At 42.5% G+C, this 72089-nt stretch overlaps 1 protein-coding gene and 2 non-coding genes across 3 annotated transcripts; all 3 read right to left on the reverse strand.

Annotated features, from left to right (window-relative positions):
- Window positions 1-19798: 19798 nt before the first annotated feature.
- trnar-ucu (transfer RNA arginine (anticodon UCU)) lies at window positions 19799-19890 on the reverse strand. The gene is given in 2 exon segments: window positions 19799-19834; window positions 19854-19890. It is a non-coding gene; the product is annotated as a tRNA-Arg (tRNA).
- Window positions 19891-22928: 3038 nt separating this feature from the next.
- On the reverse strand, window positions 22929-45139 carry LOC132812005 (zinc finger protein 7-like). Its single transcript, XM_060822876.1, has 3 exons — window positions 45011-45139; window positions 44447-44590; window positions 22929-23258 (listed from the first exon to the last, which is right to left on the reverse strand). Exons 1-3 carry the CDS (start codon window positions 45137-45139, stop codon window positions 22929-22931), a joined length of 603 nt encoding a protein of 200 aa, XP_060678859.1.
- trnag-acc (transfer RNA glycine (anticodon ACC)) lies at window positions 38586-38658 on the reverse strand. Its single transcript has one exon. It is a non-coding gene; the product is annotated as a tRNA-Gly (tRNA).
- Window positions 45140-72089: the final 26950 nt, after the last annotated feature.

A 72089-nucleotide genomic window follows, 5' to 3' on the forward strand; every position in this document is an offset into this window, starting at 1 on the left:
GGAGAAAATAAAATCCCGACGTGTGAGGTAGATCTGCCTCCAGACATCCATCAGCTCGAGTTCTGCCAGAGAACTAATTGCTTGCATTATAATGAGGGTATTGGGGGACCTTTGGACATTCTGTCCACCGTGGGGCTATAAGAGAGTTGAAATCTCCTTCTATAGTAATCTGCCACGATGCAAGATAACTGAATTTGGAAAATGCATCTACTAGGATTTTAAGAGGGCGTGCCGGGGGGCAATAAACATTCAAAATACTCTATTGTTTCCCATAGTTCAAGATTCTGGGGATGCTGATCCTTCCGTGAATGTCTAATACAATCCAATAATTTAAATGGAAGATTCTTCTTCACTAGTATGGATTCTCCCCTACTCCTAGTATTAAAAGGTGATAAATAAATCTGATCAAACCCGCCCTGCTGTAACGTCAAATGTTCCTTGCTATCAAGGTGCATCTCCTACAATAGGACAACATCCACCCTCTCTTTTTGAAGATTAGAAAGTGCATTTTTCCTCTTGACTGGCAGATGGCTCCCCTTAATGTTCCCAGGTACAACATTTAAGCACATCATTTTCCATAACACACTGTAACATTTCAACTCTAGAGTTTCACATCAAATTACACATCGCTGATCATTAATGGAAAAAAAAAGACTCATAGAGCCTAAAAACTGTAGAAACTAAAACGAATTCAACTAACAAGCTCTCAAAACGTTCCAAAGCTAAACACATAAAAAACCAAAGAATGAAAGAAAATCCAAAATGCCAATCACACTCGATTGGGGAATTTACCACCTACTGGGGACGCTTACATGTCTCAAAACTTTATCTTGTGCCCGCTACCAATATGGAATCCTGGGCAATTAACAACAAACATCGGGCTTGAACTGCCCTTCGGTCGGCACTTAGTTATCACAACTACCTTTGTAACACCCTCCAGCTTGAGCTGCACCCCAGACACATGCAAAGAAAAAAAAAAGTAGTAATACTAATGAAGAAGTTAAACCGAGTACTCTACCCATCCCCGACTATAATTTAACACTGGTTAATAGCAGGAAAATCCAACAAAATTTCTTTAAGAGAGAAACATGATTATCTAAATATCCAACTTACTTTAAAATGTCCACAAAGTTTTCGCTTTCTCTGGAGAGTCAGACGGGTTCACGGATCCATTCAAAGCAATATGGGGCACAACTGGGAACAGTTAGGAATACCGAATCCCGAGTTCCCTTACTCTTCTCTTGATATCATCAAGAGATTTTCTTTCCTAGTCACCGCCGCTGAAAAGTCCTAACAGAACATAATCCTGGAGCCCTCGTAAATTAAACACATTGGACCTTTCCCCCTGGGTTCTAAAGCTTCCATCAGTCTTTGTTTGTCCCCATAACTAAGTAATCGTTCAAGGACAGGATGAAGGCGTTTGTCTGAGTCTGACCTCCGCGCCTTAATCCGATTAACTGTCTCACTCTTCACCCGCCCCTCCTCAGTTTCGAAGTGAAGGGATCGCTGCAGCCAGTTCTTGAAAAAACTCACCAGCTGATCACCTTCTGTCCACTCCAGCAAACCGACGATGTGAATATTCTTCATCCTACCCCGTTCCCGAGGTCTTCATCTTATTCAGTTAAGGTGCAGACCTGTTTTTCAGGAGTGAGGATCCTCCCCCGAGACGAATCGATCACGGTCTCTGTCGTTGCAGTTCAGCCCTTGACATAATCGGTTCTATTTCCAAGGCTGTGAAGTTGCTGCTCATGTTTCTGTAGCAAGGCTGAGAGCGGCTCTTGCCACGGCTGAACTGTTCTTCAATTACGCCTTCAATCATTTCACGTAACTTGGTGAACTCAGTGACCAAGGCCTGGTGAGTAATTGGGTCCATCGAACGAGCAAAGTGGGTTGCAGCTACAGCCTCAGGTGTGCTCGATGCTGACGGGTGCACCATGTGTTGGGACTTATTCGATCCTTTCCCCATGTTTTGTCATTTCCCTTTGACAAACCGGGATCAGTAAAGATTCACTCACTCTTTTAGTGTTGAATTTTACGTAAATGGCTGGGATGAGGTGGGTTAGAGAAACACTTTGCCCGTGTGTTGATGCAGAGCCCAGCAAAGCAGACCTTCTGGATCCCCGCCATCTTGTATTCCCCCTTAACATTTTATCGATGTTATCATTTCATTTTGCATTATATTCCTGGAGGTTCTGAAGCCGTGTTATTTGATACCACTGTCTACATTTCCCCTCCATTGCACATTGCTGCCCAATCCTCGAAAATCATTGAATCTGTTGTTATTTTTGATCCTTCCATCTGTGCCTCAAAAATATTCAGTACCTCTGCCCCCAATGCTCTATGGGGAAGTGTGTTCCAAATACTCACAGCACTTTGAGAAAACAGTTATAAACATTATGATCTGAGTGTGAGATGAGTTTTCTGTATCTCCCTATCTGAGAAAGGATATAATTACATTGGAAGCAGTTCAGAGATATTTCATTGCACGTATTCCTGGGGTGAAGGGTTTATATTAGGAAGGCTTTTAAAGGTTACTCTTAGAATAAGAGAGAGAGAAAAAAGCATACGAGACCTTGAGGAGAGAGGATTAGGTATATACCCACTGGGTGTTTGTATAGCCCAAACTTGTTGTCATTGTCATGGAAGCTCTACAGTGTGGAGGCAGGACGTTCCGTCCATTAAGTCCACACTTACCCCCCTAACAGCATCCCCACTTCGACATGCCCCCAATCGTATCCATGTAACCCTGCATTTCCCTTAACTAACCCACACATCCCTGGGCACTATGGGCAATCCACTTTAAACTGTTGTTATTTGGACTGTGGCAGGAAACGGGATCACTAGGTGGAAACCCACAGAGGCGTGGGGAGAATGTTCAACCTCCATATATAGGGTCGCCCGAGGTTGGAATTAAACCCAGCTCCTCGGTGATGTGAGGCAGCAGTGCTATCCACAAATCCACCATACTCCTCCGCTAGTGCTGTTCATAACTTGTGGCTGTCTAATGAAATCTGCCTGATTTGTTCTTATCACTGAATCTGACCAAGTCTAAGATCTTTATCATTGGCCATAGCACCAACCTGGTTACATTTAAAGTTTGTTATGAGCAGTGGAGGAGTGGGATGAGAAAAGGAAACAGTGACACCCTCCATCCTCAGTCACAACTGGAGTGAGAAAAAAGTCACAAAGTGGGAATTCATTCATGTGGGAATTCTCCTTCCCAGAAGTTTGGGAGGGCTGAATCTTTATATTATATCGAGGTTGGATTCATCTGATTTTCCATAGACAGGCGAATCAGGGATAATGATGCATGGAGAGCAAGGTGCAGCTGGGAACGGCATGAGAAGAGCCACAACCTGATTTATTGGTGGATTAGTGTCAAAGGGCCGAATGCCCCCCTCGTGTCCCGGGGCCCTACATTCTGATGTTCCATTCAGTCCTTCAGACCTGCTACACAGGGGCAGATCGAACCACTCCGATGGTTAGGTATAGTTTTGGAAATGTACTTTGAAATTCCAGGCTGGGTCAGGAAGTGACACTCACCCCCAATCCCTGTTTCCAAGCTTCCCCTCCACAATTTCTGCTCGAGATGTAAGTCATGTCCCAGATTCGATATGAATACAGCCCCCATACCCCACCCAGGGTTAGTTCAAACAGATCCTCTGCTCATCCGGATGAAGCATTACATAACACAACTTCCAGGAAAATAACCAGTTACTTTCCAAAAGCATAACATGTGAAATTAAGCTTGCCTGTCATTTAATATGTACATGGCTGATCTACTTCAGGTCTAACTCCACTTTCTTGCCGACTCCTTGTAACTCTCCACACCTCTCTGTGTTTGGGAATTCCAGACATTCACTACCTTCTGAGAGAAGACATCACTTTGCATCTCAGATAGAAATCGATGTTCCATATTCGGTATCTATGTCTTCGAGTTCGAGACTCCACCCAGGAATGGTAACAACTTTTTAATTTTTACCTTATCTAGCCCTCTCTGTGCCTGGTATTTTTCGGCAGTATCACTCCTCATTCATTTAAACCCCAATGAATAATCACCTCAACAGCTTTGAGATTCTCAGTAACACAACCCTTTCATCCCAGGAACACGTCTAATGAACCAACCTAGTTAATTGCTGCATCAGCATGCTGACCTTATGCTTCATACACAGTCGAATCTCTTTGTATGGTCCCTTTCTGGAAGTCCTCTCCATTAAATAACAGCCCGCCTTTTGGTTCTCAGTGTCATCCACTCAGCTCCATCCTTCAGACTATTAGTATAGAGTGTAAATAACTGATGCCATCGGATTGATAGCTGTGGTACTCTAGTAGATACACCTTTATCATGAAGATCCATTAACCCTGACTCTCCGATTGCTGTGTGTTAACCAATCATCATCCCATGTTAATACATTCTCCATCATCCTACGAGCGTCACTCTTGTGTAAGAACTTTTGTTTTGTAATACCTTGTGGAAAATCTCTGGAAAGCCTGGTATCTTCCAGATCCCCTTGATCAAGTCCGCTTGTTACATTCTCAGGCAACTCCAGAAATACTTTGCATGATTTTCCGGGGTAAAGTATAATTTCCCGTTCACAAACCCACACTGACTCTGCGTGAAGATTTTATAAATGTCCATGTTAGCCAGGTTTTCCAAATTAAGCTCGTCCCATCTGCTTTCATTGGCCCATATGCCTCAAAATGTTTCCCATCCATATGTTTGTACAAATGAGTTTTAAATGTTGAAGCTGTACTGGCATCTACTACTCTTCCTCTGACAGCTCATCCCACACCACCCACGGTGTAAAAACATTGCCCCGTCGTCCATTTTGAATCTTCCCCTTTCACCTTCAACTTCTGCCTACTATGGCTGAACTCACCCACCCCATGGAAAATATGTTGGCTATTCACCCTATCCATACCTCTCATGATTTTAGAAACATCTATAATGTCAGCCCCAAAACCTTCTACACTCCACCTGATACAGAACAAGCATTTAAAGATAAATACTGCAAATTTGAAACTATATTAAACACGACGGGTAAACAACACTCAGCTCAAACGTCATATTGTGATTTGTTTTTTCTCCCTATTACAATACTAAGGCAGCAAGAAATGCTTACTAGTGTCAATAAGATGTCAGGCACGTGAAATCCTTTGTCTAAAGGGGGTGATGATCTTGACAATGAATATGTATTTGTGGACAGACCTATATAATGCCAAATAGCCAACATTCTCCCTCCTGGCCTCCTTATGACATTGTGTGGTGGTGCCTTCTTTATCTTGCACTCAGTAGATAGAACCCCATTCACACCTTAATTTAAATCCATTTTATATAATCTTCTCGTTCACCACTGCTAAAAGCCTGCTTGTCTTTGCCACGCCCTCTTTCCCCTGTCACCCATCCCCCATCTCTGCCAAGGGATTAAAAAGCCGAGTTTCCAATCCTTTTCAGTTCAGAAGAAGTATCACACTGGGCTTGAAATGCTAACGCTGTTTCTCTGTCTCTGCAGATGCTGACAGACCTACTGAGTTTCTCCAGGAATAAATAAGCACAGAACAAATCTTCTCTAAACAAATAACTATGGATACTGGAAATAAAAATGCAAAAATTTCTGGAAACACTGGGAGCTTTGTAGAGGGTCCCTGGATCTGAAATTTTAACTCTGCATTCATTCCAGAAATGTTGCAACATCTTCAGCAATTTCTGCTTTTGTACAATTTCCAAAGAAGTACGTCAAAGATGCTCAACCATCCTGTCCAACATGGAGAGCCGTACACTGGGAACTGGACAATAATGCATGGTGCACAGGTTCCTTGACTCTACGTCTGGCATCACTGACACTACAGAGCTCTTAATCATGGTCAGGGAGAAAAACAGAGGGGAACTCATTCACTTCAAATTCAGAAGTTGACATTGTGGAAGAGAAAGAATTTAGATCATTACTTTAAATGGATTGAGTTAAAGTAACAAATTAGAGGAGTGACACCAGGGAGAGGCCCTCAGCAAAATGAGAATATGAAAATGCAAGCGTTACCACATCAGAAACCAGGTTAGGTATAGAATACAGGGCTGATGGGTGAATGGGTCTCGGTGTGAACTGGGGGTCAGTCAGTAGAATTGAATTGTAGATATTATAACTCAAACTGGGTTATCATTTGATGCTGTAGACCACAACAGCAGCAGAAACAGAATTGTCTTAAATAGCAACCTGTGACTTCTTCCCAAGGATAACTCATCTGTCTACCATCACTATCAAGCCGATCCATGGAACAGTGACGAATGTGGGTGAACATGTCAGGGTCGTAATCACGTGCACCTAAACCTGATGACAACCCATTAAAGATATCACACTTGACTGCTTGCATTCTAAACAGCAGGACTAACGTCTGATTGAGAGGGGGAAATGATCCCAAGATTAACAGATCAGATCTAAGCTCTGTTGTCCTGCTAAATCCAAGCATAAATGCCGATGACTACTAAACAATTTACTGGAGGAAACGACTCCACAAACATCCTCATTCTAAATATTGGAACAGTTCTGTACATCAGTGAAAAAGTCAAGTATGTGGTGTCTGCATTATCCTCAACCAGACACGTTGAGTGGATGATCTACCTCACACCCATCATGATTCCCACAAAATCACAGATGCCAGTCTTCACCCAATTCGATTCGCTGCACGTGACATGAAGAAACAGCTGAACACAGTAGATACGACAAAGGCAATGGGCCATGACCCCATTCCTGCAATAGGACTGAAGACTTGTGCTGCACAACAAGCCGTGTCCCTGGGGAAGGTGTTTCATTCCAGCTCCAACTCTGACATCTCTCTGGCAATGTGGAAGATTACTCAACGATGTCCCATTCCCTAAGAGGAGAATAATTACAATCTGACCAATTACCACCCCCTCAGTACCATCTCATAATCAAATTGGTGGTAGCTCTTTTTGACAGAGCTGTCAAGCTGCACAGAAATAATCTGCTCAGTGTGGTTTGCCTTAGATCCCCATGTGGAGATGGTGCTGTTGTGGAAATGTCACTGGATTACAAATCCAGACTAGGTTAATTCCTTGGCAGCTGGTGGAAGTTAGAAATAATTAATAAAATATTGAGACTTAAGATCTGGTGTCAGTAATAGTGATCTTGTTTCCAATGTTGATTGTACACATCAATCTCATTCCCCAATGTATTTTCAGGAAGTGAATCTCCTGTGCTTCCCTGGTCTGGCCTAAAAGTGACTCCAGACACACAGACATGTGATAAACTTTTTCAGTAGTCTCTGAATCGGCCAAGCAAGATACTCAATTGTATCAAACTGCTCCGAGACCTTAAAGTATAAAACTGGACAGGACTCCCGGCACCAGCCTCAGTATTGGAAAAGGGAATGGGAAACATTGTCCTGTTGATCCTGCAGTGATTTCACAGAAGCATTGTGAAATGAATAGGCTTTTCAACACATCGAAATTTCCCCATGCTCTTTCATGGCCAAACATTTCCTGAATGCAGTTTTCCCCATTCAATGTTCATATCATAATTAACATTGTGATATATAAAGTGAGAACTGCTGTAGTGCCTTCCTCGCATCAATTTTGCTCCTCTATTCAATATACAGGCCGTTCTCCAATAACACGTGTTTATTCAATATGATTTGACTGCAATGCAACTCGTGAACCGCATGAGCCCTTCTTCAGCAATGAAGGGCTTATGCCCGAAACGTCGAATTTCCTGTTCATTGGATGCTGCCTGACCTGTTGTGCTTTTCCAGCAACACATTTTCAGCTGTAATCTCCAGCATCTGCAGACCTCACTTTCTCCTGTCCCAGATCCTTGCATTATTTGCCTTGAATGCGGATGAGACAGCCAGGGAAGCATTCTGCTAATTTCCAACTTGTCATATGTTTTATGAATTTTCTAAATTTCACTGTGACCCACCTCTCATTCTTTGACACTCTAGAGAACACAGGCCGAGTTTCCTCATCAGGCAATCTCACCATCTGAGGGATTAATCTGGAGAATGTCCATTGCACATCCTAGGTGGTCAGCATATTCTTTCTGAGATTCAGTCACCAAAACTGTACACAATGCTCCAGGTACAGTCCCACCATCACGCTGTGAAACTGCTTCAACATATCTTTACATCAATGTTCTGACTCCCTTAAATGAAGGCGGACCAAACTTTAACTTTCTACTGACATATATTCCTCCAAATACCCTTCACATTCATTGCATTTACGAACTCACTGTTTGAGTTCTTATAGAAACCTTTCTGAAAATTCAATATATGCCACTTCTACTGGTTCTCCATTATCTATGCTGCAAGAAACGACTTCAAATAATTCCAAAGTTTATTAAGTTTTTATAACCGAAATGCATGTTGATTCTCTCCATTGTTGCTGTTAATTTCTACATATCAAAAATCTCATCCTTTGTAATAGATTCCAACAGTTTCCCTAGAGATGTCAAGTTAGTTGGTCTGCAGTTCTCCAAACTATGTCTTTTTCCCTTTTGTAGCTGCTTGGATCCCTTCCATCAATCTACAATGTTTGTCTCACGTTTACTAACTTCCATTTATCTACAATAATTTTCGGTTTCTGCAGAATGTACAGGAAAATAAAACACAGTCATCAACAGTGCAATTAATACTTCTATTGGTGATTTATTTCTGACATTTTGATAGGAAGTACATCTGTTTCGTCAGACTTAGCAATGCCCAATCCAGTTCCATGCTCAAGTACTACCTTGTTACTGATATGAATTGACTTTATGTCTTTAGCTGCAGAAGGCCGATATGATCACTTGGTATTTCTGGATCTTCCTGCATGAAGACTGATGCTAAGTAACTGGTTGTTTTCTTGGCTATTTCGGGGTCCCTCACAATAAGCAATCCTCTCCCGATTGCAAATTTCCACAATTGACCTTGCTTTTATTTTGTTTCCTTTGAAATATAGATCGCAGATTGATGCACTCTTTGTCTTCCTGTTTGTTAGCATGCATGTTCTCTTTTTGATTTCCTAATCAGTTTTATCTAAATTCCCCTGGGCCAGATCGTATTTATCCTAGGACTTTCTGGGAAGCTAAGAATCAGATTTATGATTCTTCCACTTTGATATTAATGTTGTTATTGTCCAAAGTTAGTGTACCAGAACACTACAGGATAGTAAAAATTGCTCTCTCATTCAAAAAAGGGAGTAAAGAAAACCCTGGAAATTATAGACCATTGACCCTTCCCTCGGTTGTGGGTAAAGTGTTGGAAAAGTTCCATGAGATAAGATTTGTAATCATCTCCATTGGCATAAATTTATGAGGGCAAGTCAAGCCGGTTTTGTGAATGGGTGGACGACACCTACAAACATTATCGAGCTCTGTGAATTGGTAATTGAACTGCAGGTCAGTTTTCTCACTGAATTGGAAAGTTCATTTCCAGACGTTTCATCACCCTACTCGGTAATAATTTCAGTGGGTCTTCAGGCGAAGCACTGTTCACTATTCCTGCTTTCTCTTGATATGTTTGGGTTTCTTTGGGTTGGTGATGTCATTTCCGATGGTGATGTCATATCCAGTTCTTTTTTCCTCAAGGGGTAGTTGATGGCGTCGAACTCGAAGTGTTTGTTGATGGAGTTCTGGTTGGAATGCCATGCTTCGATTAAATCTCCTGCATGTAGGTGTTTGGCTTGTCCTCGGATGGATGTGTTGCCTCAGGCGAATGCAATGTTTATAGAATGCAATATTTGTCAAGTTCTTGCATGGCATTTTGGAAATGACATCAGTTTTGCATATGGACAAATAGGCAGAAAACGAGCCACCAGGATACTAGCCACAATACGACGTGACCCTCTCTCACTGGTATCTTTACACACAGATCAGGAAAGACACTACTTTGACTTGGACAATGCATCCATCCGAACACAAGTGAAACAGAGACACACACAATTATTCCGAGAAGCATGGAATTCCAACTATAAATCCATCAAAATCACATCGATTTAGACTTCATCTACAACTCGCTGAAAAACAGAACAGGAAAATATATCACTACAGGAAATGACATCACCAACCCAAAGAACCGCAAGCATATAAATAGAAAGCAGAATTCATGAACAGTCCGTCACCCGTAGGCACACTGAATATATTAAGCAGGAGGGTAACGAAACGTCTGGAAATGAGCCTTCCAGCTCAGTGAGCAAATCTTCATCTGGGAAGCTAAAACTGAGCTACAACTCTTGTCAAAACTTGCCAGGTCACGAAACAGATGTATGAGGATACAGCTGTTTATGTAATGCACGTTTGGGTTTCAGTTAGCCGTTTGATAAATTTCGCAACGGCAGGTGACTCACAAAATACTGAGGCATGGGAATGAGGGGGATGTCGTGCTTTGTATCAGAAATTAGCCAGCTGAAAGAAGACTTGATGGGAAAACTTCATCCTGGAATTCTGTTGCTTGTGGTGTACTGCAACGATCAGTTTTGGGTTCACTGCTTTTTGTCATTTTTTTGTAAACGAGCTGAATGGGGGCGGAGAAGGATGGGTTAGTAAATTTGCGGACGACACTACGTTCGGGAAAGTTGTACACAGTGCTGAAAGATATTGTAGATAACACAGTGACACAGGTATGCAGCAGAGTTGGGCTGAGAGTTGGCAAATGGAATTTAATGCAGAAAAGTGTGAGAAAGAACATGGCATTAAAAATTCACAGAATATAAAGATTGATAGCAGAAGTTTCTCGTAAAATATAAAATGAAAAAGAGAGGCAAAAGTAAACATTGACCCTCTCGTGGATGAGAAGGGACATTTACTTATGGGATATGCGGAAATAGCAGTGACATTGATCAGGCATTTGCGTCGGTCTTCACAGTGGAGGATATTAATAACATGCCAGTAATTGACAAAGAGATGATATTTGGTGATGACATGGGAACAGTCATTATAACAAAAGAGCTAGTGTTGGATTGTTGAAGCTAATATTGCAAAAGACGGTTACGTCTCCAGGACTTGATGGAATGCATCGCAGGGTACTAAAAGCAATGGTATGTGCTTGCGGTAATTTTGCAAAATTCGTTGGTCTCTGGGCAGTCCCAGCAGATTGGAAAACACAAATATGGCGTCACTGTTTAAAAAGTGAGGCAGACAAAATATGAGGAATTAGATCAGATTACTTAGAGTATTGAAGCAGGCCCTTTGTCCAAACAAGTCCACACTGACCGCCAAAGTGCAACCCACCCAGACCCATTCTCCAACATAATAGACTAGTTTGTTTAACATCTGTAGTGCATAAATTTCTTCAGTCTTTAATCGAGGAAAAAATACAGGGGCTTCTCCGTAGAAATTTGACAGATGCAGTCTGGATTAATGAAGAGCAGATCATTCCTGCAAAACCTTTTCGAATTCTATGATGGCATTACGATCATGGTGTACAACGGGACCCAGTGAATTGAAGTACTTAGATTTTCAAAATGGCCTCGACAAGGTGCTGTTCAGGGGCAATATTCTGGCAAATGGAATTCCAGATTTGAAGGTGTTCGCTGATGACAGGAGAGTATGTGGAATAGGCTTATTTCGAAAATTCAGAAGATTGAGGCCGGATATTATGGAAACGTATAAGATTATGAAGGTCATGTGTGAGATAGAACTCGAGAGCATGCTTCCATTTGCAGATGAAACTAGGGCAAGAGGGCACAGCCTCTAGATTAGAACGAGATATAGGACTGAATTGAGAAGGCATTTCTTCAACCAGAGGGTTGTTCCTCGATGGCGTGCTTGCCCAACGATGTAGTTGATGAGACATCAATCAATGTTATTTTTTTTAGCTCGGGCTGCTTTTGTTTTGAACAATAAAGGAAGTAAAGATTACCTTCAGAGTTTGCTTAAGTGGATGCGTGTCCATGGAAAGATCAGGCATGAGCTGAATGAATGGCGAAGTATTCTTTAAGGCCTGTGTGGCAAAGCCTTGCTCCTCGTTCACATGTTCTATGAATGAATGTGTCACATATTCCGCGATTTTAGGGAAAGTTTCCATGGTGCTTTGGGGGAGGTGTTGAGAGAGAAGGCGCAGTGCAACACGATGCCCAGGAGGGAATGTTCCGCGGGGGAGGCGGACAAAGGGCGGGGAGGGGGATGTATGTTTGGTAATAGCATTTCCCTGGAGGTGGTGGAATTAGAAAAATATTTTGCTGATCACTTGGAGTACTAGAGTGCTTAAAGCTCCAGACCAATTTCTGAAAAATAATGGGATGAGAATGGATCATTGCTTCATGATGTACAATTGCAAGATGGGTCCAAAGTCCTTTTTTGGTGCAGTGAAAGTCACATGTCTTTGAGAAGCTAACTTTAGAAGCCATATATCATTGCGGCCACAAGAGCAGGTCATAGTCAGAGATTTTCTTGACTCCTAAAGCCTGGATAACACAGAGCCTGCGATTACACGCCACCGATGATTTGTCACTGGCAGTCTCCATTAACAGCTATTCACTCTCAGAGCCAGAGCGTTATTCACCTCATTGACCAAATGTTCTTCTCTTTCATTTCTTCTTTCCCTACCAACTGTTTACTACTTTACAATACAGTATGAGACATGATGGGATAGTTCCTTTTCGCCTGGATAATTGCAGTGTGAAAGAAACAATGTACAGGAGAAGCACAACAGATTAGTCAGCATCTGAGTAGCAAGAAATATTTAAATCCCAACCTTCTTGAGGATTCCTTTCTGCAGTTGTAACAATATTGAAAAGCTCAAAACCGTCCAGAACAGAGCAGCTGAATTGAGCAGCAATACATAACTAATAAAACATCGACAAACATCAATTCCCACCATAACCAATCGCTCAGACATGCAGTCTGCACCATCCAGTAGATGTACTGCAGATATTCACCAAGGCTCCATCAAAAGTACATTACAAACTCACAACTGCATCCATCTAAAAGGAAAAGGGCACTCAACAGATAGGAAAGGCCACTTAGCATCCTGATCTGGAAATATATATTGCCATTACTCCAGAATCACTGGGTCAACATTGTGGATTCCACTTACCTATAATTTGGATCTGCCGACAGCACACAGTAACGATGGTTCAAGATGGAAGCTCATCATCACCTCACCCAGTCAAATCAGGAATGAACAATAAATGCTGACCTGTTCTGGAATAACCACATCCGATGGAGAATGAAAATCATATGCTTTGGTGTTCTGAGGATTCTCTCTTACTGAGATATTTCTGGATTTATTTGAGTGGTATCAAAGATGAGGATTTGCTGTTGGGAAACTGAAACGAAGCATTACATCGGATTTTGAAGGCGTTGCTTTGTTCCATGTAGCCTGAACCTTTCCCACTTTTGAAAATGAAAGCAGAAAGCTAAATTCACAGTGGAGTGGAAGTATTCACGACCTGAAATATCGAGGCATAATTGGAGGGACGCTGGAGAGAAACTGCGGAAATGTGATGACGATTCAATTGCTTGTCTGCCCTGAAGATTCATCAGGGCAACCACACCGAGGGAAAGACATTCAACTGTTCTGAGTGTGGAAAGGGAGTTGCTCAGTTCTCTAACTTGCTGACTCGTTAGTGGGGTCACACTGACAAGAAACCATTTAATGGCCTAAGTATGAAAAGTGCATTAAAAGGTGTCACGAACTGCTGTACGATCAACATATTCACTCTGACAAGAAACCATTCAAGTACTCTCTCATAGGGAATGTGTTCAGGACGTCATTTGATCTCAGTTCACATCTGTGAACTCAGTGGAGAGAGGCCGTTCGCCTGTTCTGAGAATGGGAAAGGATTCTTTCAGTCATTCAGTCTGCTGAGGCACCAGTGAGTTCACACAGAGGAGAGACTATTGGTCCGCTGTGAATTGAAATAATTAATTGATTCCAGAAATCTGCTGAAATTCAAGCGAGTTCATACTGGAAAGAGACCATTCACCTGAATGTATACGATTTGCCTTTGAATGGAAAGGTGAACCAGAATTGACTTTCTGGTTGTAACGCTACACTAAAGACGGCATTTGCTAAATCCACAGCAGAGAACCGTTTACTGTCCGGTTGAATTTAGGCTAATATAGCACAAGGATTAGGAATATTTGGGGCGGGCGGAACAACAGCATAATTGACTACCTGCGGGCTGCACGGTGGCACAGTGGTTAGCACTGCTGCCTCACAGCGCCTAAGAGCGGGGTTCAATTCCCGACTCAGACAACTGACTGTGTGGAGTTTGCATGTTCTCCCCATGTCTGAGTGGGTCCCCTCTGGGGCCTCCGGTTTCCTCCTGCCAAAGATGTGCGGGTCAGGTGAATTGGCCATGCTAAATTGCTCGTAGTGTAGTGGTATGGGTGGGGTGCACTTCGGAGAGTCTGTGTGGCCTTGTTGGGCCGAAGGGCATGTTTGTAGACTGTAAATCTAATCTAAAAATAAACCTCCATTTAACTGGAATGTTTGCCTTTTTGACTGGAGGAATGGGGACACTCACCGGTGATTATCCACAGGGAATTATCACTTCATCCTTCCGGAGGGATTCAACGACTGGAGTAATTTGTTTTACAGCCTCGGGTTTTAACGAGTCTTTTGTTTTGCAAGGACGATACTGAGACTTCGGGAGTATTCTTTTGGATTCACGGCTTCGTATGAAACCCACATCACGTTTGCCTTTTGCCCTGCTCTCAGTAGGGACCCTACTGAATCTTGGATCCGAAACATCTACCATAGCTCAACGCTAGGCTACCATCTTGGCGGGGGTTTGTTTCACCTCCCGGCAGAGTAAAATCTTTGACGCTTCTATTATGAAAAATGCATGACGTAGTGTTGACACCAATTAATTGCCCTTAGTTTCAGCATGTATTACAGTTTTTCTTCATCACTGGGTTGGCTGTCAGTAATTCCAGATGACGTTTAGCCCACTCAATAGCAAACAGAGCTGGTCAATAGTATGCCAACCCAGCCAGCGGACACTGCACCCGAGATTATGTTTCAAAGTGCTCTCTCAGATATCTGCATTCCCTCGAATTCCAGCCTCCAGAGCATATTCGATTTGAGCTGTTTCACGTTTGGTGCCTAAACGTCATCTGCCAAGGCCAGAAATTATGAACTCCCGTCGCTACATAAATCGCACAAGTCTAAAGTAAAGGAATTACTCAATAAGTGATGCATTCTTCATATTAGAAACGTCAAAGATTTTACTCTGCCGGGAGGTTAAACAAATGTTAATCCTTGTTACATTGTGAGAAATTGGGAAGCTGACAAAGTGTGACATCAAACAAGCGATCGAAGAAGTGGGTTTCAAGGCGTATTTTGTCACATAAAACGAAGTTTGTATCACAAAACTGATTTGACCGAATTTGTTCTGCTCGAGGTCATCATTTTTGTCAGACTCAAAACGACTCAGAATTTAGTTCTTCCATAACTCAGTGGTTCGAGGCTGGTTTTGTAAACAAGCGGTTGTAACCTCCATTCTCACGGCAAACTTGCTGAATTTCCAAACAAGTTTTGCAACAAGCATCCGAAGGTGCGTTGTATGTATTGTTAGGACTTATTTTTGAAGGAAAAGCTGAAAGTCATTTTTTACACACACCAGGCCTCATCTGTTTCAGTTTGGAAGTCCACATCCATGTTTTTCCTCTGAGGACCATGTGGATGACAAGCTTCTGAGGCGAAGAATGCCTTCGTTTGGCAGGAAGAAAAACGTGACTCATTAGAAGCAGTAAACTAACGGTGAAACAGTGGGGGACGAAAACTTGCAGGGATGCGGCCGTCTGCTTCTGTTCCTTATGTAGAGACGGGAATGCGCTGGAATCCAAATTAAACCGGTCAGAGGCTGGAAGAGCACAGCTAGCCAGTCTGCCTCACAGGTGGAGACATCGACTATTTGCAGATACCAAATATTCACGATTGGGGCAGTCTTCGAAGGACAGCCTCTTGCCAGTTTTCCCCTCTGCTGATGTCAACAGAAAGAAGAGGCCGAACGGTTCAATTCCTCATTTTATGTAAGTTGGAATGTCCTTTGTCACTCTCAAAAGATGTGTCTGGATTGTTCTCTCTATGGGTCAAAATGAGGTTCAGTTCACTCCCAGGTCACGAACAAACGTGACGGTATCTGACTTCAGTCTCTGTCGCTGGTTCATTTGAAATTAAAACTTTGCATATTATGTCTCATTGAGATGAACACTTCAGACGTCAGGCTAGATTAGATTACTTACAGTAGGGAAACAGGCCCTTCGGCCCAACAAGTCCACACCGACCTGCCAAAGTGCAACCCACCCATACCCCTACATTTAACCCTTAACTAACACTACGGGCAATTCAGCATGGCCAATTCACCTGACGCGCACATCTTTCGACTGCGGGAGGAAACCAGAGCACCTGGAGGAAACCCACGCAGAGAACGTGCAAACTCCACACAGTCTGTCGCCTGAGTCGGGAATTGAACCCAGGTCGCAGGCGCCGTGAGGCAACAGCGTAAATCACAGTGCCAACGTGCCGCCCATTGCGGTGGCTGTGGGCCAAGTAGTGGTAACTGGAAAGGAGAATGGATGGATGTTTGATGACTGGTACTGACATGATGTATTATTCTGTGCTGCAAAAGCAGGGTGCCAGGAACATTCTTTTTCGATAGAAATGTCTCATCACAGGAAAAGAAAGCTATGCTGTTAAGAGAAGACACAATTGCACATGCCATCCTTCCTGGTCGACCAGTGGTTCCGATGCAGCGCTTTCACCGCTGTGGTTTGGGATCATTTCTTGGTCAGGGAATCAGAATTTATTGTTCCTGTTAAGGGCAACAACAAAGTCGAGCATCTTTGACTGGAATCACATGACAAACGCGTCCGCATGTGCCTTGCAATATTTTACAGGGCCAAAAGGTGGCTCACTGGTTATCACTGCTGCCTCACAGCGCCAGAGATATGATTTGCCTACAACTGGGTTGACTGTCAGTAAGGTGCCTACTTCAGGCGCAAATGAAGAGAAAAAGGGGTAAGGAATTGTTCTGTGAGCGTTAATCCCTGGAGGACTGGTGTGCATTGGTTGCATTGAACAGCCAGTTTCTGAACTGTAGGCATTCTATGTTCCCTTAGTGTGTTGCTTTAGCAAATGTTCAGACCAAAGAGAAAAGTGAGGAAAAACAGTCACTTCCCAGTCAGGGATTGATCCATTACGCGACAACCCACGCATTCCCTTTTGCCTGAACTAGCTCCTATTTTCCCTACGTTGATAATGGCAGTAGACAGCATCAGACCGGGTTTTAATGTGTTGCATTGGACCCAGCATCCTTTCCCAACATGGACTATACAGGGATATAAAGAGATAATAAAAGGCATGGATGGCGATAACTGGAATGAAAAGACGTCAGGAAGAATGGACAGCATTTACTTGGAAACAAAAAATGGAAAGGAAGCCATCGATGTATTGAGGGGTAATGCCATTTGAAAAGACAAGGCGAGTTTTCATGGGTTGGTGGAAAAAAACGAATAGATCATGTGGCGTGACACCAGGTAAAACTGAGATGTGTCCGTATGGAAGATTTCCAGGCGATGAGAATTTGGTGAGAGTAAACAGGAGGGAAATTCCTTCATTCGGATGGATCTATATCAAGACTTTAGAACTTCAAAACCAGCGATGAATGATAAAGAGAAGTTTGGAAAGTTGTCCTTTTCCTTCTCCAGCAGTTGAATTCGAAAATGATTACTTTTTCGCTGGAAAGATTATTGAGAAGCTGATCCTAATATATTTGTGAAGATGCGTGCAGACACGCAAGGAATGAATTTCACCGTGACAGGGAGTCTGGGCGGCCATGATGGGGACGCGTTACGTGCACACTCTGTAATTGGTTAAAGTTAATTGGAAAGAAACTTCATAACACCTGCAACTGAGTACGACTAAGTACTGAATGTGCTGATTGTGAGGAAAGGTTCAGCAGCTTGTTCCACGTGAACTTCTATAAATTGTAAAAAAAACTGAGCATGAAAGGGAAGCCGGTTAGCTCAGTCCGCTGCATAACTGTTTTATGATATAAAGTGAAGCCAACAGTATGGGATTCATTCTCGCAATGTCTCAGAATACCCTCAGGATCATGATCTCCCAACTCAGCTAATACTTTGGTCGATGGCGATAATCAAAGTGAAACTATACTATCGTGAGTGGGAACTGACCTGCCAATGTAATGCACCTTTATCCGTTCATGTGTTGCATTGGAACATTTGGCTGCAATCACAGAGAAGGGAGTGAGTCCATATGCTGCTCACTCATCTCCCCCAAAATATCCATTAAGAAGACGCGAAAAATATTCCGACTGCAATTCTGTAATCTTCACAGCAATACTTAAAAACATCGTTATTGTTTCGATTCCAATTTTTCTGATAACAGTCAAAATGTCCAATGTGATAAATCTAATATTTTGTGGATTGTTTTAATGGCCTGTGCGAGTTTGCAGCAAAATCAGTAATATGAAAACAGCTAAACATCCTTTCCAGAATTTAACACAGCGCAGGATCAGCGGTATGAAACACGTCATTTTTTGCAAAAATCACCTCTGTATCTCTATTGAGTGTTGGATATTCACTCAGGGAGTATTTATGGCTGGTCTTAAGTAACTGAGGCATTTCCCAAGGACAGCGCACTCCAAAAAATTATATTTTTTTTAGAATAAATGCTGTTTTACTCAACGTTCTTTTGCAACTTTTAAATATATATGCACAGACACAAACATGCATGCACACATACATTTATATCTGTGTGGATATATAAATATGCGCATATATGCGCGCGCGTGTGTGAATTCAGGACATTAGTAATGGATAGTCGGCCATTTGAATGTTCTTCCTGTAGAATGTGAGAGCTTAGAGATTACAATAATGTCTCGGAAATGTGGCATCGAAAAATGTGGTGAAAATCGGCTGTATTGAATTCTGCGTACGTTTATCGTGGTGTCCTGCGTTGATCACTGGAAATGTTATGTCGCCATTGGACTGGGGTTTTCCTTCGATCGGCTTCACTTCGTCAGGGAATTCGATTTACTGAAATCTTACCAACTTCCATCGGCATGTTCATATGACACATCGACCCATACTGCACACAACGACAACAATATTCAGCATACTGCACCCACGAGCACGTGGCATGATTTTTATAAACAGTGAAGATTGAATAATGTTATGCAAGGGCAACGTGGATTTCAATTTAATTGCTGAAGTTGCAAGAATCCAGAGTAAGATTCAAAATGTCAGAACTTCACGTTCATTACCTTGGCCAGAATTCCAGCCCAGCAAAGGGGAAATCTGCCCCTGAATCACCTGAATCCATGCAATTGCTTGCTCCAGGTGTCCACTTTGAAACCCATGCGAAGCAACATTCAGCCTGAAGGAGAACTTGTGAGAACACTCCGCTGTCTGATCTAAAGCTGAAACAAGAGCTGTCTATTCCAGCTGGAAGGGAAGGGATGTGGAGGTGAGCCCAAAATATTTCGCGGCGTTTAATTCATATTGTTATTATTATGAATGCTTAAATATCTGAATCAGAAATGGCACAGACACAAAGGAGCCCATTGTTAATACTGATCTCGTCCCGCTCCATGATTCAATATCATCATGGCTGACACAACAATTTTATGTCTTTTTCCAGCTTATACACATCATCGTGTTGCCTACTGACTAACAGATGTTTATTGATCTCTATCATAAATAGACATCGAAAATTTAAGCTTGTGAGAGGAAAATGTTCCGTTTCAAGACAGTTGAGTTTCTGCACGACTACTGTTGGTTTTGCGGATGAGCAGCCGAGTCTGCTCTGACCACCTTCCAAACCATAAACCAAAATTCGACTCTGATGGGACTCGAACCCACAACCTTTGAATTGCAACTTGAGCAACGACATAGAAGTCCAACGCGCTATCCATTGCGCCACAGAGCCGCGCCCGCCGCTGCCTTTTAGCACACAAATTTTTCTTTGACCCATTGCGTTCAGGACACCCATCTCGCGTCTGTCTGTCCTGGTCACTCTTTCCAGTATCTGTTCCTTATCCACGTGTGCTCTGGCTCTTCAAGTGTTCGGCTACAGACTGCTGGAACGTTCTCATGACACGTAGCTTTACCACATGCTCAGAAAATGATTTCCAGATAAGCAACACTCGACTGGTGAAAGCATTCTTGCAAATTCTCCTCAAAACATCTCGTCTCCTGTATTTCATTTATGTCACTCTACTCCTTTCAAATACAGGCTGATCCCTCTCATACATATCTATCCTCTTCATAAAATGTGCACGTTAATCGGTTACTCAAAGAGCTTTCTCTGCTCTTCGATAAACATCCCCCAACCTAGCTTGTCTACCTTCACAATGGAAATGGTCTAGCCCTTGCCATTCCTGTCATCTCCTCTGAATATCTCATCCTGCAATCAGAAGCTTCCAGCAGTCTGGCGATTACAACAGACAAGCACAGTTCCCTGAGGTAAAGCCAAAAGGTCAGAACAAAGTCAGCATCTCGTGCCATATCTCATGAGAAAGGAAAGTTAACATTTCGAGTCCAATGATCTGTCTTCAGAACTGATGAGATGGAAGGGTGGGTGAAGAATGTGGAAGAGGGCGGACGGGTTCTAAAATGATTGAACTCGATGTTGGGTCCTAACGTTTGCATGTCTGTAGAAAATGAGTTGCAGGTCTTCCAGCTTGTGTTACTCCTTGACGGAGCACTGCAGCAAACCAGAGACCGGAATCGTGGCCTGGGAACACAGTGTCTCGATTAGAGTGGGGCTGAAATTATACAGTAGTTCAGTCAGCATCCGAGGAGCAGTAAAATCGACGTTTCGGGCAACAGCCCTTCATCAGGAATACAGGCAAAGAACCTGAAGGGTGGGAAAACAGTGTAATGTGAAGTTACAGGAGACTGGAAGATCAGGATAGATTTTGTTGATTCTGGACAGAACATAAGTGATCTCAGTTTTGTCACCGACTCTGTTTTCCTCTCTCCATTGCAGAGAGATCACATTCTGAGCAGGAAATACATTTGTCTCTATTGAACGAAGTGAAGACAAGTCTCTGCAAGATGTGACTGGAAGCTTCCACAGTGAGGAGAGACATCAGAAACCAGCAGGAAATGTAGCTTACAACATAGAAAGTTACAATGCAGTGCAGGCACCTCGCCCTCGCTGTTGTAGCGACCTTCAAAAATAATGTGATGTCCATTGTAATGGAAAATTAGCATTTATTTCGAAACCAATAAAACCACAGGGAAACAAAGAAGTAAGAACCTGACTTTGCAGAGGCAAGTATTGCAGACAGAAAGAAAAAAGATGGAAAGTTAAACCGAACTGATAGCAGACTTACAAGGCCAGTAAACTACCATATCACCAGTCAAGGAATGGGAAAAAAAACAACTCCGTATCTGGAAAGGAACTCGAATGTTTCAGGTCCCTGACATTGAGGTGTTGATAAGAAGAAGCGAATTCTATTATCAAGGGAAAATGTATTATATGTGGAAGGTGCACCAGTTACCTTTTTGGTAGATACAGGGGCAACATATTCAGTCCTTAAATCTAGGCAGTTGAGAGAGTCAACGCAATGGATGCATCAGGATTCGTGACACGGGATAGATTAACCGCACCCCTATTGTGTGAAACTAGTAATGGTAAAACATTGCAATTCTCATTTCATTTCTCGGAATTCTGTCCTTGAAATCTGATGGCTGGTGATCTCATAGTGAGACTGGGGTCGGATTTGTGCAGTACCCCGACAGGCTTGCAGGTAATACAAAAAGAAGATTGACCAGCGCAGGCTGTAAAATCCGACTCACGACCCCTGATGCATGGCTATGAGTGATGATTACCCAGAGAGCCATAAGTTCAGTGAGCGATTCGCTCGCCCAGGTAGCAAGTAACCATGTTAATCACAAAAACACCGATTTACATGCTGGAGATATGAGGCACTGTTCAGCACGCATCCACCATCATGGCCCTTACAAATCATATGAAAAGGATTGTTTTAGAAGAATGTTTGAACCAGGTCAGTTATTATTGTGCGAATTTTATTAGAACGATCACAGATGTGCAATCAGTGTAAATTTATCCAAAATATCTGTAACGGCAAGTAGACCCTATCTTTTTGATGTGGAACGCTCCTTTTCTCAAATACCGTTGGCGAACAGATCCACTGACAGGTGGCAGGATGTGGGACCATGGGTACTACTGGCACAAAGAAAACGAAAGCTTGTGTCTTCAGGGACGATGTGCATATCTGCTTCAATGCAGATGTAAGGACATATATGGAGAAACTAAATTGGCTAACTCAGGCAGATAGGGCAGTCCAGGTAACCCCTGCCAAGAGGGTAGCCTGGCGTTGAGCTATGGTAGATGTCTCGGAGCCAAGATTAAGAAGGGTCCCTGCTGAGTGCATGGCAAAAGGCAAACGTGATGTGGGGTTCATACGAAGCTGTAAAACCAAAAGAATAATCCCGAAGTCTCAGTATCATCCTTGCAGAACACAAGACTCGTTAAAACCCGAGGCTGTAAAAGGAATTACTCTAGTCTTTGAATCCCTGCTGATGGGTGAAGTGATAATTCCCTGTGGATAATCACCACTGAGAGCCCCCATTCTTCCGGTCAAAAAAGCAAACATTTCAGGTGAATTGGGGAAATGGAGGTTTGTACAAGAACTGCAGGTAGTCAATTATGCTGTTGTTCCGCCCTCCCCAAATGTTCCTAATCCTTGTTCTATATTAGCTCAAATTCCACGGACAGTAAATGGTTCTCTGCTTTGAATTTAGCAAATGCCTTCTTTAGTGTACCAGTACACCGAGAAAGTCAATTCTGATTCACTTTTCCATTCAAAGGCAAATCGTATACATTCAGGTGAATGGTCTCTTTCCAGTATGAACTCGCTTGTATATCAGCAGATTGCCGGAATCAATTAATAATTTAAAATCATAGCAGACGAATGGTCTCTCCTCTCTGTGAACTCACTGGTGCCTCAGCAGACTGAATGACTGAAAGAAACCTTTCCCATTCTTAGAACAGGCGAACGGCCTCTCTCTTCGCAGATGCAAAGTGAAATCGAATGACGGCCTGAACCCATTCCCTCTGTGAGAGCACTTGAATGGTTTCTCGTCAGCGTGAACACGTTGATGGTACAGCAGTTCCTGAGACCTTTTAATGGCTTTTCCACACTCTGGATCATTAAATGGTTTCTTGTCCGTGTGAACCCACTGGTGAGTCAGCAAGTTAGAGAACTGAGCAATTCCCTTTCCACAATCAGAACAGTTGAATGGCTTTCCCCCGGTGTGGTTGCCCTGATGAATTTTCAGGGAAGACAAGTAATTGTATCGTCATCACATTTCAGCAGTTTCTCTCCAGCGTCCCTCCAATTGTGTCTCGATATTTCAGATAGTGAATACTTTCACTCCACTGGGAATATAGCTTTCTGCTTTCATTTTCAAAGGCCGGTAAGGTTCATGGAACAAAGCAACTCCTTTAAATTCTGATGTAATGCTTCGTTTCAGTTTCCCAACAGCAAATCCTCATCTTTGATACCACTCAAATAAATCTAGAAATAACTCAGTAAGAGAGAATCCTCAGAATGCCAAAGCAAAAGATTTTCATTCTTCGTCTGATGTGGGTATTCCAGAACAGGTTAGCATTTATTGTTCATTCCTAATTTGACTGGATAAGGTGATGATGAGCTTCCATCTTGAACCATCGTTTCTGTGTGCTGTCGGTCGATCCAAATTATAGGTAAGTGAAACCCACAATTTTGACCCAGTGATTCTGGCGTAATGGCAATATATTTCCCGAGCAGGATGGTAAGTGGGTTGTAGGTCTTTCCTATCTGTCTAGTGCCCTTTTCCTTTTAGATGGAAGCAGTTGTGAATGTGTAATGTACTGGTGTTGGAACCTTGGTGGATATCTGCAGTGCATCTAGTGGATGGTGCAGACTGCATGCCTGAGCGTTTGGTTATGGTGGGAATGGATGTTTGTCGGTGTTTTATTAGTTATGCTTTGCTGCTCAATTCAGCTGCTCTGTTCTGGGCGGTGTTGAGCTTTTCAACATTGTTACAACTGCAGTAAGGAATCCTTAAGAAGGTTGGGATTTAAATATCTCTTGCTGCTCAGATGCTGACTAATGTGCTTCTCCTGTACATTGTTTCTTTCAAACTGCAATCATCCAGGCGAAAAGGAACTATACCATCATGTTTCATTCTGTATTGTAAAGTAGTAAACAGTTGGTAGGGAAACAAGAAAAGAAAGAGTAGAACTTATGGTCAATGAGGTGAACAACGATCTCGCTCTGAGAGTGAATAGCGGTTAATGGAGACTGCCAGTGACAAATCATCGGTGGCGTGTAATCGCAGGCTCTGTGTTATCCACGCTTTAGGAGTCAAGAAAATCTCTGACTGTGACCTGCTCTTGTGGCCACAATGATATATGGCTGCTAAAGTTAGCTTCTCAAAGACATTGTGACTTTCACTGCACCAAAGAAGGACTTTGGAACCATCTTGCAAATGTCCATCATGAAGCAACGATCCATTCTCATCCCATTATTTTTCAGATATTGGTCTGGCGCTTTAAGCATTCTGGTACTCCAAGTGATCAACGAAATAATTTCCTAATCTTATATGTTTCCATGAGATCCGGCCTCATTCTTCTGAATTTTCGAAATAAGCTTATTCCATATAGTCTCCTATCGTCAGCTAACACCTTCAAATCCGGAATTCCCTCTGCCAGAATATTGCCTGTTAACTAACATTTCAATGTTCCTTTGCAGATTTTCACAGTCCTCCGCACACTTTGCTCTGCTACTCACCTTTGCGTCAACTGCACACCTTGACACGATATGCATGGCTCCAAACTTCCAATCATCCATATAAACTGCAAGTAATTGCGGTCCCAGTACCAATCCTTGAGGAACATCGTTGATGGTTAATAATATAGAACTCAATTATCCATGCTCTGCACTTCCTGTTGGGAAACAATCCTCAACCCATGCTCATACTTTACCCTAAACAGCATCCGTTCGCTGTCAGCTCCTGAGCAGCACCTTGTCGAGGCCATTTTGAAAATCCAAGTACATCAATTCACTGGGTCCCGTTATACACCATGATCGTAATGCCATCATAGAATTCGAAAAGATTTTGAAGGAATGACCTGCTCTTCATTAACCCAGGCTGCATCTGTCAAATTTCTACCGAGAAGCCCCGCTATTTCTTCCTCGATAATAGACTCAAGAAATTTATGCACTACACAGGTTAAACAAACTGGTCTATAATGTTGGAGAATGGGTCTGGGTGGGTTGCACTTTGGTGGTCGGTGTGGACTTGCTGGTCCGAAGGGCCTGCTTCGATACTGTAAGTAATCTGATCTAATTCCTCATACTTTGTCTGCCTCACTTTTTAAACAGTGACGCCATCTTTGCGTTTTCCAATCTGCTGGGGCTGCCCCAGAGACCAACGAATTTTGGAAAATTAACGCAAGCACATGCCATTGTGTTTAGTACCCTGCGATGCATTCCATCAAGTCCTGGAGACGTAACCATCCTTCGCAATATTAGCTTCAACAATCCAACACTAGTTCTTTTGTTATAATGACTGTTCCCAGGTCATCACCAAATGTCATCTCTTTGTCAATTACTGGCATGTTATTAATATCCTCCACTGTGAAGACCGACGCAAATGCCTGTTCAATGTCACGGCTATTTCCACATATACCATAAGTAAATGCCACTTCTTATCCACGAGAGGGTCAACGTTTACTTTTGTCTCTCTTTTTCATTTTATATTTTAATAGAAACTTCTGCTATCGATCTTTATATTCTGTGATATTTTTAATGCCATGTTCTTTCTCACACTTTTCTGCATTAAATTCCATTTGCCAACACTCAGCCCAGCTCTGCTGCATACCTGTGTCCCTATGTTACCTACAATATCTTTCAGCACTATGTACAACTTTACCAAACTTCGTGTCATCCGCAAATTTACTAACCCATCCTTCTCCGCCCCCATCCAGCTCGTTTACAAAAAAAAATGACAAAAGGCAGTGAACCCAAAACAGATTGTTGCAGTACACCACTATCAACAGAAGTCCAGGATGAAGTTTTCCTATCAATAACACCCTCTGTCTTCTTTCAGCTGGCTAATTTCTGATACAAAGCACGACATCCACCTCAAGCCCATGCTTCAGTATTTTGTGGTTCACCTGCCGTTGCGAAATTTATCAAACGGCTAACTGAAATCCAAACGGGCATAACATGAACGGCTTTATCCTCATACATCTGTTCAGTCACCTGGCAAGTTTTGACAAGAGTTGTAGCTCAGTTTTAGCTTCCCAGATGAAGATTTTCTCACTGAGCTGGAAGGCTCATTTCCAGACTTTCATTACCCTCCTAGGTAATATATTCAGTGTGCCTACGGGTGACGGAGTTTTCATGATTCCTGATTTCTATTTATATGCTTGCGGTTCTTTGGGTTGGTGATGTCATTTCCTGTAGTGATATCATTTCCTGTTCTGTTGTTCAGCTCGTTGCAGATGAAGTTTATCTCGATGTGATTTTGATGGATTTCCAGTTGGAATGCCATGCTTTTCGGAATTATCGTGTGTGTCTCTGTTTCACTTGTGTTCAGAAGGATGCGTTGTCCAAGTCAAAGTGGAGCCTTTCCTGATCTGTATGTAAGGATACCAGTGAGAGAGGGTCACGTCGTATTGTGGCTAGTTGATGTTTATGTATCCTGGTGGCTCGTTTTCTGCCTATTTGTCCATATGCAAAAACTGATGTCATTTCCAAAATGCCATGCAAGAACTTGACAAATATTGCATTCAATAAACACTACATTCACCTGAGGCAACACATCCATCCGAGGACAAGCCAAACACCTACATGCAGGAGATTTAATCGAAGCATGGCATTCCAACCAGAACTCCATCAACAAACCCTTCGAGTTCGACGCCATCGACGACCCCTTGAGAAAAAAACGAACTGGAAATGACATCATCATCGGAAATGACATCACCAACCCAAACAAACACACACATATCAAGAGAAAGCAGGAATCATGAACAGTGTTTCGCCTGGAGAACCACTGAAATTGTTACCAAGTAGGGCGATGAAACGTCTGGAAATGAACCTTCCAATTCAGTGAGCAAACTGACATCCAGTTTAATGACGAATTCAAAAGCTCGATCATGTTTGTGAGTGTCGTCCACCCATTCACAAAACCGGCTTGACTTTCCTTCATAAATTTATTCCAATCGAGATGATTACAAATCTTATTTCATGGAACTTTTCCAACACTTTACCCACAACCGACGGAAGGGTCATTGGTCTATAATTTCCAGGGTTTTCTTTACACCCTTTTTTGAATGAGAGAGGAACTTTTACTATCATGTAGTGTTCTGGTACTCTAACTTTGGACAATAACAACATTAATATCAAAGTGGAAGGCTGAGAAATCTGATTCTTAGCTTCCCCGAAAATCCTAGGATAAATACCATCCGGCCCAGGGGAATTTAGATATGTTCACATTTTCAGAGCTTATGACGCCTTGTCTTTGGGAACTTCAATCCTATCTCGTCTAGTAGCCAGTTTCTCAGTATTGTCCTAGACAACATTTTGTTTTCCCGGTGCGAATCCTGACTAAAGACATTGCTTTTGCGCTTCCCCCATCACTTCCGACTCCACGCACTACTTATCACGACTGTCCTTCATTGGCCATATTTTGTTCTATTCATTCTTTTAGCCCTCACATACCGATGGAAAGCTTTCGGATTTTGCCTTATCCTATCTGTCAACAAATTCTCAGTTCCCTCCTGGCTCTTCTTCACTTTCTCTTCAGGTCTTTCCTGTTTAACTTGTAACTCTCAATCTCCTTAACTGAGCATTCACGTCTCATGGGAACACAAACCTTCTTCATCTCAACAAGCGATTCACCTTCCTCAGTAATCATGACTCCTGCACTTGACAATTTCCTCCCTCTCTGACAGGTACATACTTATCAAAGTCACACAGAACCTGCTCCATGAATAATCTCCACATTTCTATTCTGCCCATTCCGTGCCGTTTCTTTGCCAACCTCTGAATGCGTCATCTTATCTAATCGTATTGCAATTTTCTTTCGCTCAGCAATAGCGCTTGCACTCCGGTGTATACCTATCCCTATGAAAATCTAAGGTAAACATAACTGAATTTTGGTAACTATCACCAAAGTGCTCACCTATCGCTAAATCTAACATCTTGCCGCATTCATTACCCAGCACTAAATCTAATTTAACCTCCCCCCTTGTTGGCCTGTTCCATTACACATTATTTAAGGAATCTATCGCAGATACACTCAACACTATCCCCGTCAAGGCTCCCCTGATTGGGCTGCTTCGACCGATCGACATGTTGATTAAATTCCCGCATGATAATTGCCATACCATTTTTTCATTTGTTGTTTATGTCTTTGTTTACTGCCCTCCTCAATGTCATCTTAAAATTTGGAGACGGATAGACTCCGACAATCAGTGACATTTTCTTCTTAGAGCTTCTAATTTTCTCCCAAATAGATTCAAACTCATTCTCCATAGAAACTATCTCATCTCTTTGCATCAGTCTGAGGTTGTCCTTCAATGTTTGAGTTACACCACCTTCCTTAACATCCTTTCTGTCCTTCCAAACTGCCTCATACCAGTGAATATATACCTCCCAGTCTTGACTATGCTGTCTCCATGTCTCTGCAACGTATATTAAATCGTATTCATGATTTATGCCGTTATACATCCAACATTCTTCTGGAAAGTACGAGAATTCAGGTATAGTACCTTTATGGTCGCATTCTTTCACATTGATTAAAAACCATTTATAATAATATCTTCTATGGTATCCTTGCTTCTTGCTTCTCCTCACTTGTCCATTTCTGACCTCCATGCTTAGTATACAAGTGCTCAAATACACCTTCCAGGTGAAGCAATACTTTCCACACACTTCGCACAATCTACTCTACAGCTCATATTGTTGTCGCCACTACCTTGGGAAACGAAGTGTGGACTGAATTACAGTTGACAGAATGCCAAGTTCTATCGCCAAAACTGTCCCTGATCTTTCAGTTCACTGATCATTTAGCACAGAACCATGTTTCCTAGCGAACGTCTCTATCTCAGTCTCACTGCAGTGTTGCACCATTGCTTAGCGCATGCTTAATAAGCACCAGACCATTTTCTGCTTGAGGACCCCACGACCCACCAGATCAATTTCAATCATTTTAGAGGCCTGAAATTTCCCATATGTTGGCCCCCGACACACTCACCAGGCCGAGTCACGCACTACTTTTGTTTAGTCATAAACAGTCTCTGTGAGCAGTTGTTAATGCTCCAAACAAATCATTATCAATTACTATGCCCAACTGCTCATCTGTCTCTTTCGGCTCTATCCCGACATCTCGTTTCCTTCTAATTACTGCGCCCCCACATATCTTCTGCATATAGACCGAAGTTTTCCTGGAAACCATCAGTGCCAAGGACGGGGTCTATGGACCAAAATGTTAACTCCGATTTCTCTTTTCAGCATCTTTTCATATTGCCCCGAGGAAGCGTGATACTGTGCTTCTGTAATGACCCCCTGCACATAAGACAGAACTGTTTTCATCCTGAAAGTTTCTCTTGTTGATGCATCCCATTGCAATGTTTGCCACTGGCATCGACTTCTTAGGTCAATGAAAATTGAAAACATGTGTTTGGGATTTGTGCCGCAGCTCTGTTCTGGATATGATAAACAACAAGAGAGCAACATCTCCGTCATGTCAGATGTGAACAGATAGGAATCGCCACAGGAGTTGGAATTAAGTCAATGTTTTTCAGTTGGAGAAAATTCAAACTATTTCTCACTGTAATAGCCTGTGGCTATCAAAGCAAAATATTTCATAACCACAAATGCTTAATACAGCATTTTCAAGTTAAAACATCTGAACGATCTCCCTCCAGAGTGACAGTACAGTTGTGTCAGCAAATGGACTAACTGACTGGATCACTTTACTTGTTCAGCGATAAACAGTCCTCTTGTGGTAAGATATAGAGGCAGAATGCAGGAGGAGGGATGGAAAAGTTCTTAAGCAGTTTGACATAGGAACTGAGGAAGTGTTCGTGGTTTTGCGGATTGAAGTGGGCATATTCCCAATTCAGAACGAACTTGTATCTTATGTTCCTCTCTGTGCAAAGGGAGGAAATTGCAGGTGTTCTGAGCAATGGTTTACTTTTATCCTAGGGTTTGTAGTGGACTGGACTAATGCAAGATTGGGAGAATCACACAGCAGGGAGTCTCATACGAGTGGAAGGGAACATTTTGGAGCAAACCTTGAAGGAGGGAGTTAACTGCCACTTGTCCAGGCAAGGTTTCATCAGGGAGAGTCATCACGGTTTTGTTACAGAATGTCATACCTAACAGATTGGATTAAATGCATTTTATTGACAAGTGATCAGGTTTTTTTAACGAGGGTAGTGAAGTTGATGTTATTTGTGTGGATTCCAACATAGCCTTCAACACGATACCACTCTGAAGATTGGTAAGAGGATACAAGTGAAAAGGGATTTTAGGTTCCCTGGCAGTTGGATACAAATTTAAATTGGTGGTGGTAAGAGACACAGGATGGTGATAGAAGGCTGTTTCTTGTGACGGAAACTGGTATTCAATGGTGTAACAGAAGGATGAATGCTAGGTCCATGTCGTTTGTGAATGCGTGTAAAGAATGTAGAACAAGTTAGGAGGAAATGATAAGCAGAGTTGTCGATGATACGAATATTAGCAAAGTGGTTAATAGTGAGGAAGATCCTTTTAGGATGGAGAAGCTCAGAAATGGATTTATCAAATGCCAAATTCAGAGAGGCGACGTTGAAACTAACCATGAAAAACATGAGGTGATGCACATTGGAATTAACACGTCAACGGATTACTCAATGATTGACAGGACACGAGGAAACCCACAGGAACAGAGAGACTTTGCATGTTGGTCCACATATCCGTGAAGGCAGCAGAACACAGTGACAATCACAACTTTATCAGTCAAGCAAAATTTATAAAAGCAGATAAATTTTTGCCACAAGGCGACAATGTGGGGAAGAAAATACTTAGCACGCTTTTCGTTATTAGAAAGTCGATTATCCAAGTTGGAAGGTCATGTTGTGGCAATATGGAGCATTGGTGAGATCACATTTAGAATATTGGTTACAATTATGGTCAACTTCTAAAGGAAGGATTTTGTGAAAATTGAAACTGTGCACAGATGATTTACAAAGATGTTGCGGGGAGCCGAGGGCTTGAGATAAGCATGGAGATGGGGTCAGTAGGGGCTTTTTCGCTGGAGTGTTCCAGGCAGAGGGTCACGTTCTCATCGTTTATGAAATCATAAGGGGCATGGATCGACAACTGGCCTAAATCATTTGCGCAATATGTTGAAGTTCAAAACTAGAGGGCACAGGTTTTAGGTGACAGGCACTGAGACACACTAAACAACGGATAGAGATTGACAGAATGATGTTTGATTTCCAACAGGCATTGGTTAACCTCAGTCTTTGGTTTTAAAAATAAGCATTTTCTTCATGAAAGCAGTTTGGTAGATAAGTCGTGAATGGAACATTAGGGGTACTAAAATTGAGTGATGTACCAATGAATAATGAATGGGTAAAATACTGTCCCATGAACTCTAAAATGGAGAATGCCATAATTATAAGGAACAATCAATAAAGATCTTTTAAATTAAATGTGATATTGCAGGTCTATGAAATACACACCGAAATGGCTGTGCTGGGATATGAGTCACATTGACTGTTCTGCAGGAGCATCAACTGTTTCAGAAGTCAAATTAATATTTTTCATCTGTTCAGCAGTGGAGAAGCCAATATATATTCCACCATTCCTATCAGAACCTGACAATGTGAGCATGCATTGCCTGATCGAAACATTCCGGTTCATGAAACTCGTTTTGCCTTTGAGAAACAGAATGTAGCAGTTATTAAACTGCAGATTTTTCTTTTCCTTTACCAACTTTATATTCAAACATTCAGTTGCACTGAGAGAATGCTGAATTCTACAACATTTTTTTCCCTCAGATAATCAGCCTCTGCAGTTTTTCTCGCATGTGGCAGAAGAACCAACTGAGTGGTGACAGGTGCATCTTAATTTTCTAAAGCAGTTGAGTGGTGGTGGTGTCGAGTTAAAAGCGTGGATCTGGAAATGTATACCTGGTAAGGCAGCATCCACGGAGTAGGAAAATCGATTTTCGAGCATAAGTTCTTCGCCAGGTATGTTCAAAACATTGACATTCCTAGTCCTTAGATGTTGCCTAACCACTGTGCTTTCTAGCGCTATCCTTCCTGACTACAATCTCTCGCATCTGCAATCTTCGCATTCTACTTAGATGGGGGTAGTGTCAGATACTGTTCCTGACATGTGACAACATGTTCGTAATGATAGTTTGGATATGCAGTTGGAAGCTCATCACTAATGTAAATCACTCTAAACCTCCCAATCTGCCAAGCACATGCAGGTCCTGTGCCTCCTTCGTTGACATTCTCTAAACCCCTGACGCCTGAAAGAAGAAGGCCTCATCTTCCGCTTGGGACATTGATACCACATGGGATCATCAGTTTCCTCATTCACCCTTCGCTCACATTATTCTAGTTTCATGACTCCAACTCAGCATTGCCCTTATGTCCTGCACATCAGCTTTCCAACCTACCCGCTCCACCTCCTGGCAGAACTTGTATCGTATTTTCCACCTTTATCTGCTCATCACATTCTCAGCTATCACGCCCCCAAATTCCCAAACCACCCATTTATCTCTCAGTCCCCACGGCCACAAACCTCATTCCTGATGAGGTGTTTATGTCCAAAAAATTAATTCTCCCACTCCTCACATGCTGCCTGAGCAACTGTGTTTTCCATCGCCACACTATCGACGCTGAGTTCTGGCATCTGCAGTTCTCACTTTCTCCATGGCGCAGTATTGTGTAAAAGTCACATCATTGGAAAAGTGCAGTTTCTGTGGCTTTCTAAGTTGTTAATTTCATTTGCTCAATCGGCTCTCGATGGAGTATTGAGTGTCTTTCTGCAATTATCATTATAGCAGGGATGTGACAGCACTGGAAACTGTGCATACCAGACTTACCAGGATATTGTCTGTTCGAAGAATTTCACTTATGAAGATTGTTTGGACGGATTGCGTTGTCGCAAACATGTTCTCTTTTAAAAAAATAAACGAGTTGTACTTTTGCTCAAGGATAATGCGTCTTGATATTTTTTTAAATCAAAGGCATTGTCAATCAGTTCAGGCTCCGAATCAGATGAAGTGTAACAGTGACGTAATTCTTCGCTGTGAGGCCTTTCCTTTCCCCATCAACAGCTGAGGATTTAGGCCAAAGACTCTATGTTTTAGAAATGAACTGTATAATGGTAAAAGAGTGGTCATTCCGGAATGCTGAATTCCGGTTTTTAGATCCTGCAGCAGTGGTGCACTAATTAATAACTTCTCTCCTTCTTCCATTCTATTTTTTACCCGTAAGCTTCTGTTTCATTTTTACTGTGTTTAAGGTGCTTGCTTTTTTTAGGAATGTTGTCTACTTACAGAACAGCATAATTCCGTCTACTTTGGATAGACTAAGTTCTGTGGGTATTCGATATTCTGTTTTTTTTATTTTTCAATCCGTCATTTTGTGAATATTTTTTGTAATTCGCTAATTGGGTAATTTTCACTGTCCACTTAACGATAAAGAATACAATGTTACGATCTGGATTGTCTGCTTAATAACGTTTTGGATGGTTTAGCCTAGACAATAACAAATTGAAAGATAGTTGATGGATTAAAAGAGCAACCAATATGTGTTTGCGTCTTTATTTCGGGTGTTGATTTGGATTGTCGTAGACAGTTCTTGGGAAAACAATGTCTCATTTAGATACAAAGAGTTGTTTGGCTATGGACGGTGTAACGTTGACAGTTTTACAAAAAACTGATCCAGACTAGGATTCTGGAATAAGCAGAAGTGCTGGGGTTGTATTTGCCTCTTTCTGTGAGGAAAGGAGAGGTCATTCCCAGCAGTAGCTCAGCAGTTAACCCAGCTAGAATATTCATGAGAATCTGCAGAGTTGTTTAAACGTTACTTGAATATGAAGCAGATTGAGTTAGACGCGAGAGATAAGGAAAAGAGACCAGATTTCAAGCAGTTTCAGGTACGATTCGAAGAAGAGAGAGCAGCAGAGCAGAGAGAAAGGGAGACAGATTTTGAACTTCAGAAATTGGCAATTATTAAAGGAATTCACATTAAAACGCTGGAGATAAATGCTGAAGATAAGATTACACTGGAAGAGCATATTGTTAAAACGACAAGGTTAGCAGCTGAAATGGTTGATTGCAATGAACTGGTCCATAAAAAAAGGATGGGCTTCCAGAATCATTTTAAGACTGAGGGATAGAAATTGGTCAAAGAGAAATCCTCACGTGGAAAGGGAAAGTTAAATCTCTGTGAAGATCATGAGGATAACTTATCACAGGATATATAGGAAAACCTTGAAAGGAACAAGATCTGAGGTTTTCATTCCAATAAAGGCCACATGAAATCAGTATTGGAGAACTATGGAAAGCACTGCAAAATCAACTGCAGGAAAACAAAACAAGCCTGGATGTTTGTTGGTATGGGAATAGAAAGCACAGTGGAGGCTGGAACGCTGCATCAGAGTGCACAAACCGATCAGACGTTGGTAAGGGGGAAGTGCCATGTCTGCTTGAAAAATATACCTGCAAAGTTCAAGTTTATTTACCTTGGCCAGGAGTAGCAGATAGGGAGGTAACAATATTAAGGGACACAGGATCGTCTCAGTCTGTGATGGAGAAGGAGGGAAATATGTACTCCTGAAGAACTATGTGCACGGGAATTCATGGTGGGACGAAACATTGCTCAGTTATGTACAGTGAGGCTAGAGTGGGCAGAAAAGAGTGGGGAGTTTGTGGTGGGAATTCTGGACAAACTCTCAGCTTCAAGAATACAATTTGTGCTTGCAAAAGATATACCTCAATCACCGGTAAGCCTGCTGCATACTCCAGTTGAAAAGTCAGTCGAGCTGCAGGCAACAGTGGCAATGCAGGACGCTGATAAAGGAATTTTCCCAGATTGTGTCTTTATGCGATCACAGAGTCCCAATGGAAAGCAGGAGAAATCAAAAGGCACGGATTAGGAGGCTGAAATATGTTTACATTCATTTATGTTAATTAATACGTATACCCATCTTTTATTGGATGTAGGGAACCTACACAATGCATCAAGATTACATTTTTTAAATTGTCAAGTAAGTGGGACACAGCAGGGGACAAACGTTAAAAATGCAAATATATTCAGCTCAGCTATGCTCCTGAGTTACAGCAGAAAGATGAAAAATTAAAGCACTTGGATCAGAAGACATATATTCGGAAGGAGAGTGAATGCATCCCTGTGTGTTATTACTTAGCAAATGATATGTTAAGGAGGACATGGAGACCAACATATATTCAAGCATGTGAGAAATTGGCAGAATGTTTTTTTTCCCAGTAGGGTACAGAAAAGTGGTGCTGCGAGTGCCGCCTGTGCCTCAAATTGGATGTCACTTAGGCGTGAGCAAAACGGGGGCTAAAATACAAAGATATTTTTACTGGCCTGGATTGCAGACGCATGTAGTTGAATTTTGCCAGAAGTGTCATATATTTCAACTAAACGGAAAACCATGGGAAATAATAAAGTCTGCACCTTTAATACCTGCTGCAGCGTTCAAGGAATCTGTCTTAATTGTCTTGATGCATTGTATAGGTTCCCTACATCCAATAAAATATGGGAATAAGTATTAATTAGCATAAATGGATGTATTGACGAGATTTCCAAATGCTGTTCAATTGTGCAAGATGACAGCTAAAAGGATTGAGGAAGAATTGCGATGTTTTTTAAAAAAACTAGATAAAGACTACCATCAGAGATACAATTAGATCAAGGGTCAAACTTCACATCCAAACTTTCCAGGGAGTATATAGATAGCTGAGGATTAAAACGAATCGTCTACTGTTTACCATCCAGAATCACAGGGTGCACTGGAAAGGCGACGTCAATCATTAAAGACTATGTTGAGGTTTTATGGCTCGGAGTAGCCAGATTATTTCCATAAGGGAGTTGCATCAGTGCTGTTTGCGATCTGAGATATATCGAAAGAATCCACAAAACTAAGACTGTCTGAGACCAATTTTGGACATAAAGAAAGAGCTCCATTAAAAATTAATAAGGAAAAATTAATAAGTCAGATTACAGAGACCACGCATTTGGACGATGTGTCAAATTTTAGAGTTGGACTAAATAATGTTGGGGAGTTGTCGAGACAGCACTTAAAAGTATCGCAGCAAATGGTGAAGCAGGAAGTGTATGAGAAACAAAAAAATCTGAATTTTGCCACTGGGAACAATGTATTTATTTAAATTTCATAAATCATTGAAACTTTAAAGCAAGGTTTAGAAGACCTTATCAAATTGAGAGGAAATTGAGTGTGGTTAGCTACTTGATAGGAACTCCTGGCATGAAGGAATCTCACAGAATGAGTGATGGGAATATGCACTAATGGTATTTTGGGAGAGAACGAACGCAATGGGAGAATGTGTTGTTGACTACAACACACTGGGAAGAACCAATTTCAGGGATTCTGCATTGGACGTTCCTGAAATAAAATTAGACAATGCAATAGTTGTCCAATATTGGTAAAGTTATTCAGTTCTCTTCCAGACGAAAATCGTAGAAGTTATTACTCTTGCATGGGGAGATCTGCTGAAATAAACTGGGAATTAATAACCTAATTGTAGATGATGTAAATATAGGAGATGCTGTTCTGATTTTGTAACATCCTTACAGGCATAACCCTATAAAGTTGGTACAAGTTCATAAGGAGATGTCAGGTATTCCCCAAGATGGCATAACCGAAGTGAGTTTCAATGAATAGAGTTCACCCATCATCATGGTGCCAAAGCCAGGTAAGATCCAAAAGTTATGTGTGAACTATCACAAAGTCGATGTTGTTAGAAAAACTGGTGCATATACGCACCTGCAGTTGGAGGACTGTGTGGAAGAGATTGGAAGAGCAATTTACGTTTCCAAGTTGGAATTCCTCAAATGTTACTGGCAGTCAACTTTGTCGGAAAGATCAAAGGCAATTTTGTAACGCCAACAGGACTGCAGAAATTTAACGTCATGCCGTTTGTACGGAAAACACTTCACTCATATTTCAGAGGTTAACGGACAAGGTAATTGCCAGATTGACAACTATTTGGTGTGTGTTGCGCCTGGTGACATTCAGTCTCTCATGGATTGAATATTTACAGCATTTATCGGACTTGTTTGATCGAATTCGGAAGTCAAACTGGTTTGGAAACCTAGCTGAATGTGAATCTACCAAAGCCAAAGTCACCATCGTGGGCTATGTCGGTGAACACGGACAAATAGCCCCTCGGGATGCGTAAACGAAAGTTATGGGGGATTTGTATACATTGTTGACGAAAAGAGCAATATGACGGTTTACTGGATTGAGTGACTTTTACTGAAAGTTTGTGCTAACTGTTCGAAGTGGGACTGCTTCACTCACCGAATTGCTAAAAACAGGCAAGAAATTTCAGCGAGCACAAGAATTTCAAAAGGTATTTGACAGCCTAAATATTTTGTTCACCATTGCCAAAGTATCAGACGCACCTAATTACACGAAGGTTTTCAATGTGCCTATCGATGCCAGTGATGTGCATGTTTCTCTTCTACTGCCCCTCTTATTTCGACCTGTAAACCAGTTTCATTTGTATTCTGTGTTTATGGGGCTTAATGATCAGACTTGTGTTTTTTTTGCAAAGCATAATTAAGTCTACTTGAGATAGCTAATTTCTGTCGGTATTCTATATTATGTTCATTGTGATTCATTACTCAGTTTTGTGAATAATTTTCCCTCTGTTTTAAAAACTGTAAGTCAACCTAGCTGAAGTATTCTAAGTAAATCTTACTATACACTCACCAAAACAAACAGCGACGTTACGCTCTGAATTTCCTGCATAAGAATGTTTTGAGTGGTCTGGCCTCGGCAAAACGGGAGTTATTTTTCTCAGCGCAGAGCTGATTGTGAGGAGACATGATTGACGTGTCAGAAATAATGAGGAGCATGGAATTACAGATTGAAGGAAATATTTGCTCTTGATCGATCACCAGGGTTTGTAGATTTCAGACAAGATGCAGAAAGCTTTGAATAGATTTGTAGCAAAACTTTATCAGTCTGCAGGTGGTAGACGCTGGAACTCACTCTCTATAACGATTAGTTGGACATTTAACTCTTCATTCTTCTCTGATTCCATTGGCCAAAGAGTTTCAAAACAATGCTCAAAGCCGAGAATTCCCGCGAACAACAGTGATGCAATTGGCGGATTTGTAAAGTGAAAAGGTACCCATGACCAACGTGTGCGACAATTCGGCTTCCCTCCTGTGATGACGCTGGAACATTGACTCTTATGTTCTCGTGGACATTTAATGAAGGCATCCTCATTCCAGCAGATTAAGAACTCATACCGTTTATCGGCTGCAGAGAAATCAGTTTTTAAATGCATTATAAAGGTACACGTAGAGCTCGAGCCAGACAGGAATCGAACCTACAATCGCCTGATCGGTAGTCAGGCACGTTATCCATTGCGCCACTGGCCCAACGTGTAGGCTAATGCTTAAGAGCGGTGGTGTTAGCACGAACATGATTAAGAGCAGTGATGTTCACGAATTGAAAAAGCAATAAAGATAATCACTGTCACTGCTTCAGTCCAATCTTCATTACCTTTCAAAGCAGGTTTTCTTCCAAAAACAAACACGTATGCCCATAATTTCCGTCTCTGAAACATTTACAACAAGGTAAGGGACAGAGATGTTCATGGGGTACACTTTCTCATCAATCCCAGTCATTAATACACAGCCAAACGTCTCGCAAAAACACCACATCCTCATGGACCAAAACAATGATTTCACACAATATCGTTTATTTTCAGCTTTATTCACACTAAAGATAGATAAACCAACAGTGACCTGATAAATTTAAAAAAACAAGATAAAACTGAATCAGGAATAGCGGCGGCTGACTGGGGTCTGTTTCTGGGAAGAAGACTCAGACTCTCTTTGGCTTAATTGGCGAGCCCAGAGACACTGTGTTTGGGTCCAGAGTCATATCATGACCAAACATGAAATCTCTAACTGGGCTATAGCACCTGGTGCTTCCCTCCTCTTTAGCCCTCACTCACCGACTATCGATTGGAGATGACAACATTTCGTTCCAATGATCACTCGCTGCAAGCATGCTCACCAACCATGTTAATCCTATGCAAGCCGCAGGACCCATACCAACTGTTGACGTATAGTGTCCAATAGCGAAGAAGAGGCGGTCCTACCATGACCAAGCTGGAGGCACTGGTCCTCCAACCAATCAGAGAAACTCATGGGCGCGCTGGGGGCACTGATCAATCATAGAATGCTGTTGAGCTAAACTAATCTAACCAGAACTTCCACATCCCAACGCTCAATCAAACTTCGCTTGAAAAATTCTTCCAGTTCAAAACACAATTGTTAATGATGACTCTGATCGCTTTCCCGCAGGTGAAAGTGAGGACTGCAGATGCTGGAGATCAGAGTCAGCATGAGAGTGGTGCTCAAAAAGCACAGCATGTCACGCTGCATCCGAGGAGCATGAAAATCGAAGGCTCAGGCAGGCACACTTCATCAGTAACATTTCACGCAGCCAATTTATGATCAATATTGCTACTATCCCTTATATTTCTTCATCCCCAGGTTTCAGGCACAGTGGTCTCACAGAACTTTGGTCTTTTGTTTTTCCAATCTATATTTATCTGATCGTTTTGGATTAGCATCATGAAGACTTCTTCTTACCTCATAAAAAAAGTCAGCAGAAAGTTCACCACAATTTTCTATGAACAATTAGATTTTATCTTTCCTGAATGGAACACATATTCCTTCACGTGGCACCACATTTTGTCTGGTATGACCGTTTGCTTTAAACGGTAATCCTGTCAGCACTGAATTAATTTACAAAACGTTTCTCATGGCAAACTGAAAGTGTGCATACCTTTTAAAGATGAGGAAATATGTCTGAATGAGTTGTAACTTGGACATGCTTACTGGTGACAGGAAGCAGTGGAAGGTATACATTCTTTTCCACTTTCACCAATATTCAATCCCACTGAACTCCACCACTTGCCAGCACAAAACAGGACATTTTCTGTCATGATCCTCTGGTCCAGTGTTCCTTGCATCCCAACAACTGCCCATACAGCACCATTCCATAAAATCACAGAAGTTGTGGCTTTACCACCTGGTAGGGCACCACCAAGTATTGCATGCAGCTCTGGTTACTGAATTTTGGAAAAATGTGAAAGCTCTGGAAAGGGTTCAAAGGAGGTTTAATAGGATGGTGGTGGTGTGGATCGAAGTTCTTACGAGCAAAATCTGAGGAGACTGAAGTTGTTTTCGTCGGAGAGAAGAAGGTGGACAGGTGACTTAATCAAGATTTATATGATTATCAGAAAGTGAGATAGAGTGGGGAGTGAGAGCCGCTTTCCTCAGACAGTGAAGGCCAACACGAGGAGCTATAGCATTAAATTGAATGCCGACTGATTTAGGACAGTTAACTGTGTTAATTTCTTTACCCAGAGAGTAGTATGGGCGTGAATCAGCCTGCCTGCAACACTCGTAGATTCGCTGAATATAAGGGTATTTCAATATGAATTGGACATATGTATGGATAATAATGTAACTTTGAAAGTTAGATGGGCATCACATTTCTTTCACAGGTCAGTGCAAGATCGAGGACAGAAGGGCCTGCACTGTGCTGTAACTTTCTAATGTCTAAGCGAGAAGACCTGCTGGGTTACCATATTTCTCCTCACTGTGTAACTATCCAGACACACCTTTCAGTGATTTATCAGCACTTCATTCAATTCAGGCAACTGGATAAGAAATAAGGTAGGTGAACTTGCAGCGTGGGTTTGTACCTGGGACTTCGATGTTGTGGCCATTACCGAGACGTGGGTAGAACTGGGGCAGGAATGGCTGTTGCAGGTTCCAGGGTTTAAATGTTTTAGTAGGGTCAGACATGGGGGTAAAAGAGGGGGAGGTGTGGCATTGCTTGTCAAGGATAGCATTACAGCGGTGGAAAGGACGATGGAGGAAGATTTGCCATATGAGGTAGTTTGGGCTGAGGTTAGAAATAGGAAAGGTGAGGTCACCCTGTTAGGTGTTTTCTACAGGCCTCCCAATAGTCCAAGAGAAGTAGAAGATAGTATTGCGAGGATGATTCAGGAGAAGAGTGAAAGTAGCAGGGTGGTTGTTATGGGGGACTTTAACTTCCCAGATATTGATTGGGAAAGCTATAGCTCGAGTTCGTTAGATGGGTTGGTGTTTGTCCAATGTGTGCAGGAGGGTTTCCTGACACAATATTTAGACAGGCCAACAAGAGGTGAGGCTATACTGGATTTGGTTCTAGGTAATGAACCAGGCCAGGTGTTAGACTTGGAGGTAGGTGAGCACTTCGGGGACAGTAACCACAACTCGGTGACTTTTACTTCAGTGATGGAGAGGGATAAGTGTGCACTGCAGGGCAAGAGCTATACCTGGGGGCAGGGAAATTATGATGCGGTGAGGCATGACATAGGATGCGTGGATGGGAAAAACTGGCTTCAGGAGAAGAACACTAATGATATGTGGAGATTGTTCAAGGAACACCTATTGAGTGTCCTTGATAAGTATGTACCAGTCAGGCAGGGAGTAAAGGGTCTTGTGAGGGAGCCGTGGTTCAATAGGGAATTGGAATCCCTTGTGAAAGGGAAGAGGTCGGCCTATGTAAGGATGAGGCGTGAAGGTTCAGTTGGGGCGATTGAGAGTTATAAGGTAGCCAGGAATGATCTGAAGAGAGAGCTAAGAGCTGCGAGAAGGGGACATGAAAAGTCCTTAGTTGGTAGGATTAGGGAAAACCCAAAGGCTTTCTATAGGTATGTCAGGAATAAAAGGATGACTAGGGTAGGTATCGGTCCAGTCAAGGATACTAGTGGGAAGTTGTGCGTGGAGGCGGAGTAGATTGGTGAGACACTAAATCAATACTTTTCGTCAGTATTCACTCAGGAACGGGACTCTGTTGATGGTGTGAATATTGAGTCACAAGTGATTAGAATGGATGGCCTTGAAGTATGTAGGGAGAAGGTTTTGGGAGTACTGGAAAGGACGAAAATAGATAAGTCTCCTGGGCCTGATGGCATTTACCCTAGGATCCCCTGGGAAGCTAGGGAGGAGATAGCAGAGCCATTGGCATGGATTTTTATGTCGTCATTGTCAACGGGAATAGTACCAGAAGACTGGAGGATAGCAAACGTGGTCCCCTTGTTCAAGAAGGGGAGTAGGGACAGCCCGAGTAACTATAGGCCAGTGAGTCTCACTCCTGTTGTGGGCAAAGTCTTCGAGAGAATTGTAAGGGATAAGATTTATGAACATCTGGATAGGAATAATGTGATCAAGGATAGTCAGCATGGTTTTGTGAAGGGCAGGTCGTGCCTCACAAACCTTACTGAGTTCTTTGAGAAGGTGATTAAGGAGGTGGATGAGGGTGAAGCAGTAGCTGTGGTATATATGGATTTTAGCAAGGCGTTCGATAAGGTACCCCATGGTTGGCTAATGCAAAAACTACGGAGGTATGGCATTGACGGTGCATTAGAGGTTTGGATTAGGAATTGGCTGGCTGGAAGGAGACAGAGGGTAGTAGTTGATGGACTAGTTTCATCTTGGAGTGCAGTTACTAGCGGTGTACCACAGGGATCTGTTTTGGGACAGTTGCTGTTTGTCATCTTTATAAATGATCTACAGCAGGGGCTTGAAAGCTGGGTGAGCAAGTTTGCGGATGACACAAAGGTCGGTGGAGTTGTGGACAGTGAAGAAGGATGTGGCAGGTTACAGCGGGATATAGATAGGTTGCAGAGCTGGGCAGAAAGGTGGCAGATGGAATTCAATGTAGCTAAGTGTGAAGTCATTCACTTTGGTAGGAGTAACAAGAAGATGGATTACTGGGCTAATGGTAGGCTACTTGGTAGTGTGGATGAGCAGAGGGATCTTGGTGTCCATGTACACAGATCTCTGAAAGTTGCCACCCAGTTAAATAGTGCTGTGAGGAAGGCATATGTTGTACTGGGCTTTATTGGTAGAGGAATTGAGTTCCGGAGTCCTGAGGTCATGTTGCAGTTGTATAAGACTCTGGTGCGGCCTCATCTGGAGTATTGTGTGCAGTTTTGGTTGCCATACTATAGGAAGGATGTGAAGGCATTGGAACGAGTGCAGAGGAGGTTTACCAGGATGTTGCCTGGCATGGTAGGAAGATCGTATGAGGAAAGGCTGAGGCACTTGGGGCTGTTCTCATTGGAGAAAAGAAGGTTTAGGGGAGATTTGATAGAGGTGTATAAGATGATTAGGGGTTTAGATAGGGTAGACACTGAGAACCTTTTACCGCTAATGGAGTCAGCTGTTACTAGGGGACACAGCTTTAAATTAAGGGGTGGTAGGTATAGGACAGATGTTAGGGTTAGATTCTTTACGCAGCGGGTTGTGAGTTCATGGAATGCCCTGCCAGTAGCAGTGGTGAACTCTCCCTCTTTATGGTCATTTAAGCAGGCATTGGATAGGCATATGTAAGTTATTGGGCTAGTGTAGGTTAGGTAGGATTTGGTCGACGCAACATCGAGGGCCGAAGGGCCTGTACTGCGCTGTATTTTTCTATGTTCTATGTTCTATGTTCTATAACTGTATTTCCTCCTATGAATTTGATCACTCCACAATGGGGTTAGAAAAACAGAGTCAGTGACAAAGCTGAGATCACCGACGTTCTGTATGGAATCAACAAAAAATATCTTGATCTTCCAGTTTTGTCTTTTCTTCAGAGAACGTTTTTCCATTGAAGGCTGCAGGAAGCATCTGATTCCAGGAGAAGGTGTTCAGAGGAGATGATAACAATGACAAAGGGCTGGACCATTCCCGATGTGAAGGTAGACGAGCCAGCTTGGGGTTGTTTATCCAAGTGCAGAGAAATCTGTGTGAGAAACTGATTAACGTGCACATATTATGAAGAGGAGAGAGATATGTGTGACAGAAATAAGCATGTTTTGGTAAGTAATAATACGCAGCAGCATAGATTAAAAGCAAGAGACAAGCGATTAAGTGGAGATTTAGAATAAATATTTTCACCCAGACAGTGGTGTTTGTCTGGAACTCACTATCTGAAAGTGTAGTATTGCTACGCGTCAGTAGAATATTTCAGCAGTATGTAGCCAAACACTTGAATAGCCAGAGGACACTTGGATAAGCACTTGGCACTGGAAAGTGTGACGAAGGCTGACATACGTGAGATGGGAGTCCCGAGGCAAAGGCAACCCTGTGTGCTTAAAAAAGGCATGCTTACGCGGCTCTGTGGCGCAAGAGAACGCCCATTGAATTTCCCTGTGATTGCTGAAGTTGACACTCCAAGATCATCGACTTGCGTCTCACCAGAGTCGTGTTTTAGTTCATGGTTTGATACGTGATCAGACCAGACTCGGCTGCTCCTCTGCAAAACATGCGATATTGGTGCAGAAACCCAACTGTCTTGAAACGGCCTTGTTTTGTCTCACAAATGAACAGTTTCGATGTCTATTGAAGGTAGATGTCGATTATTATATCTGTTAGCCAGTAGGAAACACGATGATGTTGATAGGCTGTAAAAAGGCATTAATATACTGGCTCAGCCATGATGATATCGAATGGCTGGGCGGGGCAGGAGCGGTGTGAACAATGGCCTCCTCATGTTCCGTCCTGACTGGGCTGTTTCTGGCCCAGGTCTTTAAACACTAACATAACGAGGGCAATGTGAATCTACATCAAGAAATATAAAGGTCGCACGTGTACCTCACTGCCCTCTCAGCTGGATGAGACAAATCCTGTCGTAGCTTTAGATCAGAAAGTGGAGATTTCTCACAATTGCTCTTACAGGCTGAACACAGGCTTCCAGGTGGACCAATAGAACAGGCGTCCACGTGGATTCTGGGGATTCAGGGGCAGACTCGCCCTTTGCAAGGCTGTAATTCTGGCCAAGGTAATGAATGTGAATATCTGACATTTTGAATATTATGCTGGATTCTTGCTACTTTGCACTGTGCATCACGGGTGGCATAGTGGTTCATTGATTAGCATTGCTGCCTCACAGTCTTGGGCAACTGACTGTGTGGATTTTGCACGTTCTCCCTGTGACTGCATGGGTTTGCTCTGGGTACTCCGGTTTCCTCCCTCACTACAAAGATATACAGGTCAGGTTAATTGGTCATGCTAAATTTCCCGTAGTGTTCGATGCATCTGTCAAGGGAAATGAGTTTGGGTGGGTTACTCTTGGGAGGTGTGGACTGAATGGGCCCAAAGGCCTGCTTCCACACAGCAGGGAATGTAATCTCATCTAAACTGGAATTCAATTAGCTCTTGCATATCATTGCTCTTTGTCTCCTATTTATGCAAACCATGCCACGTGCTCTTGGAGGTTGTAATGCTGAAGATTATTGACGTTGTGTGCAAGGTGGGTCATTGTGTCGTATGAACTTTCCAAAGGAACTTGATGCAGTGTCAGTGAATCGAATTCTGTGACGAATTGAAACTGATGGAAGGAAAATCCCAGTACAGTCGTGACCAAAAGTTGCCCGTGATCAACGCAGGAAGCCACGGTAAACTTATATTCAGTAACCCCTCCCCCACTCAACTATTGTACTTTCATGTTGCAGTTGTATAAGACTCTGGTGAGGCCTCATCTGGAGTATTGTGTGCAGTTTTGGTCGCCATACTATAGGAAGGATGTGGAAGCTTTAGAACGAGTGCAGAGGAGGTTTACCAGGATGTTGCCTGGAATGGTAGGAAAATCTTATGAGGAAAGGCTGAGGCACTTGGGGCTGTTCTCATTGGAGAAGAGAAGGTTTAGGGGAGATCTGATAGAAGTGTATAAGATGATTAGGGGTTTAGATAGGGTAGATACTAAGAACCTTTTACCGCTAATGGAGTCAGGTGTTACTAGGGGACATAGCTTTAAATTAAGGGGTGGTAGGTATAGGACAGATGTTAGGGGTAGATTCTTCACACAGCGGGTTGTGAGTTCATGGAATGCCCTGCCCGTATCAGTGGTGAACTCTCCTTCTTTATGGCCATTTAAGCGAGCATTGGATAGGCATTTGGAAGTTATTGGGCTAGTATAGGTTAGGTAGGATTCGGTCGGCGCAACATCGAGGGCAGAAGGGCCTGTACTGCGCTGTATCCTTCTATGTTCTATGTTCTATGCTACTTTCTCCCCCGCCCCACCGTCCTCTCGCTTATCTCTCCACACTTCAGACTCTCTGCCTTTATTCCTGATGAAGCGCTTTTGCCCGAAATGTCGATTTCGCTGCTCCTTGGATGCTGCCTGAACTGCTGTGCTCTTCCAGCACTACTAATCCAGAATTACTTTCAATAGCATCTTTTTTTAAACACGTTTTTCTCTGTCCTTTTACTGAACCTGATGCGACATAATGGATGAACCATAATCAATACAACCACCTCCGAGGAGGGTTTCAATTCAGATACACAGCAAAAAATTGAGTAATTGGATTTCCGGCCTCAGTGGCAAGAACAGGAGTCTATGATGTCAGCTCCATTGGAGCAATTGATCAGGTTGCCGTGCTTCTACAGCAGACTAGATGTGTCTGAACTGCCGATGTTGAGAGGATGATCCACGCCAGGCGTTCATTTCACTGATATTGGCCAGGATGATTGCAACATCAGGCTGAGAACAGCTCGACGACCGAATATTATTGTGCAATAAAGGCTCTTTGGCCCTTGATGTTGCACCCAACGCGATCCTAATCAGAAGTCCAGCTTAACGACATTTTATCATTTTGACTCAAAAGATCATCCCCTGATCATTTAAAAGCCCTGAAAGTTGGTGCATCTCCGACTGTTGAATGCTAGGCGTTCTGCACCTTTTCTACTCACTGAGAATAGAACATACCTCGGCATCTATCAGCCTCTATTTAAAGCTGTGTGGCCTTGTGCCGACCATCACCATTTGTAAAAAGGTCCTACACTGTCCACCTTAAGAAACCATCTGATCATCTTGTATGTCTCTATTAAATCATCTCTCAAACTTCTTCTCTCTGTCATAAACAGCCCGAGGTCCCTCAGTCTTTCCTCGTAAGACTTTCCCTCCAAAAAAGACAGCATCGCAGTTAATCTCCTCTGCACCCTTGCCAATGATTGCACATCTGTCCGATGCTGTGGCGACCAGAACTGTATGCAATTCCACAATTGCTGCCACCAGAGAATTTCTGGAGTGCAACATGACCTCATGGCTCTGAAACTCAATCCCTATCCCAATAAATCAAACATTCTATGCTCCTTCCAAACAAACCTGTCAACGCGGGTGGTAACTTTCAGATTTTTTTGCACAGTAGCACCGAGTCTCTCTGCTCATCTTAACTTGCAAGAATATTACTTTGAGCCCAGAACTCTTTCTTCTTGTTGCTCCTTCCAAAGTGAATGACCTCACATTTTCCCACATTAATTTCCATTTGACACCTCTGAGTTCAAGCTTTGCAGGTCGTTCATGTCCCACTGCAACCTGCAGAAACATTCGGCACTGTTGATAACTCCATTGAGCTTCGTGTCATCTGAAAATTTACTGACCCATCATTTCATGCCCTAATCCAGGTTATTTATAAAAATGATAAACAGCAGTGGACCGAAACAAAAACCTTCTGCTATACCACTAGTTTCTGAAATCCAGGATGAACATTTGCCATCAAGTACCCATTCTGTCTTCTTTCGGTTAGCCACTTTCTGATCCAAACCAATTAAAAAAAAACCTTCAATCATATGCCTATGTATTTTATGCAATAGCCTACCGTGGGGAATATTATCAATGCCTTACTGAAAACTATATCCACCATTTTAATCGCTTCACCCTCATCCATCTAATAGCTCAAATTCTCAAAGAGCTCAATCAGGTTCGTGAAGCCCAAACTACTCTTCACAAAATCGAATTGACTATACCAAAACAACTTTTTCCTTATTAGATGATCATCAATCCTATCTCTCATAACTTTTTCCAAAACTTTATCTACAACGAAACTAAGACTCATTGTTGTGCAATTATCAATGTTTTCTCTCCTCCTCTTCTTGGAGAAGGGGTCAATATTCACTAATTTTGAGTCTTCTTGCACTAATCATATAGACACCAATGACACAAAGTTCACAGTTAGAAGTCTCCACCCACGATTCTCAGAGAATGCAAGGATACATCCCATCAAGCCCAACCGTCAGACCTTTTTTCACACTTTCAGGAATTGCCAACACAAACTCCTTACGAACATTAATTTCGTGTATTCTAATAGGTTGTTTCACAATATTCTCCTCGGCAGCATTGCCTTTTTTCAGTTGTGACACAGATTAATAGGTACCACCTATTCCTATCACCAACGTGCTCATTTCCCTCCACGTCAAACAGATGGCTTGGTTCATTGCCATGTACCAATTCCAATGTGGCTTTGCTTCTTGTTGGCCTGACTATATGCAATGTCAGGAAACTCTCCTGCACACATAGGACAAAAACTGACTGATCAGATTTACGCAAACTATAAACTTTCCAAACATTATAGGTAAAGTTAAACTTCCCCATAACATTCCCCATAACATTGAAAACTCCATTCACAGTGATCTCTCCTTTCCTGAGTCGAATATCAGAACTTTCTAGCTCAGTAGATTCCGCTCCCGTAATACTGTCCTTGGCTAATCATGCCACACCTCGCCATCCTTAACCAACTTCCTTGTTCTTACTGAAAAATTGAAACTGCGGCACTAGGAATTCCCAGTCCTTTCATTGCTCCATTCATGTCTCTGAAATGGCCACAACGTCGAACTCCCAATTAACAACCCATGCTCTAAGTTCATCTACCTTATTCCAGATGTTCCTGGCGATGAAGTAAACACCCTTCGAACCATCTTCATCCTTGCCAGTACACTCTTGCAAATCTGAAAACCTATTTATGTCCTCACTATTCAAAGCCTCCTGTAAACGTGAGGTGCAATTCATGTTCCCATTGCCCATATGCCTTTTCTTAACAATGTTGTTGTTGCCTATGTGGACCATGACTTGGGACTACTTCCCCTCTCCCTTAAGAATCACACAAACACGATGCGAGACATTACTAACCCTGGGAGCTGGGAGGCAACATACCAAGCATAAGTATGTCCCCACCCATTGAATCTGCAATCTGTTTCTCTCACTATGAAGTCTCCAAAAATGATGCTCTCTTCCTGTCTCCCCATCCCTTTTGAGCAAAAGTAACAAACACTGTGCCAAAGACCTGTACCCCATGTTTTACCCCTCCTAAGTCATTCCCTCTCAAATGTATCAATAACGGTATGCTATGCTCGTAACCGAGGAGCAATACCACAGTGAATGCATGCACTGTCTGCAAATTCCCTCATCGTTTACTGACCGAAACCCATCGATCTTTTTCTTGTACCAGAGGTGTTATGGCCGGCCGAAAACTCCTCTCAATTATCTCCTCAGTCTCCCGAATGATCCAACGTCCAGCTTCAGTTTCCTTAGACACTTACCAAGAAACTAGAGTTGGGTGCACTTCACAAAGATGCAGATACCTGGGACATTACTAGTGACTCTTGCATCCCACATTCTACGGGAAGAACATTCATTTGGCTGACCATCAATTCCCAACATTCTGAATTCTTACACACACACACACACACACACACACACACACACACACACACACACACACACACACACACACACACACACACACACACATATATGTTGCATTACAACTTTGAATAAAGCATCATTCACTCTAAAGATCTAACTTCTGATTTGTGGAGTGCTCTGTCCTTGGGAAATGCCTCCGTTACTTACGACCACAAATAAATATTCCCCAGCAGAATATCCAACTCTCAGTAGAGATACAGGGGTGACGTTTGAGATGGATTCGATTTCTCAAAACGCTCATCGTACACTGTGTTAAATTGTGGAAAGGACGCTTATATCGTTTCATGTTATTGCAATTGCTGTAAACTCATACAGGTTATTAAAAGAATACAAAAAGAATGATATTTATCTCATTGGACATTTTCAATGTTGTTGGAAAAACTCGAATCGAAATGATATTTTTTAAAAAATTACTGCTGTGAAGCTTAGAGAATTCAAACAGGAATATGTTTCGAGTCTTGTCACTGGATATTTTTGGGTGAGATATGTGAGCAGCAAATTCGCTCAATACCTCCTCTGTGATTGCAGCCAAATTTCCAAAACAACAGATGAAAAAAATGGTGCGTTTCTTAACAGGTCAGTTCCAACTCACTATGGTATAATTTCCCTTTGATTCTCGCCATCGTCTAATAGATTAGGTGAGTGGGGATATCAGGATCGTAATGGTAAACAGAGACGTTGAGAGAATTAATCCCACAATATTGGGAACACTTTGTATCGTAAAACAGTTATGCAGCAGACTGAGCTAACCAGCTTCCCTTTAATGCTGAGCTAATACAAACAGCTCAGTTCTTTTAAAATTTATAGAAGTTCATTTAGATCGAGTTGCTAAACCGTTCATAATAATCTTCACACTTAGTCGTATTCAGTTGCGTGTGTTATACAATTTCTTTCCAATTATCGTTAACCAATTAGAGAGTGTGCAGTTAAAACAATCCCACCCTGACAGAGCAGTCCCTCTGACCCCGTTAAATTCATTCCTTGTGTGTCTGTACGCGCCTGAAATTACTTTTCTCTGAAAAAAGAAATAATTCCCAATTGCAAAAACATTATAATGAAAAAAAACAAGCCGTGCTCCAAACCTTTCTTTATCATTCATCACAGGTTTCGAAGTACTAAACTCAAGTTGTAGAGCCATCTGTATGAGAAAATTTTCTTCCTGTTTACTTCCTGTTTTCTTCCTGTTTCCTCTCACCAAATTCACATCATCTGGAAAACTTCCACATGGACGCAAATCACTTATTCCTGATTTCAGGCCACGTGATCTATTTGTCTGCTCCACCTCCCCTTGTCTTTTCTCATGGCTTTATCCCACAGGATCTCAGTGGATTCCTTTGCAATATTTTTATTTCCAAGGAAACGCTGTTCATTCTTCCTGACGTCTTCTGATTCCAGGCATATCCCTCCACGTGTTTTGCCAGGTCTTTATATCCCAGTAAAGTCCGTCTTCAGAAAGAATGCTGTGTCAAGTTAAACACAGGCAAACCCACTCTAATGGTGTATAATGCCATTACCAGAGTAAGGGGATGGAGCTATATCAGTCACAGGTGATTGGTTGTCACACAATGGATCAATCCCTCACGGGTAAGTGACTGTTATTCCTCACTTTTCTCCCTTCTCTGAAAATTATGAGTGGCATGCATAGGGTAAACAGGCAAAGTCTTTTCCCTGGGGTGGGGGAGTCCAGAACTAGAGGGCTTAGGTTGAGGGTGCGAGGGGTCGGATATAAAAGAGGCCTAAGGGGCAACCTTTTCACACAGAGTGCGGTAGTGTATGGAAAGAGCAGCCAGAGGAAGGGGTGGAAGCAGATGCTCATCTCAATGAGACTTTCCCTGCAAACCATTCGCCTCAAATTAAACAACATATGGGAGTGAAGTCAGATTCGGTTTGATTTGTTCATGACCCGAAAGAGAACTGAATCTCATTTTCACCTATAAAGGTAAATATATAGACACATCTGACGAGAGTGACAAAGGCCTCAGGAGAGACCGACTTCATGAGGAATTTCACCATTTGGCTTCTTCTTGCTTCACTTTAGACTTTAAAACCAGAGCCTGTTTACGTAAGCAAAGGGGTAATCAGACCGTAGGCTGCTATTCAAGGACAGGCCCAGACATGAAGAATTGATACATGCTGAAAGTAAACCTCCTGAGGCAGCGTGGCTTCCTGCGATCTTGCAGCCTCCTACCTGTTTATATCGTAGTTGTTTAGTCGCTACATAAGGAACAGAGTCATTAATCCGCTTACCCGTACGTTTCCCTCGCCACTGTTTCCACGTTGCTCTACGGATTCTACAGTCTCACGTTGTTCTTCCTGCCAAACTCGAGCATTCTTCGCGTCAGCTGAGTGTTATTCTCGTTTTCGTCGAAGTGGAACTGCAAACTCAAACAGATGAGCCTTGGAGAAAATGGCTTCACGTTTTTTTTTCATCAGAAAGCATTCTGAACAGTGAGAAAGCACGGTCGGATGTTTGCTGCACTATATGAGCGAAAACACAACAAAGTCCCAGTGGAACTCGAGCTCATGGCCACTGGTAAACAAGGTTAGAGCTCTAATCAATGAGCTGCAGAGCCATGAGTGAAAGTGGTGTTTTTATACTGACATAACAATGGTGACCTCTCGCAGAACAAACTCCATCAACCGAGGTTTTTGATGCAAACTGAGATTTGTGGTGTAAAATACTACTTGAAAACTACTCGTTTGATCATTTGTTTGATATAACACTTTGTCAGCTTCGCAATATCTCTTTATACGACTGCAATCAAGATGTGCTTAAACTCCAGTCAGAGGAAAGCCTTTGAATTTCCATTATATGAAAGGCACGATGCAGTATTGATACAATGTTACTGCCGTTGATTTGAACACGTACTTTTTCTTCATCACTTGGTGAGTAACTCCTTTCCGAACGACATTATGAGATCTCCTTAATGAAGAGATTTCATGCTTTATGGCTTTGATTCATGAAATTTCGGGCGATAGACAAAAAAGAGTTAAAATCAAGCATGATCAAAAGTTGGAATTCGAGGAATAATCTGAGACAGCATTATTTAAAAAAAATCTTGGGTGTCGGATTCGCTGACTGGGTTGGCATTTAGTGACCACCTCTTATTGTTCTTGAGTGGGCTGTAGGACATTACAACAATAGATAGAGCGGAGACAGTGAAAAGTTTTGAAAAAACTGACGAAAACTTTGATAATTAGCTGAGCCGTGATGGATGAACAACCCCTGTTGTGAATTCTCCCACGGGCATCAGATTTGTTCGAAGACCGCATGATTGCATCATTGGGTGAACAGTCGGCAACTTTATCCGTTCCACCATGTGGGAGCTCGTGTGGAAAGTTAAAGCTGCGAAGGCAGCAGCACACGGTTCTGAAATAGATGGTGCTAAAAACGTCATTCAGATAAGTCACAATAAAACACTCTACAGCCATCAAAAACAGGCATGCATAGAGACAGACGGCGTGAGACCAGAGTAAAGTGGGAATATGAGACGATGGATGGAAGTGCATTAGGATAGTTTAGACAAAAGTAATGGAAGAGAGTTTGAGCTGCAGAAGAGCAGAGACTTCGAAGAAACGTATAATGTTAATAAGGTACAAGTATGCATACTTGGGGAAGTATCTCACCACGGTCATGACGTGACTCATTCAGACTTAGACAATTGTCAAGGCGAAATTGAGTCAGTGGTGAGGCAATTTCTACACCAATGAGGCCAATGCTGTCTTCGAGAGCATCTCATCCACTTCCAGCAACTCCGCACTCAAGACCCACCCTCCAACTATGACAAAGGTAGAATCCCCCTGGTCATTACCTTCCACCCCACCAAACTCCGTTGACATCATATCATCCTCCACCATTTCCAGCACGTGCAAACGGACTTCACCGGCAGACATGTATTTCGTTCCCCACCACTAGCCGTTTTCTGTGAAGGTAATTCCCTCCGTGACTCCCTTGCCAGCTCCATGACACCCAGCAAATGACCCTCTCCTCCAGGCACCTTCCGATTCCATCATAGGATTTTTAAAATCCACCCACACCTTCGCTTTAACTCTGTCCAAATACTCAAATGATTCTTCCACGTCCACCAGAGTTTTACTTGCAAATCCACACATGACATTTACTCTAGCCGTGCTCCCAATGAAGTCTCCTTTACATTAGACAGACAGGATGCCTAATTAGACAGTGCTTCAGAGAACATCTCGGGGACACCCATACCAAGCGACATCACTGCCTGTGGCCGACCACTTTAACTCTCCCTCCCACTCAGCCATGTACATGCAGGTCCTGGGCATCCACCATCGCTATACTTTTACCACGCGACGCCAGGAGAAAGAAGGCTTCATATTTCACATTGTGGCCATTCAACCACACGGCATCAATGTGGACATCAATATATTTCTCATTTCAACTCCACCACTTTATCCCAGTTCGATCGTTTCATGTTGGCACCACTCTCATGAACTTTCCTATCTGTCCATCTTCCTTCTCGCCGATCCACTCCACCCTGCTCTCTGACCTAACACCATTACACCCACCTCAACCCACCTATCACACTCTCAGATACCTTGCCTCTTCCTATTTGTCTTTCTACTGCCTCGGCTCCCAAGCCTCATTCCAAATGAAGGACTCTTGCCTGAAACGTCGGTTCTCCTGCTCCTCGAATGCTGCCTGTCCTGCTGTGCTTTTCCAAGACCACACTCTCTACTCAGTTGCGACGCAGTGGATTTGTGTTGGGGAATGAAGACAGAGGCCTCAGTTTTGCATGATTTAATTGTAGGAAATTTCTGCTCCAACAGGTTAATAATTCAAACCTTATTTCGGCTTTGGAACAATGTGGTAGATTAGCAGGCATGTGAGTTTGAAGCCTGCCAGTCATGCTCCTAAACCAAGTGGAAAACTTAACTGCCATCTCTGGACCGTCATCAAGCACATTATCCATTCTGACATTGTGCTCGCTCGTGCTTAAGGTTGGCATTCTGCAGAGTTGTGATCTAAAGACGGACATGACCAATCGTACTCATGTTCACAAGTTGAATAACCAGGAAAGATAGCCACCTTTACTGCTTCATTCCAATGATTCACTCTTTGTGCAGCGGCAAGTTTTGTAACGAAAAAAACATTCATCCTCATGAAACTTCCATTCACTTTATGTCTACTCAGCCATTCAATGGGATCTCCGCTCATCTGATGTAGTTCAAATTCACATTACTGAGTGTGCTCCATTACAGGTGAGAAACTAATGCCTAATCACAATATCGTATTCCAGCTAATTTTCGAAGTTTGAGTGTATTTTAACGACCTGTGCGAGTTTACAAGAAATTGAATAAAATGAAATGAGCAAAAAAAAACCCTTGCTGCCCAGAGCAGCTTTAGTCAAATGAGAAAGTTCAGAGAGCAAAAAATTACCTCCGTTTCTCTCTGTGCAGATGTAAATAGAAGCTCCTCCAGGAAAAGTTGGAAATGCCAGCTTGATGTCCCAATGCTCCCTGCTTCGTGTCAATGGAAGCTGCTGCAGTCGAGTTTGGAGCTCTCCGCCTCATGCGACGCATACCACCTCAACAGAAGCTGTTCCACGCAATGTTGGAACTCCCAGTCCCTGGCATTTCAAGTGACTCTATACTTTCAGAGAAATACTTCACACTCACTGTTGTCACTACTGAACCCATATCCACTAGCTCATCCCCATCCACATTTCCAGTTTAGTTTTCTCTGCTGCACCACACAGTTTCTTGTACCATGCCTGAAACCTGGAAGGATACGATATTCCACAGCAGTAGTCACTTCCTTGAATGAGGAAATTGGTAAGGTAGCCGATGGTAAACTGCATTTCTTTTGCAGAAATACATTCCAGCAATTCCCTGCGCTATTCCCTGACGCATTCATTTTCTGGAGAAGTATATCAATCTTTGCTTTCACAAACTACGTGATGAAATATCCATCGGCTCTGGAGATACTGAAGTTAACCATTCAGCCTACCATGAGCTTGCATGTCTCACTCACTGTCTGTCAAGTATTCCTACTGTTCATGTGGTCCTATTCCTAACATATCCTCTGCCACTATCTTTACTGTTTTTTGCATCATGCTATTTCATGTGGTGCTGGTATCGTGCAGAGGTTAGCGCTTTGTGTCGTGGCAGCAGAAAGATCATCTCCAATTTGACTTCCAGTATTGTCATTTGTTACCGTTTTATGCAGAGTAAGACATGCTTAACAAATGCAGGATTAAATCAATCTTTTCTAAAATGAAAATATTCGGCGAGGTGGTGAGGTTTTCACATCTCTGCTTTCTATGTATCAGGATTCAAACCCTCCCATTCCCGGAGATTTCTCCCCATCCCACAATCAGTAACCCTGCTTTAAGTCCATCCTCCAATGTCACTGATGCATTTGGCAATCAACCACTGGCATTGCCGTTGTTCTGTCTGTGCAGCTGCAGTCAATGTTCTTGTACGAACGTGACCCAATCTCACAATTAGGACCTAACAATCAGTCGATCCATTTATACCCTGCTGTTGTGAGATCAATGCTCATTTCGGAATTTTTACTGACATGTACCAGAGATCACTGGAACATTAGGCTCAGGAAAAGGACGCAATGCAGTATTCAGCAAACGATTTTTTTAAACGATCAGTTTCCCTATTATAATCTCAATGGAGATGCGGAGATTGTGAGGAAACATGATTGAAATGCGCATAACAATGAGAGTTAAGGCAAGTTCGTCTGAAGGAAATGTTTATTCTCGGTCAAATGCCAAGGGGTGTAGACTAAATGTATGACGCAGAAAGTTTTCAGTAGATAAGCAGAAAATAATTTATCCATCATTGTGGTGGATAAATCTGCAACTCATTGCGATAAAATCAACACAACCCTCAGAGGCATTCAGTCTGTATTTGTGATGATAAGGCATACAAGACAAAGGGATGGAAAAAGGAATGAAGACAGTCAAGCAGCTGTTTCTTCCAAGAATGCATCCAACACGTTTAAGAGCTGCCACTCTACGTGGTCTGACCACTGTACTCGTCCCTGGTCGTGTCGTGGTTCTGAATTGCCACTTTTACAATTGCGATCCGGGTTCAATTCCCTGTAATGGCAGTTTTGTTCAGTATCAACAACATGGGCATCTGTGGTAGGATTGCTTTCAATGCTTCGAATCAAACAATGTATCTACGAACATCAGAGTCAACGTCCCAGCCTCTTAAAGAAGGAGAAGGTGCCTCGGCACTCCATGAACCAACATGAGACTGAGATATTTACTTTGTTTCCTTACCATTTCGAGAAGCCACAACGATTGGTTCGTTGGCTCTGTGAACTTGAAAAGTGCCGATTCGCAGTGTGTGGGAATATTTGGTCTTCCTCACTTCTGATGACACTGCGACATTGTAATGTTCTCCAGGACGTGTACTGAAAGAGGTTCTCGTGTCTGTATATCAGGAGTTCAAACTTCACCTCGGCTTCAGAACAATGAAGAAGATTAAGTTGTGAGTGTATCGAATACTTGCTTTAACCTCGAGCTAGAGAGGAGTGAAGTACCCACGTTCTCAATCCTGTGCCTTGCCTGAGGCACAACGACTCTCAGGTTAAAGCACCATCAGTCAACTCGCGCGATCTCTCTCTCTCTCTCTCCCTTTCTTTCTCTCTCTCTCTAATGAGATAGCAGGTCTGGGAATATGTGAACTTTGATTTCAAAGCTTTGTTTTTATTTATGAAAAGGAATAATTGACAATCCAACTGTATGGGGTCCCTCATGGAAGAGTGCAGAAGTCAGTGAGAGAAGTCTTCATTAAGGTGGACAGTGATCGAGCTGACTGAGATTATGAGACGAAATCTAAATAGAAGAAATTACACTGATATGAATCGTGAGCAGAGTACAGTGAAATAGGGAACAGAATTTTAAGGAATGAGAAGTACTTAAAAAGCATTTCCAGGAACTGCAACTGCTTCTCACTCCTGTCAGACATAAAGAAAACTGGGAATGTGGCCATGTCATGGCTAACTAGGAATATGAGGGCATAGCACTGTACTCAAGGAGGCTGACGAGGTGGCTGAAAATAGCAGCAGGCATTAAGACTGGGAACAGTTCAGATGTCAGCACAAGATGAAGAAAGAATTAATGCAGAGCGAAATCTCGCTTGACAGTAAGCTTGAGAGAAGCAAATAATGAATTGTTAAAGCTCTTGAAGTTAAACGAAGGGAGAAAGAAACGATGATTGAAAACAAATCCCTTACAATGAGAAACAGTGGATGTAATAATGTGGGATAAATATATGGCATACCAAAGAAATATGTATATTAGTTCTGTCATCACAAATGATGACACAAGTAATATTCCTAAAGTGCTGGGAAGAAAAAGAGAGGGAGGAACTGAAGGGAGTCAGTATTTCCAGGGAGATGGTGTTTTGGAAATTGATGAGATTAAAAGACCATAAATTCCACCAACTGCGAATCAAACACCAGTGCACTTAAAGTCAACCTAAATGCAGCGAAGGCGTTCTGTAACTAGAGTGTGGAGTCTAAATAGAGTAAATTCATTTTCATATATCAATATTCTATCGACTCTGAAACAATATCTATGGCTTGGAGGTCAGTTATTGTGACCCCACTATTCGTAAAAGGGAGTAGCGAGAAAACATGGAATGACAGAAAAGTTAGCCTAACAATGGAAAACTGTAACTGAATTGATCAGAGTTAGCATAAATTTACGACAGTAAAATAGGAAACGAGATATTGTCTTCTTGTACACAAATCGCTGAACGTAAGCATGTAGGTGCAGCAGCAGCTGAGGAAGGCAAATGGTGTGTTAGCCGTTGAACTTAGAGGATTTGAACACAGGAGAAGGGAAGACTTGCTGAGATTGTGCAGGGTCTTGTTGACACTACAACGGAGAGTGTTGTGTGCAGTTTTGGAATCCTTATCTGGTAAAGGAGGTTCTCCATACGGAGACTGCATAACAAAGGTTTACCAGACTGATCCATGGCATGGCAGGACTGACGTATGAGGACAGAATGGATTCGTTAAGATGAAAATCACTCAAGTTTAGAATGATGAAGTAGGATATCACAGAAAGGAATAAAAATCTAAAAGGTACACACAAGGTAAATGCAGGAAGGATGTTTTCAATAACCAGGGCGTCCAAACCATAGAATGTGGGGAGGTGGCGTCACTTCTAAGAATATGGGGTAGTTCATTTAAGACTGAGATGAGAATTTTATTTTTTAATCAAATACTGGTTACTCAGTGACATTTGCTGCCACAGAATGTAGTTAAAGCCAGAACGTGCATTGTTGACAAGATGAAGATATCAGTAGTTTTGAGGGTAAGAGATATCAAAATGTGTAGGCCTAAAGAGGTCGCAGGTTACTGTAAGGATCAGCCAAGATCATATAAATTACGGAGAAGGATCAAATATCACAACAAGCCAAACCTGTTCTATTTTTTTCATATTTGCATTCTGTTAAAGGTGGGATATAAAGACCAATTGTTTTTAACTGACACAGGTATCAGTGACACATTGTCTAGATGAAAAAAACAATCCTGTAAATACTTACCAAAGAGCAATCGGGGAGCAATATTAGCATACGAACGTCAGCAATTATAGGAGGTGCAAAGTAATGTTTGATGTTGGTACACTGGCTGTTCTGTATCTCAATTTCAATTCAATTCTCAAATTACTGAATGTTCTGATAAAAGAGACATAGTATGAATAAAATAAGTAAACGTCTTTAAAATGTTGATGGTACTGGGTGGAGGGAGTGTTAGGAAAGGGTGGGGAAGGGGAGCAGTGAGAAAAACAATGAGTCGGGTTTTTGTTGAGGGATTGGCAACGAAAGACCCCAAATTCCAAAACTTCTGACACCCGCTATCCTGCTCGGGCGTTCTGTCCCTCCACTTCCTGCTCCATTATTTCCGTCTATGAAATATTTACAGCAAGGTGAGGGACAGAGGTGTTCATGGGGTACACTTTCCCATCAACCCCAGTCACTAATACACAGCCAAACGTCTCCCAACAAGACCAACTCCTCATGAACCACCGCAATGATTTCAAACAATATCATTTATTTTCAGCTCTATTCACACGAAAGATAGATAAACCAACAGTGACATGATAAATTAAAACAAGCTAACACTGAGCCAGGAATAGCGGCGGCTGACTGGGGTCTGTTTCTGGGAAGAAGACTCCGGTTCTCTTTGGCTGAATTGGCGAGCCCAGAGACACTGTGTTTGGATCCAGAGTCATATAATGACCAAACATGGAACCGCTAAGTGGGCTCTAGCACCTGGTGCTTCCCTCCCCTTTAGCCGTCACTCACCGAATATCTATTGGAAACAACACCATTTCGTTCCAATGATCATTCGCTGAAAGCATACTCAACAATCATGTTAACCCTATGCATGCTGCAGACCCCATAACATCTAATGACGTATAATGTCCAACAGCGAAGAAAAGGAGGTCCTACAGGACCAAGCTGGAGGCACCGGTCCTCCACACAGTTAGAGAAACTCATGGGCGCGCTGGGGTCACTGATCAATCATAGAATGCTGTTGGGCTAAACTAATCTATCCAGAACTCCCACATCCCAACACTCTGTCAAAGTTCGTTTCAAAAATTCTTCCAGTTCAAAACACAATTGTTAATGATGACTCTGTTCCCTTTGCCGCAGGTGAAAGTCAGGACTGCAGATGCTGGAGATCAGAGTCAGCATGAGAGCAGTGCTCAAAAAGCACAGAAGGTCACGCAGCATCCAAGGAGCATGAGAATCGAAATTTCAGGCAGGCACACTTCATCAGTAACATCTCACGCAGCCAATTTATGATCAATATTGCTATTATCCCTTATATTCCTTCATTCCCAGATTTCAGGCACAGTGGTGTCACAGAACTTTTGTCTTTTGATTTGCCAATCGATATTTATCTGATTGTTTTGGATTAGCTTCATGAAGACTTCTTCTTATCTCATCAAAAATTCAAAGAGCAGACAGTTCACCACAATTTTCTATGAACAGTTCTATTTTCGCTTTACTGAATGAAACACGCATTTTTTCAGTGGCACCTCATTTTGTCTGGTATAACTGTTTGTAACGTCTTTCACACAGCTTTAAACGACAATCCTGTCAGTATTGAATTAATTAACAAACCTTTTCTCATGGGAAACTGACAGCGTGCATTCCTGATGAAGGGCTTATGCTCGAAACGTCGAATTCTCTATTCCTGAGATGCTGCCTGGCCTGTTGTGCTTTGACCAGCAACACATTTTCAGCTGTGATCTCCAGCATCTGCAGACCTCATTTTTTACTCGAAGATTTTAACCTACTGCGAATCCTCTTACAAGGATGCCTTCCTTGAAGAAGCTCTCTTCCTCCCTCTACAAGGATTTCAGTGAGTCTCTCTCTCACTGCACCCCCCAGGTCATCTACCTCTCCGCCCCCACCCCACTCCGGCCTATCACCCTCACCTTGACCTCCTTCCACCTATCCCACCTCCATCGCCCCTCCCCCAAGTCCCTACTCCCTACCTTTTATCTTAGCCTGCTTGGCTACTCTCTCTCATTCCTGATGAAGGGCTTATGCTCGAAACGTCGAATTCTCTATTCCTGAGATGCTGCCTGGCCTGCTGTGCTTTGACCAGCAACACATTTTCAGCGTGCATACCTTTTCAAGATGAGCAAATATACCTGAATGAGTTGTGACTTGGACATTAGTTATCGTGAATACAAAGTAAATACATTCAGATTGCGATGGTGTTCAGCTCTAACACTCTTTCAGAAGCTGCGAGACAAGCTGAATACTTCCAGCGTTTTCTGTTTTTTTTAATATGTATCAGTTTGCCAGTTTTTTGCTTCTGCACATGTTCTTGTGGCGAAAGGCATGAAAAGTTGTGGGTCGAAAACAGGAGCAGTCGCCTCCTTCCGTCATGCAACTCCCAGCTCTTCCTCTGCTTTTGTAGTTTTGTGAAAGCACTAACTGGCTTTAATATTGGATTTTAATGATAATCTAAGTGTCTACATGTTATTCTTGCTGCCTAAATATGGAATAAAGCAATACATCAATTTTCATCAATTTCACAATTTATGTTTGTATGTCCAGGTTATAATTCTACGTTTAAAGAGAAGGAAGCATTACATATTGGTAACAATAAATGCTAACGATTTGCAGGCCATGGCTGTCAGAGCACGCAATCCAAATTACGAGACTTCCAGGGACGGTCTCTGCTTCTTTCACCCTGGAAACTGTCTGATTCGGCATTACAGTCTCCCATCCTTCTGCACATGATGCCTTCAGTTCTGTCTTGATTTTGTTACGACTGTTTTCTAATACATGGGCTATTCAATCATCTATTATGTTGCAGTTTCAAATGAATGAGAATCCTTCTCTCAGGGCACACTGTCTCCGTAGCTCAATGCTTAGATCGGGTAGGAACATGGACAAATGAAAGGCTGAATGCTTCATTTCTTTGCTGTAACCAGACTCTGGTGTTGAAATCTGAAATGAGACAAAATAAGCCAATTGAGTGCAATCCTACTTTCTGGCTGATATCTCCTGAGGCTACAGTCACTTCGCCAGAACGTGTCTGTGCGTTTGCCTCTGTAAGTGAAATGGGGTTCAGATCACCAAGGGAGTGTAAACACAGGTTATCCATCTTAAACTGCAGTCGCATACATTGCAAAATGTGACTGGATAATAGCATTGCGACGAGTTCTTGAAACATTTAGGAACACAAGGGTACATACTTAGTGCTGAAAACTTGGATAACGGGCCTCTTTCCGTTCTGTAAACAGTCGATGACTTGCTCAAACGTATGACCTGATAAATAAAACTCCATATTCATTGCCATTAACAAGCAGTCCCACAGGCTGGGAGGCAGCACATCTGGTGTATTGGTTAAGAGTGGATGTTTTCATCATCGCGGCCAGATTTGGGTGCCTATTCAGAGAATCAGGTTTTCTTGTTCCTGACTGATAACAGCGAGAGTTGAGCAGCTCTGATGGGAATGCTTCCAATGTCTCAGATCAGTTAATGCCTCGACAATATCAGAGTTCATGTCTCTGCTCCTGCAAGAAGGGGAAGGTACGTTGACAGCTTCTGCTCAGTCGGTCAGTCCACCCTTTATTCCCCACTCGCATAGTTTCTAAAGATTCCCAGATTTGAAACGGGGCTCTGTTTAATTGTTTCATTTTCACTCACACTGGTTGCACGTATTGGTTTGTTTGAAATTGATAATTTTCTCAAGAGCAGCGTGCGAGACGATTCTATCTTCCCCTCCTCTGACACTACTGTGAGGTTGACTCTGATGTTCTCAGTTGCATTCATCGATTGGAGACATTAACTGGTAGATTAAAAGTGCCACAAATAATTCCAAACGGAATGAAATTCTTTCAAGTGTTCTGCCTGCAAGGTAATCAGAAACTGCTCATTTTTGAGACGTATTTAGGAAAACCATGTTTAAGAAGATAAACAACTTGCTTTGCAAGATGGTTCTAATGAAGACCTCAATTCTTTCGAAACATTCGGTGGAATTGTGTTGATCATTTTAGTACATTGTATTACCACACCGACCCCTTGTTTAAAAAACGAATCTGTTAAACAAAGAATTGCGGTGTAATCGACAATACTTATAAGTGGACAATAGATTGAAGGTGGGCATGCATTCATATCAATAGTTCAGACATCCCAGCATTTCAAAGATTCTTCCTCCAGCAGATCAGGAATTCAAAGCACATTTCGGATTCGGGGCAATGAGTTTGTAAGTATAATAAAGAGCGGCAGTGTTTTTGAGACGAGAAAAGTCGAATGAACAACCCCAATATTTGCAAATAAGCAAATCATTCAGCCACTGATTCAAGTGCGATTGCTGCAGTTCTGTGATGATGTCAGGGCCAGGAGAACAATTGTTACCGTTCACAGTGTGAACAACTAGTAAATATAATCAAATTCATCACTTCACTCCAATAGACCCCACATTGTGAAGCGGACAATTTAGCATAGGAAACACACTTGATCTCATGAAGCTTTCATTCACCCTGTGCTTGTGCAGCCATTCAATGAGATTACCACTGATCTGATAAATTTAACTCTAGTTTCATGCTTTTACTCGATAGTTCGAGGTAAACTTGTGCTGCAAAAGATGTTGTGTATTCTCATTAATTTGGGAGTTTCGCGGCCGTACCATTCAGTTTCTCTGAATGGTAACTGAGAATATGTGATAGTTGTCAGCAGTGGTTACTTCCACATGTGAGGTAACTGGTGAAGTAAATGATGTTAAACTTCCTTATTACTGAAGCATGCATTTCAACAATATCCTAGGCTATCTATCGCTCTTTGATATTCCCTATAAATAAATCACGAGGGGGATTATTAAGTCTGGGGTAATATAAAGGAAGACTGTAACATTTTCCTTCGATATATAAAGTACAAAAGAGCGGCAAAAGTGAACATTGGATTGCTGGAAAATGATACTGGGGAGATAGTAGTGGGGCACGAGAAAATGGCCAACGAGCTGAATAATTACTTGGCTCAGCCTTGGCGGTGGAAGACACGAGTAATACCTTAAACATTCAAGAGATTGAGGGGTTAGATCTGAGTATGTTGGCCACCACAATGGAGAACATGCAAGAAAAATTGAATGGAATGAAGGTGGTTAAATAACCTTGACCAGATGGGCTACATCCCAGTGTTATGAAGGAGATGGCTGAAGAAAGAATGCAGGCAATCGTGGTGATCTTTCAGGAATCACTAGAGTAATGAACAATCTCAGAACACTGGAAACCCACTAATGTGACATCCCTCTTTAACGACGGAATAAGGATAAAGACAAAAGGTCCACAATGAATAGCTTAAGCTCGGTCGTGGGTAAGATCCTGGAATCCATTGTGAAGGACAAGATTTCTGAATACTTGGAACTGTTTGGAAAAATAGTACAAAGTCACTATGGTTTCATCAAGGGAAGGTCATGCTTGAAAAACCTGTTGGAATTCTTTGAAGTGAAATTGAGCAGGCTTGACCAAGCACTGCCAATGGATATTGTCCACCTGGACTTCAAGAAGGCCTTTGACAATGTGTCACACAGGAGATGACTGAGTACGATAAGAACCCCTGGTGTTAGAGGCAAGGTAGTGGCATTGGTAGAAGCTTGGCTGTCTGGCAGAAAGAAGAAAGTAAGGACTGCAGATGCTGGAGATCAGAGCTGAAAAATGTGTTGCTGGGAAAGCGCAGTCGGTCAGGCAGCATCAAAGGTGCAGGAGAATCGACACACCCTCCTCATTCCCGAAGAAGGGCTTTACCCAAAACATCGATTCTCTTGCTCCTTTCATGCTGCTTGAACTGTCTGGCAGAAAGCAGAGAGTGGGGATGAATTGATCCTTATCAGGATGGCAGCTGGTGACAAGTTGTGTTCCACAAGGCTCGTGTTGGAATCGTAGCTTTTTACTCGTTACATTAACTATCTAGATGAGTGAGTTGAGGGTCCTCTGACTACATTTGCAGGCGATAAAAAGATAGAAAAATGGACAGGTCGTTTTGAGAAGGTGGAGAGTCTGAAGAAGGATTTCGACATGTAAAGAGATTGGCAGATGCCTTCCAATGTGGGAAAGTGTGACGTCATGAACTTTGGCACGAAGAATAGAGGCATGGTCTATTTTTAGAATGGTGAGAAAAAAATCAGAAATCAAGAAGGACTTGGTGCAGGGTTCTCTCAAGGTAAGCTTGCAGGTTGAGGTAATGTTTAGGAGTGCAATTGCTTTTATTATTGATGGCATTTATTACGAGAGGAATTGAATATAAACAGGTTGTATACTTCTCTGGTCAGGCCACATTTGGAGTATTGTGCGTAATGTTGAGCGCCATAGCTCAGGAACGATGTACTGGCCCTGGAGCGTGTTCACAAGATCTTCACGACAATGCTCAGAGGGATGCAAAGCTGATCGTATGAGGCATGTTTGAGGGTTCTGGGTCTATTCTCGATCAAGTTTAGATGAATGAGACGGATTGAAATGGAATCATGCAAAATACTGAATGACCTGGACAGAATGGATGTTGGTAAAATGTTTCAATTGTACGAGCATCCGAGGGCACAGCCTTAGATGAACGGGAACACCTTTTAGAACAGTGATGAGGAGAAATGTTTTTAACCAGAGATTGGAGAATCTTGTAAATTCATTGCCACAGAAGGCTGTGGGGGGTAGATCATTGAGTATATCTGAGACGAAGTTAGATAAGCTTTTGATTATCCCGGGGATCAAGGGTTACAGGGAGTAGGTCATAGAATGGGTTGAAGAAAACTGTCAGAGATGATTGAATGGTGGTGCAGACTCGATGGGCTAACTGGCCTAATTTCTGCTCTTATGTCTGATTGTCTTATGGTCCAAACCTCAAGGAGGCACCTTGTATCTATGAGAATATGGATTCAAATTCTTCATGATGGTCAGTAGCTGGAGGGAATAGTTAACTGTTTTAGAATGCAGGTATTGTGGCTGCTGTCGGGGTGGTGGATAATATTACATTCAGTGCAGGATCACACACCAAGTGCACTGTATTAATGTGGGAGCGTTTTTTCAAAACCTGGAACTCTCTGTCTGTCAATCACCGTGAGGAGTGGGGGTTGGGGTAGGAGGGCGTAACGTCCTCCCAGGCACTTAATCTATCCTCAAGCATGCATCCTGAGTGAAAGAATAGTCATGGAATTGATCACATTCTCGTTGTCTGTTTAGAATATAAGGAGTGATTGTCCATCCCACTCAGTGTTCAATGCATTTACCTCGCATTCTCTCACGGCGCTACAGATCAACCTTCACTCACTCCTCATGGTGCCATCATCCCAGGGATTAATCTGGTGAAACTCCTCTTCACTCTCTCTGTGGGAAGGAGATCACTCTTTATAAAGGAGAGAAAATCTATCCACAATGCCCCAAATACTGCCTCAACAACACTCTCAGGTCTGATCGCAAGAATTCCTTTCCCTCACTTAGCTGGCTCCTTTTTTTGTGTGTGAAATAGGAAACTATTCATTTGCGATGCACTGTCACTGATTTGTATTTAAAACATCTTTGCATCTGTAGGTCAGCATTAATAAAGCTAGCACCGGAGGTGCCAATTCAGATGGGCATCACTCTAGGGGAGGGAATCAGTCACAAATAATGCATCTAAGACAGTGCATGGCCACCTACCTGAATGGAAATGAACTGCTGGAATATGGGATACTGGCAGAGGAAGGGAGTGATCTTTCCTTTTGATCATCCATCACGGGATGTGTACAGATATGGTCAGGGCAGCATCTTATGCCGATCTTGAAATGAGTGGTTAGTTCAGCTGTTCCACATGCAGAAAAGAGTAAAACACAGTACTGTGGGTTTGCAGTCGCACAGAGACCCGACCAGGTAAGGATGACCCACTGCTTTCTCGAAAGAGCATGAGACAAGCCGATATCCACAGATTATTATTCTGTGGCTCTCGATTATGAGCCAATGATGTGACCACCATGCACTATCTTCCCATCTTTCAGATTCTGTGCAGAGAACAAGTTTAACATCTCAAGTGCAATTGTTTCGTAATGGACACGTGGTTAGAAGGGACTTGAAACAGATGCATCCGGAATTAACAAAGGAACAAACGATGGTTTATTCAGGAGTTGCACTGAGGCTGAGGAAGAGACTGGATGACATAATGTTGGTAGTGGACAGGATTGGTGATTGTGGAGGATATGGAGATGTAAACTGTGCAGGGGAAAAGGAATCAAGACGGTTAAGGATAGTGTGTATCATCATCGCATAGTGGGGATGAATTTGCAAATAATTATTTGCTAGTTATTATTTCTAAGGAATGGAATCTTTGATTGGAACTGAAAAAGTTGACTTGCACCTTTCCGAAATTTACATATCATCAGCATCAATTCAGTTCAATCGACAGACAGAGTGACTTACTGAGTGAATCAAGGAGCTTGAGAACAGTTTCTTTCATCCTCGCATATTGATGAACAATTTGTATCGAGTAATTTGCGCGTTATAATTCCTAGGGAATGGAATCGTTGATTGGAAATGAAAACGTTGACTTGCACATTTCCAAAATTTACATATCATGAGCATCAATTCAGTTCAGACCGTTTCACTAGACAGCTCGAATGACTTACCAGGAACACCAGGTATAGCAACGTTAGTATAGTAATCAGCTTGAATAGCCATCAGTATATCTTCAATCTGCGATGCTAAAGATAATGCCTCTTTTGAATCCGACAGTCGTCAGGATGCCTTGTGGGCCCCCAGCTATTTCTTCACAGGCCAAGCAGGTGGTTGGCTTATGCGAGGAGTTGGGGCTGATGGATATTTGGAGATGTCTTCATCCTACCGGCAGGGACTTCACCTTTTCTCAAACCAACAAAAATGTCACACAAGTATTGTCCTCTTTCTGGCTCTCTCGCTCTTCTGGATTCTATTGCTGATCACGCACCAGTCTATTTGGAGGTTAAGGCCAAGAGTGAAGGGCTAGATTTGTGGCACTGGCATTTGGGACCTTTTCCCCTTAAGGATTTCAAATTTGTGCAATACTTTTTGAAGGACTTTCAGGAATTCTTGACAATCCACTCGGGCATGGCTAGTAGTCTGTCCATGCAATGGGAGACTGCAAAAATCTTTTCTAGGGGATTAGATATTTCCTATTCGGTTATCCAGAAATGACAGAAGGAGGAACAGCATCGTCTACTTGAGACATGATTGAAAGCCGTGGAGTCGGGACGTTTTGCGCGGCCTATGGTATCTAACCTACAGCAGATCATGGCCCTTCGGTCTGCCTTGAATTAAATACTGACACAAAACGCAAAGGAAGAACTTGCCTTTGCTAGGCAAAGCGTGTTCGAATATGGGGATAGGCCAGGGAAGTATTCAGAATATCTGATTCGGAAAAAGCGTGCTCCCCCATCCATTACTGCAATCAGAGATAGCGCCGGGGTCCGTACATACAGTGCTAAAAAGATTGTTGAGGTTTTACGGAGCTTTTACTCTGAATTGTATCAGTTTGACGGTTGCGAAAACAGGAGGTATAAAGTGGAAACCTGTTTAAAGAAACTTGTCCTCCCAGGGGTAACCTTGGAACAGGTCGCCCTCCTTAATGGCCCCTTGACAGTTCGGGAAATACAGGATGCAACTTCAGAGTGAGAAAGCGCATGGCCCTGATGGTCCTCCGAGCGAGTTTTATAAGGAGTTTATAGGGATTCTGTCAGGGCCGATGTTAGAGATGCACAATCACTCCTATATACATGAATGCCTATTATCATCTTTGAGAGTAGCTAATATTTCCTTAATTCTTGAGATGGGGAAGATTCCTGAGGAATGTGCCTCATACAGGCCCATCTCACTATTAAATTCAGGTTGCAAGATTTTATCCAAGACCCTGGCGCTGAGATTGGAAATGGTGTTGCCTCATATTATTTATAAGGGACCAGACAGGCTTTATAAGGGGCCGTAGGACCTCTCATAATATTAGAATGTTGCTGAATGTGGTCCAGGTTTGTCAGCAACGATCGATTCAGGGGTTGGTGATTTTCCGACGTGGAGAGAAAGCATTCGACTGGTTGGAATGGCCGTATTTTTTTAATGTCTTCGAACAGTTTGAGTTGGGCGAATTCTTTGCTAAGTGGGTGGAGGTTACATATCGCCACCCTCTGCCCGCGGCCATCACCAATGGTGTGAAGTCTGGGAATGTTACGATTTTTCGGGTAGTTGACAAGGCTGCCCCCGCTCTCTGTTGTTTACGTTGGTGATAGAGCCGCTGGCAGAGGCCATTCTTCAGAACGTCCACAGAACCACTCCGGAAGTGTGATCAAGGGCACACAAAATTACACTGTATGCGGATGATGTCCTTCTGTTTTTACCGAACCCGATGACCTCCGTACCTCATTTGATACAATGTATCAATTCATTTGGCGCTATTTCAGGATATAAGATTAACTTTGCAAAATCGGAGGCTATGCCTTTAGGGAACTTTAAGGATGAGCCAGAAGTTGGAGGTGGCCCTAACTTCCCTTTTAAGTGCTCATGGGCAGAGTTCCGATACCTCGGCATTTTTATTACCCCCAAGTTTGATGTGTTATTCCGGACTAACTTGGTTCACTTGCTCGACAATATTAGGCGAGATATCCAGAGATGGGAGGCTCTTCCAATTTCATGGCTGAGCCGAATTATCTCTCATTAAGATGAATGTTCTTCTCGCTTGCTTTATCCCATGTGTATGCTCCCAATATTTTTTTTTCCCCAGGTCAACGCTGTGGAAGCTTCTGGGGTGATTTGGTTCCGTCGTCTGGTATCATGGGAGGTCTCTCATCAAACTTACTAACTTTCATTTGCCCCATGGAGGGCAAGGAGTTGATTTCCCAGACATTAGAATGTATCAATGAAGTTCCCTGCTGTCCTGCGTCTGCGAATGAATAGGTAATGATCCAACCTCAATATGGCTGGATATTGAAGCTTCCCAAGCCAAGTTCCTTCTTATTAACCTGCTCATCATGGATAAGATGAGGACAGTTGTGGACCACTGCTGATACCCCATTGTCATTAGTACAGTCAGGGCTTGGAGGGCAATGCGTCAGAGTGCGGTTTGTTTATCTAAGATTTCGCCATTTACACGTACACTTGGCATGGCAGGGTTCCAACCAGGGATGATGGACTCAGGGTTCAAACTATGGGTAGCGAGAGGACTTTCTAGTTTCGGAGACTTGTTTGAGGGGGAAGTTATGATGTCTGTTGAGCAACAGACCTGCAAATACAGGTTACCCAGCAGAGACCTTTTCCTTTTTTTTCAGGTTAGGGATTTCATCCAGAAGAAGACGACGCTTCTCACTAAGCCCTATAAGCCCGATACAGAGAGGTTGTTGCTACGTTCTACAAGCACCCTTTTAGTTAGTGCCCTCTATCGCCTGCTGGGTGGCAGGGCCTGGCAGGATATTAACCGGTTATGTGAGGTCAGGGAGGAAGAGGTCGGAGTGTAGATCTGTTCTGAAACATGGGAGAACTTATGGGAGAATACGTGAAACATCTCAATCTGTAACATGACATGCGCAGCACAGTTAAAAGTTCTGCACAGGGCTCATCTGGCACCAGAACATCTGGCGAAGATTAAAAAAGGGGCATCTTCAGTTTGCCCCAAATGTAAAATAAGTGTAAGGACTCTTACCCATTGCTTCTGGACATACCATAGGCTCTGTGTTGACTTGAGCACTGAGACGGGAGAGATAGGGAGGGTATTGAGGACTGAAGTCAAACTCGACCCGGTATCTCTCCTCTTAGGTCGACCGAATCTACCATCATTAGACGGGCATGGGAAGAAACTATTTAATATTCTTGCATACTGTGCACGGAATAAAATTCTGATGAATTGGATGTCTGAGAACCAACCGGGCTTGCTGGGATGGCAGAAATAACTTATGGAGGACATTCGCTTGGACTTCTTTTACAAACATGGTGCAGCACACAACAGACCATTTTGATAAGGCATGGCAGCACTGCTTGAGTTATTTGGAAACAGATTTGTCAGTTGTCTTTATTATGGTGTTTGTTAAACCAGAATGGTAAGAGTTGACAATGCTTCTGTTCCCCTGTTAGGGAGCTTTGCACCGAGCATAGCTGTGCTGCATTTTGTGTTTTTTTTTGTTTTCCTTTGTACAGTGTTAGGGTTTTTTTTGCAATAAAGGGTAGGTTAATAGTTAAGAGACAATTGTTGTATTGTAATTTGTGTGTTTTTTTTCTTTTTATTATACTGATATTTATTATTGATTGTACTTTTGAATAAGTTTATATGTTTGTAAAGTTAAAAAAAATTATAATAAATATATTTAGAAAATTAAATGAAAGATCTTGCCGGAGTTATGCTGAAAGATATTTGAATTTTGGAGGGACTAGAATATGTCACTTGCCAGTGATGTTAGGAGTAGGAAGGTAGTACAGAAAAAAAAAATTGGCCAAAGAGCTGGTAAGGGAGACAGCACATCTGATATGTGGATCTTTGGGATTCCCGGGTCGGTAGGAACTACACAAGAAGGATAGGGTGGACCTGAACTGGCTGCAGTTTCCGACGTGTGGATCATTGGGATTCCCAGGTCAGTAGGACCTACACAAGGAGGGCAGCATGGACCTGAACTGGCAGAAATCTCCGACATATGGATCTTTGGAATTCCCGAGTCGGGAGGATATACACAAGAAGAATGGATGGGCCTGAACTGGCAGCAATTCCGAAATGTGGATCATTGGGTTTCCTGGGACAGTAGGATCTACACAAGTTTCTAGATTAGAGTGGTGCT

This window comes from Hemiscyllium ocellatum, unplaced genomic scaffold, assembly GCF_020745735.1.
Source record: "Hemiscyllium ocellatum isolate sHemOce1 unplaced genomic scaffold, sHemOce1.pat.X.cur. scaffold_251_pat_ctg1, whole genome shotgun sequence".
Lineage (NCBI taxonomy): Eukaryota > Metazoa > Chordata > Chondrichthyes > Orectolobiformes > Hemiscylliidae > Hemiscyllium > Hemiscyllium ocellatum.

What these genes read in the sequence shown, in the direction of transcription:
- LOC132812005 (XM_060822876.1), bottom strand. Translation starts at nt 45,139, where the DNA reads ATGTCAGATATTCACATTCATTACCTTGGCCAGAATTACAGCCTTGCA. An exon ending in TGGAAGCCTGTGTTCAGCCT is followed by an intron (nt 44,591 to 45,010) that starts GTAAGAGCAATT and finishes CATGTTTTGCAG; the next exon opens with AGGAGCAGCCGAGTCTGGTC. An exon ending in CTCTTGCGCCACAGAGCCGC is followed by an intron (nt 23,259 to 44,446) that starts GTAAGCATGCCT and finishes AAAATTCATCAG; the next exon opens with GGCAACCACACCGGGGGAAA.